The sequence below is a fragment of the Pan paniscus genome, chromosome 20 (genome assembly GCF_029289425.2).
Source record: "Pan paniscus chromosome 20, NHGRI_mPanPan1-v2.0_pri, whole genome shotgun sequence".
In the NCBI taxonomy this organism is placed as follows: domain Eukaryota; kingdom Metazoa; phylum Chordata; class Mammalia; order Primates; family Hominidae; genus Pan; species Pan paniscus.
The window spans coordinates 39,150,091-39,219,171 of record NC_073269.2 but is presented as its reverse complement, the minus strand read 5'-3'; the positions used below and the strand labels follow the sequence as shown (position 1 = coordinate 39,219,171).

The 69,081-nt window shown below is 55.4% G+C and overlaps 2 protein-coding genes and 1 long non-coding RNA gene across 4 annotated transcripts; 1 reads left to right on the top strand and 2 right to left on the bottom strand.

Annotated features, from left to right (window-relative positions):
• The first annotated feature begins 20,914 nt into the window (after positions 1-20,914).
• SLC7A10 (solute carrier family 7 member 10) lies at positions 20,915-37,969 on the top strand. Of its 2 annotated transcripts, XM_003816200.5 has the most exons (11): positions 20,915-21,212; positions 30,705-30,909; positions 33,629-33,780; positions 33,992-34,117; positions 34,186-34,339; positions 35,094-35,217; positions 35,303-35,406; positions 35,734-35,830; positions 36,016-36,165; positions 37,147-37,324; positions 37,611-37,969. In XM_003816200.5, the coding sequence occupies exons 1-11, from the start codon at positions 21,062-21,064 to the stop codon at positions 37,739-37,741; spliced, it is 1,572 nt and encodes a 523-aa protein (XP_003816248.3). In that variant the 5' UTR covers positions 20,915-21,061; the 3' UTR covers positions 37,742-37,969. The 2 variants fall into 2 exon arrangements, with proteins under 2 accessions (XP_003816248.3, XP_008967503.3); XM_008969255.4 differs by lacking the exon at positions 36,016-36,165 and having other exon boundaries at positions 20,940-21,212; positions 37,206-37,324.
• Positions 22,808-30,698, bottom strand: LOC117977116 (uncharacterized). The gene is made up of 4 exons (XR_004668087.3): positions 28,790-30,698; positions 26,519-26,801; positions 26,324-26,433; positions 22,808-25,816 (listed from the first exon to the last, which is right to left on the bottom strand). It is a non-coding gene; the product is annotated as an uncharacterized LOC117977116 (long non-coding RNA).
• Positions 37,970-38,988: 1,019 nt separating the features above from the next.
• On the bottom strand, positions 38,989-51,892 carry LRP3 (LDL receptor related protein 3). Its single transcript, XM_034946834.4, has 7 exons — positions 51,760-51,892; positions 49,841-49,888; positions 43,645-43,783; positions 41,775-41,989; positions 40,265-41,381; positions 39,897-40,029; positions 38,989-39,641 (listed from the first exon to the last, which is right to left on the bottom strand). The coding sequence occupies exons 1-7, from the start codon at positions 51,830-51,832 to the stop codon at positions 39,054-39,056; spliced, it is 2,313 nt and encodes a 770-aa protein (XP_034802725.1). The 5' UTR covers positions 51,833-51,892; the 3' UTR covers positions 38,989-39,053.
• Positions 51,893-69,081: the final 17,189 nt, after the last annotated feature.

Below are 69,081 nucleotides of genomic sequence, written 5' to 3'. Positions count from 1 at the left end.
GTTAGTGCATGTGCTTGCATGTGCACGTGTTATTTGTGTGTGTGTTCCTTTGTGCATAGAGTACATGTGTGAACATGTGTTCATGCACATGTGTATTTGTGTGTGCCTGTGGACACGTGTGTGTGCGTTTGCACATACTCACATGTGTTTGGCCCCAGGTCTGAGGCTGGGCTGGCCCCCTTCCAGGTGCTGACTGGAGAGACACTGCAGCTGTCCCTTGGAATGGCTTGGCCAGGACTTAGCCAGAAACTCTTACCAGTCCCCATGGTCCACACCCTGGCAGCTGTCCTGAAACTGAAGGCTTCTGATCAGCCCTAGCCAGCTGGCGGCATGGCCAGAGGGCAGCTCTGTCCACTGGGGGGGCATGTAGTGGCGCCTGGCTCAGAGCAGACTCAAGCTTGAAGTCACTGGCACTGAGGCACAGACACAGGCACATGGGCCCACTTGGGCCTGGAGCCCTCCTTGATTACACCAGGGCCTGGCAGAGGCTTCCTCCTAGAAGTGACCCCTACTGGGGACATCAGGTACTGCAGACTGGCTCTACTAGCCATTGTCATAAAAATAGGCCTCAGAATGTGGTTCCTCCCTCCAATGAGGATAGCTTGAGTAATCTGTGGTTTTCAAATTACGCTCCAAGAAATCCCTGGGGTTCCTTCAGGTCCCTTCAAGGGCTCCCAAAATTTGAGGCTCCCCACCTCTCACCTTAAAAAGAGCCTTGAGCTTTTCGAATACATTTCTCTAAAAATGTTTTAAAATATCTAGGCTAGATTTTGACCTTTCAGCTCTAAGAGTCGCTTTATAAGTATGTCTCAATCAGATCTTTTTTTAGAATGATTAATTGGGCTCTAATGCATTACTGACACCATCTTCTCCTAAAAGGCACACAAAATTAATTTAGGGAAACTGGATAAGCCAAAAGCAAGAGGAGGCTGGTCCTGGTGGCTTACACCTGTAATCCCAGCACTTTGGGAGGCTGAGGCAGGAGGATAGCTTGAGCCCAGGAGTTCGAGGCTGCAGCCAGCTGTGATCATGCCACTGCCCTCCAGCCTGGGTGACAGAGTGAGAACTTGTCTCAAAAATAAATAAAAAGCAAGTAGAGTTCCGCTTTAAATACCTCTTGAGAATCAGAAGAGGCAATTCAGAGAGACAGGGTCCATCTCAGAGCTGCGCAGCCTTGGGCTGGAGTAGATTTCATGCCCTCTAGTGAAGGGGCAGGTATGTGAGAGGCTCCCGGGGGAGGCCCTGCCTTGCCACTAGAAACTTGGCACGAGGGGACCCTGATAGCAGGACATCTTCACTCAGTAGTCCACTGACACCTCCTCCAGGGGAGGCAGGACAGTTGAGGCCTGTCTCTCCCCAAGGCATCACCTCTTCCCTGGAATGCAGTTTCCTTCATCCTCCTACATGTCCCCAGTGCCTCCAGGTAACATGTGTGGCACAGCACATTGCCCACGTTTCACGCCTTGCAGTGTTTGCCTGAGGTGACTGAATGTGATTTGCTGCAGGTAAAACGCAGTTCCCAGGACCATCAAGCAGGAGCAGATGTGCTGTGGTCAGTGGCTCGGCCGTCTTGAGGCACACGACACCTTGCTTAGGCCTTGGCCTCTGCTGGAGATGGGTGGATGCTAAGGCCCAAATCCTGGTCCTACTGTGGCCAGATGAGGTCAGGAAGGATGGGGGAGCCTTGTCCTATTCAATCCCATTCATTCATTCAAGTATTTGTTGCTGTGTTTGCGGGCACTGTGCTAGGTGGTGTGGATGCCTCGGTAAACAAAACAGACCATTCAGCTTGCAGCCTAGTGTGGGTAGTGGGAGAGATGGGCCATAAAAATAAACAAGTAAAAGATCTAGAAGTTCACATGGTGATCAGGGGAGAAGCAGGGCAAAGAGGATAGAAAATACCAAGGTGGTTGGCCAGGCGCAGTGACTCACACCTGTAATCCCAGCATTATTGGAGGCCAAGGTGGGGGGATCCTTTGAGGCCAGGAGTCCAAGTCCAGCCTGGGCAACATAGTGAGACCCTGTCTCTACAAAAAAAAAAATCTTAAGAAATGTTAGTCGGCCATGGTGGTGCTCACCTGTGATCCTAGCTACTCAGGAGGCTGAGGCGGGAAGATTGCTTGAGCCCAGGAGTTTGAGACTGCAGTGAGCTCTGATGGCACCACTGCGCTCCAGCCTGGATGAGAGAGTGAGACTTTCTCTAAAAAATAAAAAAGAAAGAAAGAGAGAAAGACAGAAAGAGAGAAATAGAGAAAAGAAAGAAAGAGAAGGAGGGAAGGAAGGAAGGAGAGAGAGAGAAAGAAAGAAAGAAAGAGAAGGAGGGAAGGAAGGAAGGAGAGAGAGAAAGAAAGAAAGAAAAAGAAAGAAAGAGAGAGAAAGAAAGAGGGAGGGAGGGAGGGAGGAAAAAAGAAAAGAAAAGGAAAGGAAAGAAAGTGCTGAGGTGGGGAATGTGCTTTTCAATGGAACGGGCAGAGAAAGCTTCCTGGGAAGGTGGCATTTGGCAGAGTCCTGCAGTGGGGTGAAGGGGTGAGGAGCTCTGAGGGTTTTGGGGAAAGGGCATTCCAGGCAGAGGTGCCACCAGCACAAAAGCCCTGGGGCAGGAGCGTCCCTACTTAAGGAGTAGTGTGGTGGTGCCAACTGGGTGACAGGGAGAGTTGATGAGGTGAATGAGCTTCTGGGGCTGCGTGTAGGGTCACTGCTGTGGCAAGGTCTTTGGTTTTACTCTGGGGTGTGCAGATACTGCAAAGAGCTGAGCAGCAGAGGGGTGCTGGGACAGGACCTCTGCCGCCCTTCCCTCTGCCCTACCCTAGCCAACCTTGCCCCCCAGCCAAGAAGACCCTGTCTAGGAGCCTGGCAGCTGGGACAGACCAGCCATGCCCTGCCTTGGGGACCGCTCAGCCAGTGAGGAAAGGGCCCCTCCATGATTTTTTTTTTTAAGCAGGGTCTCACTCTGTCACTAGCGTGCAGTGGTATGATCACAGCTCACTGCAGCCTCAAACTCCTGCGCTCAAGCGATCCTCCCACCTCAGCCTCCTGAGTAACTGGGACTACAGGCACACACCACCATGCCTGGCTAAGTATTTGGGGGGGTTTTCTTGTTTTTCTTTCCACCCGTTGAGACAGGTTTGTGCTATGTTGCCCAGGCTGGACTCAAGCAATCCTCCCACACTGGCTTCCCCACGTGCTGGGATTACAGGCGAGAGCTACCTTACCCAGCCTCTCTTGGGATTGTATCTGCTCCTCAGCCTACAGGGATGTGAGGGTTGGATCCCGTTTGACCCCCTGAGCCATGGCATCTTCTCCTCACCAGCCAGGACCAGCCTCGGCTAGGACAGCCTCATGTGCCAGCCAAAAGGCCCCACTGCCCTGTGGCAGGGACGGTCCCTGAGGGCCTGGGGAGAAGGCAACACGGTCCAAGGCCCTCTGTTTCCTCCCACCTCCCACCTGCATCACCGCCCCAGTCCACACAGGTCCTGGTGTTTCACTGACAGGTTTGGCTCGTTCCTGCCTTGGGGCCTTAGCACGGACTGTTCCAGCTGCCCTAATGCCTTTCCCTGGGGTGCTCACCTCACTGATGCTCTTCCTCACCTGCTCACAAGGCCCTCCCTGGGGGTGCTCCCCTCCCCCAAACCCCACCAAAGCTGCCACCTCACCCACGGCCCTTCCAGTTCCTCCATGATGTTTTCCTGTGTGTCACTGTCTCCATTACAAATTCTCTGGTTTAGGCCAGGCACAGTGGCTCACACCTGTAATCCCAGCACTTTGGGAGGCCAAGGCGGGCGATCACCTGAGGTCTGGAGTTTGAGACCATCCTGGCCAGTATGGTGAAACCCTGTACAAAAAATATAAATGTTAGCCGGGCACGGTGGCTCATGCCTGTATTGGGAGGCTGAGGCAGATGGATCACTCGAGGTCAGAGTTTGAGACCAGCCTGACCAACATGGTGAAACCCTGTCTCTACTAAAACTACAAAAATTAGCAGGGCATGGTGGCACATGCCTGTAGTCTCAGCTACTCAAGAGGCTGGGGCAGGAGAATCACTTGAACCCAGGAGGCGGAGGCTGCACTGAGCCCAGATAGTGCCACTGCGCTCCAGCCTGGGCAACAGAGCAAGACTCTGTCTCATAAATAAATGAATAAAAACAAATGTTCTGGTTTCTATATTTGGCGGCTGACATCCCATCACACGTGAGCTCCGCCAGGCAGGGCCCTCCCAGCACACAGTAGGTCCTTGCTGTGCTTTGGATGAGTGGATGCACAGCAGGAGGGTGGGGACCAGCTCTGAAAGGCTGCAAAAGGCCCCCAGTGGTCTGGGCAGGGCTTTGGGCCCCTAATTTGCTGAGCTGGACCTAAGGGGGATGGGGGGTGGTTGTGAACGAGGACCCTTCCCTCCTCCATCCTGAGGCCGGCAAGCACGGCAGGCGCAGGTCCAAGCTGCTCCCTTGGAGGGGCTGGCACGAGGGGGCCCCTGCCGCAGGCACCCGGGCATCAGAGGGGCTGGGTGGGCTGGGAGGGATGCTGCATCCCCACCTGTCACTGGCTCCGTCCTCAGTCCGGGTCTGTATGGGCAGGAGGTGGGGACGGGGTGCTTCCATAGAGCATATGGCCTCCTGCACAGGGCAACGCCGTGCCACCAGCTCCCCACTGCGAGTGGACCCTCAGACACCGTGACAGACCAGGGATTGCCCCCCAGCTGCGGGAGTGGGCATACCTGGGAGGTAAGGGGCTCCGACCCCTCCCCGGGGGCGGTGGGGGGGGCCTGCTTCTGTCCCATGGGCTCCGGGTGACACCTAGTGGCCAGGATTTCCTCTTGCACTGTGGGCCCCCAAGCCCCCAAACTCCTTGGCCTGGGACATCCCAGAAAGGAAGGGCACCCCTGCCCTAGGTCTCCACCCACAGACTGGTTCTCACGGTCCCCCGCCCCCGTGCCGGCTCTCCGGGCCGCACCCACAGGCGCACTCACACCCGCTGTGACACTCATCCCTCCCTCCCTCCCACACACACGGCCACAGAGCCGTGTGGGCCCATGGGAAGGGGTGTCCTGGGGCCCTCTGGGCAGAGGGTCTTCTCCAGTGCCCTACCGGACCACATGCACCCCCAAACCACCCCTCACCCCCAGGAGTGCCTGCCCAGGAGCACCCCCCATGACCAGCTAGTCCCCCCGGGGAGGGAGGCCTAGAGGAGGAGCCTTGGACTTTCCACCCACCTCCTCCCAGCCAGGCCTCACGGTTGCTGCTGTGAAAGCCAACCTGGGACACAGCCAGGAGCCCCAGGTGAACACCCAGCCAGAACCCAGTGGGGAAGGAGGTCACCAACCCAGCCAGAAGCCCAGGAGGGACCAGCCCCAAGGTGACGTCTGCCCCAACCAGGGCCCGTCTCCTGGTGGCCCTCGAGGACATGGGCATGGGAGAGGGCCCAGGAGCCAGGCCAGGCCCAGGAGTGGGCATGTGAGCATCAGCCAAGAGCGGCCTCCCTTCCGGGCCAGGGCCAGGCCGCCTGCATCACACAGGGGAGCCCGAAGAACGGGGGGAAAGGCCTGTAGGCGGGGCTGCCCAGAACCCTGCCAACCAAGGCACGGGGGCACACGTGGCCAGCAGCACGGGGCGGCACCAGGCATCTGAGACCCCAGACCCAGCCTGCCTAAAGGGGCTGCCTTCAGGTGACACCACTGGCTTTTTCCTTCCAGAGCCACCAAGAGAGGAAGGAGAAGGTCACTTGCCCCATTTCCCAGTTGTAGGCACTGGGACTTGGCAGGAACTGACAGAAACAGAAGATGTGGGCACTTTGCTTCCCAGGCTTGCAGGGGGAAGCTGGCAGGGCCTCGGGGTCTCTACCTCCTGTGCCTTCCCAGGACCCAGGCATCCCTCACTGCCATGCACTCAGCCCTGCCAGCTGGGAGGTGGCCTCATCCACTAGAGAGCCCCCTCCCCTGCAGCCTTCATCTGACCTCTAGTCCCCGCTTATGCAACGGAGGTGTCACAGAAGCCGGGCACCCACAGGGCAGGCTGGGGTCTCAGCCAGGGTTGGGCTAGGGGCCTAGTGGGCTGAGGACCTGCTTGGGGGGGGGCAGCTGCAGCCTCTGTGTGCTCTTCCCCACAGCACTCACCTGTGTGCGTGGTATGGACCTTGGCTAGAGATGGGCAGGCATGGGCAGGATGAAGAGTGAGTGGGCATCCCAGTGTGCCTGCAGCTGCTGCCCAGGCTGTGCTCAAAGCCCAGAGGCTTAGGGGCTAGAAGTTCATACTCCACAAGTGGTGTATGCCAGGGAGCTGGCCTGGAGGCCTGGGCCCCTAAAAGGGTTCTATGGGTGGAGTTAGAGGGCCCTTGCGTCCCCAGTGCCCTCCCTCAGCCCCAGTGCCCATCGGGATTGGCGCAGTTCTTCCCTGGTGGGCACTTTCAGATGGAGAAACTCCTATGTCCACCTGAAGGGACTCGCATTCCTGTAGAAGAGGCAGAAGCCTTGGGCAGGCAGATGAGATTCCAGGTGGCTCACAGATGGGTCTCCTCCAGCGCTGGGACCCTGTCCACCCCGCCTCCACTGCTCCTCCCTCTGGTCTGCCCCACTTTAGATGGGGGAGGGGCATTGGAATCTTCAGTGAATGAACACAGAATTGAAGGGCCAATTGAATTGAATTGAAGTTCACACTTGTAATCCCAACACTTTGGGAGGCTGAGGCGGGACAGTTGCTTGAGGCCAGAAGTTCAAGACCAGCCTGGGCAACATGGTGAGACCCTGTCTCTACAAAAAAAATTTTTTTCTTTTTAATTAGCTAGGCATGGTGGTTCACACCTGTAACCCCAGCTACTCAGGATGCTGAGCCGGAAGATTGCTAGAGCCCAGAGGTTTGAGGCTGCAGTGAGCTATGACTGCACCACTGCACTCCAGCCTGGGTGACAGAGTAAGACCTTGTCTCTTTAAAAAAAAAAAAAAAAAAAAAAAATTGAACTGAGTGTCACAGCCTCAACTTTGCCACCAATATTTATAGTGCCTTTTAGGAGCCAGACTCTGGGCCAGGACTGGGATGCTACAAAGAGGAATGACTGGCTGGGTTAAGGGATGGTATGGGGGAGCAGGAGGCAGGGAAGGAGGAACACAATGAGTGGATGCTGCCTCCCATGGGCTAAAGAAGCCGGGGAGGGAGTCCTGGCCCCAGCCTATCAAGGGAGGGACATTTCCGGAGGGCTCCCTGGAGGAGGAGGATACCTGGGCTAAGAAGGCTCCACCAACCCAAGCACTCCCCTGGAATTCCAGGGTAACTGCAGAAGAAAAGCACTGAGGACATTCGACATTCCAAGCAGCTGGAACAGGGAAGGTGGAATTAAGGGAGGCAGAAAGGCCAGCACACCGGGGCCGCTGGGAGCCACGGCAGGGACACCGGTCCCATGTCCCCACAGGGCCACTGAGGATGCAGCTGTTACAGAGTAGCCAGGCCTGGGAGAAATGAGGACTGCAGATCTTGCAGTGTGTGCTGGGAAGGGAAGGAGTTTCTTGGCATCACTGCCCCCACACCCACCCAGATTAGAGAATCAGGGAGGTCAGAGGCCCACAACAGTGGTTTTGCTTCTCCCCTGGGGTAGTTTAGAAATGTGAGGGGGTTCACTGGCTGCAGTAATGGGGTGCTGTAGTCATGGGGTGGCAGAGACCTGCTGTGTGAGGGGCATCCCACCTGGTGGCAAGTTGCCCCGCACCCCACACAAGAGAGGAGGGAGGTCTGTGCGGTCAGGAGGTGGGGATGGGGTGCCAACTGGGAACAATTTTGCCCCTCAGGGGACATTTCTCAGTGTCTGGAGCCACTTCTGATTGTCATGACCTAGGGGTACTGCTGGCATTTAGAGGGTAGAGGCCAGGGCTGCTGCCGAGCATACCCCACTGCACAGCAGTTATTCTGCTCAACATATCCACAGCGCGGGGCATGAGGAACTCTGGTGTAGGATTGCTAATAAACCCTATCGGTAATGACCCTATCGGGAATGACTACTTCTGTTCGGCGTCTTTTCCAGATGCACAATTTCTAGGGATGCAAAGAGCATGAAAGCTGAGGGGAGATGGAGCTTTGTTTTGTTTGGAAATTTACCAAGAAGCATTTGCCATTTTGGAGAAACACATCCCCAAGATCACAGGGTGGCCCCAGCAGGCACCTGAGCCCTGAGGGTAACCCTGCTCCCGTCTGTGTCTGCAGCAGTGACAGCCTCTGCCATTCTGTGCAACCCACATCTGAGTCCACTGTAGGTCACACCCAGGCCTCTTTCCAGTTGAATATACATAATGAAATTATAAATTACCTTCCTTTTATTTCTTCCTTATTTTATTTATTTATTGTTTTTAGAGACAGGGTCTTGCTCTGTCACCCCAGCTGGAGTGCAGTGGCGCAGTCGTGGCTCACTGCAGCCTTGAACTCCTGGCCTCGTGTGATCCTCCTCAGCCTCCCAAAGTGCTGGGACTACGGCATGAGCCACTGTGCCTGGCCTATTTCTTCCTTATTTTAAAGCTACGACATTAGAAGGATTTTGAAAGTCTGGCTGGGATTCTATGATCTATGAATTTTACTTTGGGGTGGTAAGGAGATACAATAAGATTCTTTACAGCAGGAGAAGGAGTCTGGTTAGATGAACCAGGTTTAGATGCTCACGGGGGGCAGGGGATAGGGAGGACCACCCCAGGGTTCTTGTCTGCAGAAGGAGGATGTCCCATGGCTAAGGGAAGGGAGGTGACACCTGGGAGTGAAGGAAGATCAATGTCTGGACCCTCAGCTTGAGCGAGGCCAGGTGCAAAGGTCTGAGGCCAGGAGGAACATCTGGGTGTGGGCAGCAAGGAGTGAAGATGGCAGGCCCATAAAGTGTCAAGAGTGAGGGAGGCCAGGCACAGTGGCTCATGCCTATAATCCCAGCACTTTGGGAGGCCGAGGCGGGGAGGATCATTTGAGGTCAGTAGTTCGAGACCAGCCTGGCCAACATGGTGAAACCCTATCTGTACTAAAAATACAAAAATTAGCCAGGCGTGGTTCTGCATGCCTGTAATCCCAGCTACTCAGGAGGCTGAGGCAGGAGAATCGCTTGAACCCGGGAGGCGGAGGTTGCAGTGAGCCAAAATCCCACCACTGCACTCCCGCCTGGGCAAGACAGTGAGACTCTGTCTCAAAAAAAAACAAAAAGTGAGGAGATGGGAGCGCTGGAGGGAGCCCCAGGGCACTGCAGGGGCAGGTGGAGGACAAGGGGCTATGGAAGGGACTGAGAGCAACCAGGTAGTTTGGTCCAGGGAGGCTCAAGAGAGGTTTGAGTGGTCCTGGGGCATGGGGTTAGCACAGCAGCGCCCACGTCGCGTCTCACCTATGGGGGTAGCCTACTTTTGAGATCAAAGGCAGCTCTAGGCAGAAGCCACCGGGCCCCGCTCAGTTCACGAGGCTGGCCACACCCAGCCATTGGCAGGCCTGGGTCTCTGCCCATCAAATCAACGGGGCTGGGATGAGTGCCTCAGGCCAGGAGGGGGCCAGGAAGCCCCAGGACCACGTGGCCAAGCCTCCCAGGGTCACGGTTACCAGACCCCCAGGATTCAGGGTCTGGTTACTCCAGCTCCCCGCTTACCAGATGTGAGGGCTTGGGCCGATGATTCCCTCTCTCTGTGCCGGGTTTTTCCTTCTTTGAAATGGGGAGATAACATAGGGCTGGCCCCACTCCCCTCTCCCCCAGACAATGTCCCATTTCCATCCCATGGTCAGGCCAGGCTAGTGCGCCCCTTCTGGCAGGGCCCAGCCCCAGCTAGGTTGATTGGGGTCCCAACCCATGGTCAGGGCAGAGCCGGCTGGTCAGCCTGGAGAGTCCTCATCTGCAGTTCTCCATCCCTGTGACATGTCGCTGTGAAAGTGCTTCCACAGACATCCATCTGCAGGGCCTGAGTGGTGGCGCTGGGTAGCCCACTGGTGACTCGCATAAGCACAGGACGGGGGGCCAGTTTTGAACCCTCCTCCAGCAGATAGCTCAGTCCCCTGCAAGTGGCTGGTACCCTGCTCTCAGAGAGGCACTCTGCAGGGAGGGTCACCCAGGCCCGAGCTGGGGTGGAAGTCTTCTGACTCTGAGACTGCTTTGCCTTAGACCAAGGGGGTCTAATCTTCTGGCTTCCCTGGACCACATTGGAAGAAGAATTGTCTTGGGCCACACATAAAATACACTAACACTAACGATAGCTAATGAGCAAAAAAAAAAAAAAAAAAAAAAACCAAAAATGTTGTTTTTCTTTTGAGATGGAGTCTCCCTCTGTCGTCAGGGCTACACTGCAGTGGTACAATCTCAGCTCACTGCAAACTCCGCCTTTGGCTGTTAGACTTTTTTCTGGGGTCCCTCACCGACCTTCCACGCACACTCCCCCAGCCACCGGCAGAGCCGAGGATGCCGCCACCCAGGGGCCACATCCAGCTGGGCCTCCACCCACAGGGTCCCGTGAACCCATGCGTTCTCGGATCCGAACAGCCCCTGGTGGTGTGCAAAGTCTTGTTTTTACGTTACAAGCATTCATTTGTTAGAAGTAAACACGTAGATTGCCCCAATTTTTTGTACCCGGTTTTGACGTGTCTTGGAGCCTGTGGGGGGAGCCCGCCGCAGCGCGCAGCCCCACGGTGCCCGCTCCCCTCCAGCAGTGGCCGCCCGCGCCTTTCCCAGGCTCAAGGACTCCCTGCCCACCAGGCAGGTGGGGAGGCTGAGCCCACAGGGCCTGCGGAGCCCCGACCCACCGGCCAAGATGGGCCTGGCAGGGCGGCTCCACCGAGCTGTGAGAAAGGCCAGGCCCATCAGATAAGCACCGGGCCCTCCCGCAGCCACCGCCACCACATGGGCTCTATCGCCTCCCCGTGCCTCCCAGCCCTGCCCCGAGGCAGGTGCGCTGCACGAAATGAATCTCACTGCAAGATCTCTCTGGTTTCACTATGAATGTCCTGACCCAGGCCAGCACCCACAGTCCCTGGGGCCTCCCCTGCATCTCTTCTCTGGGGCTACAGCAGAAGGGAGCCTGAGCCACTCTCAGGAAGGACTTCCCTGGCTCCCAGCTGACTCTAGTGGTCCCAGGAGAAGCCCAGGAATCCTAGCCTGTTCTCCCCAGCCCTCTAATACAGGATCCAGCAGAGGCCCGGACTCTGACATCGGGAGAGTCAGGCCACTAGGTCCAGCTCAGGCACCTGGTCTCAAGGACCGACGCGGAGGCTGCCCTCTGGTGGCACGTTTTGGAATGGCGGGCGTCCTTAAATGGAAGGATATGGGTAAAGGTCCCACGGAGAGGGTACCCTGGTCCCGGAGGCTGGCCCCACAGGATGCAGGGCTGGGAACCCCTGGAAGGAGAGGAGATCCCGTTCCAGATCAGAAGTCCAAGCCCTACCTTCTCGTGTTCCCTACTGGGCTGCACAGGGCCGTGATTGCAGTGGCTTCAGGGGAGGACATGGGATGACAGGAAGATACAAGAAACCTGGCCTCCCTGACAGGTCACCCCCTCCTCCATGCCCCTCTTAGGACCCCAGGACCTGGGGAGCAAGAAAGGCGAGTTCAGGCAAACTGCCCGTCCAACAGCTGTGGGCACCGAGGGATCACATGCTGCCCTTTTCCTCTCCACCTCACAGGGAAAAACTGAGACGCTCCATGTCCAGTCTGTAAGTCAATGGCAGAGCCGGGACCAGAACCTGCATCTCGCAGCTCCTGAGGCAGACACTTGGAACCTCCATGGAGAACCTGTGACATGCTGGGGGCAAGACCAGGTCTCTGCCTTTGAGCCTGGGGAGGTGGCAATGTGGACACAGAATGGGCACGTCTTCCATTCTGGGGACCAGGAGGCTTCCTGGCCAAGGTGATGCCTGGCCTGACTCATGAGGGACAAGCATGAAGGTGTGACAAAGTATGGCCAAGGAGGCAGCAGGAGCAGGCAAAGTGTGACCAACGCCTGCTGTATTTGGGCACGCAGAGTCGGAGTTACTGGCTTGAAAGAGAGTGACCATCCATCCAGTTTGCTGGGACGTCCTGGTTTATATCTGTCAGTTGTACCCTGCTGTGATTATACATAGTGCCTCCTTTCACTTGCAAGCCTGTCTCAGTTTGGACCATGAATTAAATAATCTCCCTCCTGACACCTGCCTGTGGGGTCATTCACAGCCTGTGGCTGCGCTGAAAGAAGAGGATCCAAGACAGGGCGGGTTCCATTTGTACCTCAGAGCAGCAGCCCTGGGTTGGGGAGGAGCTGTTTCAGCCCCCAGGATGGGGTGGGGGTGCAGTGCATGGTGGGGTGGGGAGGTGGTGAAAGGCCCAGGTGGGGTGGTCGGAGCTCTGGGCGTGGCAACTGGGATCCCGACCCCACTTACAGGAGGGATGGGTTGGGGCTGGTTGGGATGTCACAGCCTGAAAATTACAGGGAACAACACCCTGTGGTCATTCTAGAAGCCCCACCAGCTATGCAGGCCAGGCCAACCTTAGACCTGGGCAAGGGGGTCCCTGCTGTGGACCCCGTGCCCTGGAGAGCCAGGACATCACCAGCAGCAAATGCAAAGAATTTTTTTTTTAAATTTCAGTCTCGTAAGAGTGTTTTAAAGGTTGATAACTGAACAACAGTGAGTTGTCGGAGAGGACAGATGCGAAAAAAAGACCCCACAGGCCCAAAGATGTGGGGCTGAGTGTTGAGTGTGTGTGTGGATGAGTGTGTGAGTGGTTGTGTGTGATTGCAAATGTGTGGTGGTGTGAGAGGTTCTGTATGGTTGTGTGTAGTTGTGAATGTGCGGTTGTGTGTGTGGTTGTGTGTATGTGTGAGAGTGTGAGTATGCAGTTGTGTGTGTGGTTGTGAGTGTGTAGTTGTGTGTATGTCACTGTGTGGGAGTGAATATGAGTGGCTGTGTAGGTGGTTCTGTGTGGCTGAGTGCATGAGGTTATGTGTGTGGTTGAGTGTGTGGTTGTGAGCATGAGTGTTTAGGAGTGTGTGGGGTTGTGTGTGGTTGTATGTAGTGTGTGGTTGTGTGGATGTGTGTGACAGTGAGTGTGTATGTGGTCATGCACCTGGGTATGTGAGTGAATGTGGTTATGCATGTGTGTGAGTGTGTGGCTGTGTGTGTGGTTGTATGCAGTTGTGTGCATGTGAGTGTGTGAGACTGAATGTGTCTATTATGTGTGTGTGGTTGTGCATGTCAGCGTGTGAGAGTGTGTGAGGTATGAGTGTGTGGGTGTGTGCATGTCAGTGAGAATGAGTGTGTGGTTGTGCGTGTGTGTGTGTGTGTGGTTGTGTGCGTGTACGTGTGTAAGCGTATGCAGTTGTGCGTGTGAGTGTGTGACAGTGTGTGGTTGTGTGCATGTATGTGAGTGAGCGTGTGATCGTGCATGTGAGTGTGTGAGAACGAGTGTGTGGTTGTCCGTGTGTAAGACAGTGTGTGAGATACGAGTGCGTGGTTGTGCGTGTGTGTGGTTGTGTACGTGTGAGTGTGTGAGTATGCGGTTGTGCGTGTGTGTGATAGTGTGTGGTTGTGTGCATGTATGTGAGAGTGTGTGGTCGTGCATGTGAGTGTGTGAGAGCGAGTGTGTGGTTGTTCGTGTGTGTGTAAGACAGTGTGAGATATGAGTGTATGGTTGGGTGCATGTGAGTGTGTGTGTATGTGGTCATGCATGTGGGTGTGTGAGTGTATGGCTGTGCATGTGTGTGTGTGGTTGTGTGTGGTTGTACGTAGTTGTGTGTGTGTGTGTCTGGGCAGCCTGGTGTCCTGGTACCTGTCTGTGCTCCTTCCCTGTCCTGTTCCTTGGTGAGATTTTGGGGAGGAGATTAGAATGCCCTGGAAATGCCAGGTTGGAAAAGCGAGGTGGGGAAAGGGTGCCCAGGCCAGCCCCCACTCAGGAGCGTGCTCACACCCAGGGTTCTCGGGCACTGTCTTAGCTCCCACCCCAGTGGATGACGGCCATGAGAACCAGGGGAGACCACGCCCCAGGGGCGGGCTGCAGGGCCGGGTGTGAATGAGGGCTGCATCGTGGGTGCAGTTTCATCTCTAACTTGGAAATATGTAGGCCTCCTGGGTGAGGGGCTTGCGTGTGTATCTGCGCCCTTGGCCCACCAGTGCAAGGGTTGAACATGGTTGTTGTTGGGGAGGTCCAGGGAGGGTGCAGAGAGGAGGCAGGAAATGCAGGGCAAGGCCAGAGAAGGTGGGGAGAGAGAAGGAGGCAAGCACGACAGAAACAATGTCCAGGGCTGAGAATCCATGAGACAGAAGCAGAAAGGAGGCCATAAACTAGCAGGTGCTTGCAGCTTGGAGAGGGAGTGGTTTGGGGTCAGGATGGTAGAAACCAAGGAAAGACTGGGGCTGCCTGAGGAGATACCTGGGCTGGACGTGGGAGTGTCAAAGGAGTGTCAAAGAGAATGGAAGTGGCCTAAGAGTGCTGAGTGAGTTTAACACCCACGAGGGAGTCAGAGCAGGCCGCAGACCCCCTCCCAGCATGCAGATCCTGACCCTCCCAGGACCCTGCCCAGGCCATGTGTAATGTCCCATGTTTGTCAGAGTGTAACTACACACACACAAACATGCACCAATCATCTAGTGTTCCCCTTAATGAATTTTCATAAACTGAACATACTCGTGAAACCAGCACCCCGATCAATAAGTCAGGCATGATCTGCACTCCAGGGCCCCTCCTCAGTTCCTACCCCCAAGTTCCTGCCCAGTTGCTACCCCCAAGAAGGTAAGGATAAACCTCTATCTTGACTTCTAACATCAGCATTCATTTTGCCTATTCTAGAACTATAAATGGAATCATCCCAGAATTGGATCTCTTGAGCCCAAGAATTCAAGACCAGCCTGGGCAACAGAACCAGACCCTGTCTCTACAAAAAAATTTTAAAAATTAGTCATGCGTGGGGGTGCATGCCTGTAGCTGTAGCTGCTCGGGAGGCTGAGATGGGAGGATCACTTGAGCCCAGATGTTGGAGGCTGCAGTAAAATATGATGGTGCCATTGCACTCCAGCCTGGGCGACAGAGTCTCCGTCTCTTAAAAAAAAATTAATGGAATCATCCCAAAATGTAATCTTGTGTCCAGCTTCTGTTGCTCAACATTGTTTATGAGATTCACCATGTTGCAACATAGTAGTAATTTGTTCATTTCCTTTGTAGCACAGAACTCCGGAATTTACATGTACTCTAAACATGTTCATCCATTCTACTGTTAATGGCTATCTGTGTTGTTTCCAGTTTGGGGCTACTAGGAAGACTGCTATGAATGATATCGTAAATGCCTTTTAGTACATTTATATATTTATTTCTGTTGGACACATACCTAGGGGTGTATCTTAGTTCGTCCTCTCCAGAAAGCAGTGCCTGGGGCAAAAGCTTAGAAGGTACTTCTGTTTCGTTTTGTGTTTTTAGAGATAGGATCTGGCTCTGTCATCCAGGCTGGACTGCAGTGGTACCATCATAGCTCATCACTGCAGCCTCAAACTTCTGGGCTCAAAGGATCCTCCCACCTCAGCCTCCTGAGCAGCTGGGACTACAAGCATGCACTACCACGCCCAGCTAATTTTTAAATTCTTTGCAGAGATGGGGTCTCACTATGTTCCCCAGGCTGGTCTCAAACTCCTGGCCTCAAACGATTCTCCCCCATCAACCTCCCAAGGTACTGGGATTACAGGCATGAGCCAGGGTGCCTGGCCTTAGGTAGAACTTAATTGGGGGATGCAATTGCAGGGAAGCAAGAGTAAGGGGGAAAGGAAGTGAACAGGGATGGCATGAGAGCCAATATGAGGGTGAGTTTCAGAGCAGGCCACCACTTGGTGCCAAAGGAAGCTGATGCTGAATCTTGTAGTAACATCTTCCAAGAGGTTTTTATAAGGAATATGATTCATAAGGGTCCATCTGGGATGAGGTAGAGGGAAGAATTTATCCACTGACTCCCATCTGCCATTTATCCATCTGCCATTGTCCAAGTGAGATAGGAGAACAGGGAAAATGAGGCAGGAAAATAGCAAAGGGAATTGAAAGTTGGATAAAGGGCAGAATAAGTAAAAGCAGAGAGCAGAAAAAGCAAGGCGAAGGGGCAGGTGAGCAAGAAGCCAGACAAAAAGCAGAGGTTCAGCAGCCAAAACAAAAGTAAGATAAAAAAGTGAGCAGGGCCGGGTGCCGTGGCTCACGCCTGTAATCCCAGCACTTTGGGAGGCTGAAGCGGGAGGATTACCTGAGGTCAGGGGTTCAAGACCAGCCTGGCCAACATGGTGAAACCCACTCTCTACTAAAAATACAAAAATTAGCCGGGCGTGGTGGTGGGCACCTCTAATTACCAGCTACTCAGGAGGCTGAGGCAGGAAAATTGCTTGAACCGGGAGGCAGAGGTTGCAGTGAGCCACCGAGATTGCGCCACTGCACTCCAGCCTGGATGACAAGAGTGAGACTCCGTCTCAAAAAAAAAAAAAAGCGAGCAGTATCCCATGGCCGGCAGGATCCTGACCAAATCAGTAAGGGGCTGCTCTTCAGAGATGGGCATGCGCATTGGAGAGAAAAGGTATCCTTAACATAACCCCGTTATGATAATCAGCTACTTAAGGTTCATGCATATGAGCCGCATATCATGTATGTACTTAGGATTATGGGATGGAGGCAAGGTGCAAGCGCACGGGGGCCAAAGTAACTAAGCAACACACCTGTCAATCAAAAAGATAGACACTGGCTAGAGATTAGGCAGCCTTGGGAAGAGGGGGGAAAAAAACAACATACAGAAAGACCCAAAGTACACCAAACTAATGCCAATCTCATCTCACAAAGATCAGTCCACTCTTCCTCTCCAAGAGTGGAATACTGCACTTAATACACTTTTTGCTATCTGTATATGTCTCTTCCAATTCTTTGTTCAAGTCGCCCAGATCCTGGAACTGTGTGGCACCATTCAGTAACACAAGGATAGGCCCGAGTGTGCTAACTCTCCTGCATTTCTGATTGCAAGTTTGTGGGTGCCAGATTGGTCCCTTATTATCTCATTCCTCAGGGGCATCAGAGAAGCCCTGAGGGTGATAGGGGCTGCTGGCAGGTTGTACCTGCACCTGAAGTGGGAGGAAAGGTGGCAAAGCCTTGACACCAAGGTGAGGCTAGGGGCTGGGGAGGTGGCGTGATATCCAAGAGGCATCTAATACAGAGTGGAGATGCTGGATTTGGAGGTACTGCCAGATGGTTTTCCAAACTGGTGGTACCAACTCCACATCCTTGCCAACATTGGGTGTGTAATTTTCACCATTTTGGTGGCTACTCAGTGGTATCTTATTCTCATTTTAATTTGCATTTCCCTGATGACCCATGAGGTTTGAGTGCCTGTTCAGGAGTTTAACAGTCATTGGACATCCTCTTTTGGGAAGCACCTATTTAAAATCCTTTTTTTTTTTTTTTTTTTTTTGAGATGGAGTCTTGCTCTGTTGCCCAGGCTAGAGTGCAGTGGCATGATCTCAGCTCACTTCAACCTCCGCCTCGCAGGTTCAAGCGATTCTCCTGCCTCAGCCTCCTGACTAGCTGGGACCACAGGCACTCACCACCACCCCCGGCCAATCTCTGCATTTTTAGTAGAGACAGGGTTTCACCATGTCGGCCAGGCTGATCTCGAACTCCTGACCTCAAGTGATTCACCTGCCTTGCCCTTCCAAAGTGCTGGGGTTACAGGCATGAACCACCATGCCCGGCCTATTTTAAAACTTTTTCCTATTGATTTGATACATATTTTTCAATACAACTCATATGCTTATATTTTTAGATAGAAGTCCTTTATCAGCCATATGTACGGAAATAACTTCTCTTATATGTGGCTTACTCTTTCCTCTTTAATCATGTCTTTTGACTGACAGAAGTTTCTAATCTTAATGTAGTCCAATCTGTCACTTTCTTACTGTGTTTCTTGTGTCTGTTTAAGAAAATGTATCTATTCTCTCCCCTGAGTTTTCTTCTAGCAGCTTTGATGTTTCACCTTTCACACGTACATTTCACATGTACATCACCTGGGACTGGTTTTAGGGTATAATGGAAGGGTGACATTAAAAGGGTTTTGGTTTTTTTCTTCAATATATAGATCCACCACCACTTATTGAAAAGCCCGTCCTTTCTCCACTGTTCTGCAATATCAACTTTGTCATGATAAACCAGGATGTGTCTGTTTCTGGATTTCTGTTTTCTTCCACCAGTAGATTTGTTTATCTTTGCATCAATGCCACACTGTCTTCCTTATTGTAGTATAAGTCCTCCAGATTTGTTCTTCTTCACATACTCTTTAGAATCAGCTTGTTGAGTTTCATCCCTCCAAAAAAGCCTTGTAATCAACAACAAAGTTGTCTGGTGCTTTGATCAAAATTACATTGGATGTATTTATCAATTCTATAAATCAATGTGGAGACCAACATTTTAAATTCCAATCCATGAACATGATGTATCCCTCCATTAGCTTATATCTTTAACAATTTCTCTCAGAAATGTTTTGTAGTTTCTTGCATAAAAATTATACACATCATTCACTAGAATTATTTTTAGGTATTTGATTTTATGCTATTATTAATTTCATTTTCTAATTATTTCTAGTATATAGAATACAATTAGTTTCTGTATATTAAACTTCCGTCTAGCGATTTTGGTAAATGAACTTATCTTCCTTAAATTAACCTGTAATTTTTTTTCTACATACTGAATCACATCATATGTGAATGGCAGCTTTATCTTTCCCTTTACTATCTTCATACCTTTTTACTTATTTTTCTTGTCTTATTGCTCTGGCTAGGACCTCCAGTACACTATTGTATAGAATATTGATGAGTGCCAACATCCCTTCTCATTTTCAATCTCAGTAGAAAAGCATTCACATTTTCACCACTAAACATGATGTCAGCTGTAGGGTTTTTGTTTGTTTCTTGGTTTCTTGGAGATTTGTTTTTAGGTAGATACTTTTATCAGATTAAGGAGATTCTCTTCTGTTTCTATTTGCTAAGAGTTGTTTGTTTACATCATGGATGACTGTTTTTTGCATCTGTTGAGGTTTTCCTTTTTTCTATTAATGTGGAGAATCATGCTGATTGGTTTTTGGATGGTAAACCAATCCTACTAACCTTTTGTTCCCATTGAAATTTGCAGGTTCTAGTTCAATTCCACGAAAAGGACCTCCTGAGGTATGGGGCCTGGCTGACAACATACAAACTCCATCCTGTGCAAAGCCCTAGGCCGACCTTTCCCCCACAAACGCATACTCCACATTCCAGGTCCCAGAGAGACACCCTTGAAAACCACAGGCTTCAGAGCTGCGAGGCTTGCGCCAGCCCCTGCCCCTTGGCAAGCTGCCCCTGATTGCACCAGCCCTGGCTAGACCCTCTCCCAGCAGACCCTAGAATTGCAAGGGCAACTGGGGGGCTGGGGAGAGTCAAACCAGAAGGTCGAGGCCTCTGGCCCCTAACACCCGCGACAATCAGGGGTCTCCGGAGCCAGGGCTGCCCCTACCCTGCGCGAGGCTCCTTTAAGAGAGTCGGCCTCTGAATGGTCTCTGGGGCTGGAGGTGGAGGGCGCCAAGAATGCCGGTCTCCGACGACAGAAGCGAGAGGGATGCAGCTTCGCCGGGTGGCCTCCCCCTCGGCGTCCCACCAGCACGTCCACCCTGGATCCTCCCGCTCCTACTCCTACCCCAAGTCCCCGCCCCCAACTTCGAAGCTCCTGTGTGCCTGCAAACGCCGGCCCCGCCCCGCTCCCACCTCCACGCCCTGCCGCTGCCAGGGACCCGCCCCTGCCAGGGACCCGCCCCCGCCCCGTCCCACACCCCGGTCCACCCTGCAGCCGTCGGACCCCTGGCAGGGCCCTAGCAAACCCGGAGGCCGCCACTGGGGGGAAGGACGGGGCGCCCGGCGAGGCCTCATCCACATGCAGGGGACGGCGCGTCCCGGCGGCCGCCAGGAAGAAACAAAGGCTGTTCCGCCACCGGCCGCACAGTGCCAGGCTCGCCCCGCCCGCCGCCCCGGTGGCCCCGACGCGGCCCCCCTGGATCTGTTCCGCCGGCCTCGGCTGCACAGTCCGGACGGCTTCCGGGAGGAGGCAGCCTCCCTCGGATCCCCGCACTCCCGACCCTCTCCCGCGACCACAGCCTCCTTCTCCGTGTCTCCCGCGCATTCCAGGTCGCCTGGCCTTCTTGAGCCGGGCTGGATCGCGCGGGACCTGCACCAGAGACCCGAGTTCTAGTCCGCTGAGCCCTCACTCTGACCTGGGACGAGGAGCCTGTAGTGAAGATCTCAGGCCAGAGGTGGCCCAGAGCCTGGTAGGGTGGGCGAGCCGTGTCCAGGACTCGTCACAGGTCTTGGGTCCCCGTGATGAGGATGAGAGCCCCCGGGATCTTCACCTCGACCCTCAGGCCTTTGATCCAGGGTGCATAGGACACCCAGACCCCTCAGAGGAGTTCCAGACCTCAACCCCCACCCCTCCTGAGGTTGTCCGCCTGGGAGCCTCAGGGGGCACGAGAAAGGGTTTGGTCTCAGCCTTGCACTTGCTCGGCGATCGCTACTGATCTCTGGGCTTCAACTTCCACCTGTAGAATGGACTCACCCTGGGAGCTGTCTCCTACACACACACACACACACACACACACATCGTGCAGGCATAGAGTACTAAAGGGAGCACACACTGCATCCCCACACGCGGCCAGCTGTTATTCTTGCCGTCCCCCTCGGCCTCCCTGAGAGCAGGGATTGTCTTGTCTCGGAGCTCTGCTCCCCAACCCGGCCCCAAGAATGGATGTAACTGAGGCAACTGGAGGGTCCCTTCCTTCGCCCAACTGGGAAGTCCTTCCTAGATCTGCCCCAAGTCCTCTCCTTCCTTCCCAGGCCGGGACTGGGGGAGGGGGCGTTCCCTTTAAGGGAGGTGGGGGAGGGGGCTGTGGGCCGGCCCTCCTTCCGCCCCTCCCGGGCCCCCGCCGCCCGGGGCCCCCAGTCCCGGGCCCGGCGCCAGCGCATGCGCCCGCCTGTGGGCGCTGTCCCGGCTGCGAGGGCCGTGAGCTCACGGACCGACGGACCGACGGGCGGCCGGCCGGACAGACGGGGCAGCGCAGGGAGCGGGGACGCGGCGGGACAGCGACATGGCCGGCCACACGCAGCAGCCGAGCGGGCGCGGGAACCCCAAGCCTGCGCCCTCGCCCTCCCCAGTCCCAGGCCCCGTCCCCGGAGCCTCGGAGCGGGTGGCGCTCAAGAAGGAGATCGGGCTGCTGAGCGCCTGCACCATCATCATCGGTGAGCGGGACCCAGGCGGGCGGGCGCCGGGCGGAGGCCGAATGAGGGGCGCAGCCGCTCCGAACGAGGGGCGTCCCCTCTCCGGGCGCTCAGACGGGTCTGCCTGGGGAACCTGCGGTCTGGCCTCAGAGAGCGCTATGACCGCGGGGAGGGCAGGGGCTGCTGGCCCAGGGTGCCAAAGCTCCGTGTTCCCACCTCCCGGCCGCCTGCACCTGGGGGAGTTTTGGGTCCCCTCCACCGCTGGACTCTTCCTCCTGACTCGATTTTGCTGCGGGGCTTTTGCAAGGCAGTTACCCTCAGTTTCCTCATCTGTGAAATGGCCATGACTGCAGTCCTGCCATTAGCGCAGGAACTTGACCAGTGTAGGGGCTGGTCAGGCTGCGGCAGGCTGAGCTCCCCAAGTTCTGTACTGTGGGTCAGTCTGAGTACCTACTGTGTGCAGGGTCCAGGTGCCACGCAGTGCAGTGACTTTATTCTTGGAAAGCAGGAGGGCCTATGAGTAGAGTGAACAAGCGCAGCCTGCGCAGAAGGGACGGAGGTTCAGAGCAGGCAATGACTGCAGGGTTTGGCAGCAGGACCCAGGAGAGGGGGCGGGTTAGCCAGCAATTGGGGGCAGCAGTGGGCAGACCCAGCCTGCAGAAGGCCAGCTGCTCCCTGAGCTGGGATCCTGGTGGGCACTGGACACTCGCCTAGTCTGGAGGCCTTGGACTCCAAAGTCCCCACCTGAGAATGGGTCCATGTCCTGCCCCCACATAGGGGTTTCTGGGTAGGCAGAGAGCTCAGAGGTCATGGGAATGGCAGTGGTATTTTTCCACTCTCTGTCCCAAGTCATGGATACTGACTTGTTTCTTTGTCTACACAGGGTGCCTCTGAGCCCCTCCAGGGAGGGACAGGAGAAGTGGTTTGGGGGGATGAGTGACTGGGGCCTCGACTGTTCTCACCTTACCGCCAGCCAGTCTTCCCGGTCCCCTGCCAGTGAGAGCCACTTGTGTCTTCACTGCCTTCCCACCCTCAGACCCCTGGAGATGGAGAAAGTTTGGGGGCTCAGTAGGGCAGACCCAGGGTCTTCACCTCGTCCTCTCCCACCCCCACATTAGCAGCTCTTCACATCCAGAGTTGCCCCTGAACACAGCCCCTGGCCAGGTCACTCCACCATCTCACCCCCTCCCCTTAGAATGCTGTCTCCCAGAGCCTGGTCCTGACCTGGCCCTGGGAGCTTCTTGGCCTAGGATGCCCCTGCCTGACGGACGGTCTGCTGGAAGGAAGGGCTGGTTCCAGGGATTTGGCCAGGGTGCTGGTTAGAGCTTTTTCTTGGCCCACACCCTCTCCAGGAACTGTCCTCCAGGGAAGGGGAAGCTCACACCATGAGTGGGTCATAGGATTGAGACCATGCCTAGAACCAGCTACAGTGCCAGGCAGGTGCAGAAAGACACAGCTCTGCCTGGGCTCCTCAGCTAAGCCCAGCATCCTTGACCTGTCTTCCTACTCTATCCCCTCCCCACATCCCATCCTCCCCAGGCCACAGGGAGGCTGCCTGTCTCCTTTCTCCCCAGAAGGGGGCCCTGGTGGTGGTGGTGGTGGCGGTGGTGGTGGTGATGGTAGAGGTGGTGGTGGTGGGAGTGGAGAAGGCCAACTCCACCATCACCCTCCTTTACCAGGACAGACTCTGTAAGTTTCCCATGCAGGCCAGGTCTGCCCTGACAGCTCCCCTACCCTTCACTTCCTTCCTGCTGTGCCAGGTCCACTACCTTGGCCTCCAAACCTTGAACACTGAGCCAGGGTGAAGGGCCACTTGGCTAACCAAGGATGCTGGATTCAGCTACAGAACCCAAGCCCGGGGCACTCAGTGGTGGTCTTGGGGAGCCTTGATCTTGGCTTGGCCTGGGGAGCCTTTGAGGATTACAGCAGGCAGGAGGCTAGACGAGGCAGGAAAAAACAAGGAGAGATCAACCTCAACCAGAAGGTGATAGGAGGTGGGGACTGGGCAGGTGAGGACTGAGCTGGGGTCTGCACTGCCTTCCCCACCTGATGTACTAAGGGTCTCCCCTCCCCAGCCCACCCCACCTTTCTGCCCCAGGTGGGCTCACTCTCTCTCCACCAATACCCTGGGGAGCCTGGTCAGAATCAAAAATGTCTGCAAAGTGTCATATTTTAGCTCTAAAAGTCAAGAATTTGACGTCCTGCTTCCTTTCCTTTCCTTTCTTTTTCTTTCTTTTTTTTTTTTTTTTTTCTGAGACAGAGTCTGGCTGTGTCCCCTAGGCTGGAGTGCAGTGGCACAATCTCAGCTCATTGCAACCTCCACCTCCGGGGTTCAAGTAATTCTTCTGCGTCAGCCTCCCAAGTAGCTAGGATTACAGGCACACACCACCATGTCCAGCTAATTTTTGTATTTTCAGTAGAGACAGAGTTTCACCACGTTGGCCAGGCTGGTCTCGAACTCCTAACCTCAAGTGATCTGCCTGCCTTGGCCTCCCAAAGTGCTGGGATTACAGGTGTGAGCCACCCTGCCCAGCCAACGTCCTGCTTCATAATCTACCTTGGTTTGTTATTGTTATTGAACATGTTATTTCCAAAACTTCCACAGCGACCCTCCTAGGAGATCCTATCACTCTCTCCCTCGTGTATACCCCCTGCTCCAGCTCAGACTGGGAATTGAGGCTTTCGAGAATGGGAAGACCTGGAAGGGCGGGCTATGGGCTGGCGTGAGACTCACGTATAGTGTGTTTAGGGCAGTGCCCGCCGGCCACTGCAAGCGCAGATGGAAGGGAATCGGCCAGGCTGGAGAAAATAGAACTGGCTGGGGCAGGGGCTCTGCAGGACATCATCACATCCAATATCTGTTCAGAAAAACACCTCTTACTGCCTTATGAAAACGTGTTCTTCCTTTATCTCATTTGAATCTCATGCCCACCTTGCAAGGTAGGAATTCTTATACCCATTTTACAGAGTGGAAACTAAGGTTGGAAGTGAAATGATACTGCTCCAAGGGGTAGGCTCAGGATTCGGAACCAGATTTGAGCTCTGTTCCCAGTCCAGTGCCCTTTATTATTTATTTTATTTTATTTTATTTTATTGAAACAAACTCTTGCTCCATAGCACAAACTATAGTGCAGTGGCATGATCATAGCTCACTGCAGCCTCGACCTCCCAGGCTCAAGCAATCCTCCCACCTCAGCCTTCCAAACACCTGGAACCACAGGTGCCCGCCACCACGCCTGGCTAATTTTTGTATTTTTTGTAGAGACTGGGTTTTGCCATGTTGCCCAGGCTGATCTCAAATTCCTAGGCTCAAGTGATCCTCCCACCTCAGCTTCCCAGAATGTTAGGGTTACAGGCGGGAGCCATCGTGCCCGGTCCCAGTGCCCTTTATACTGTTCTGATGCTGGGCAAATTGGGGCCAGAGTCAGAGCCCTGACGGGGGAGGGTTGGGGACCAAGCTGGGAGCTTGTCCAACTAGGCTTCACTGAGCTCCTGCTCCACTATGGGTGGACAAACAGACAGACGGCCAGGGAAGTCTGCCTCCCCATCGGCGGCTGGACTCACAGGGCCTCTCATACTGACCCAGGAACCTCGGCCAGCTCCCTTGCCGGATCCACAACCCAAGAAACACACCCAGGTCCTCCAAAGTGGGAGTCCCCCCTGGGTCTGCTGACCAGGCCCTTCCTCTGCTCTCTCTTTGACTTGAGAGTCAAGCTCCTGCAGGGGTTTGTGGGCCAGATGTGTGTTCAGTGACTCAGGAGTTGACATCATGAACCTCAACTCCTCAGGAACCAATCCCTGCTCACCCAGCCTCAGCCAGGACCCTCCCTGGTCTCCAGGGCTGCAGGTGGCTGGGCTTCCCAGAGGGGTGGACCTCTGCAGAACTCCAGCCCCTCCTCACCGGGGCCCTGAGGAGCCATACAACTGTGCAGGGGCTTAGCTGTTCCCCACTACAGTTCCATTTACAGGTGAGGAAACTGAGGCAACCTACCCTGGGGTCAGATGCCCTCAGTATGCTCCAGGACCCCAAGGGAAGACCCAACTATAATTTCGGGGGCCTGCCAGTCCTGGGCACACTCATCCATTTATTCAACCACTACATAATGAACGGTGTCAAGCACTGGCTTACATGCCAGAGACACCATGGGGGGGGTCAAGACAGACAAAATCCATCTTCTGGTGTGGGAGTCCCGCAACAAGAAGAACAAGCTGAATGCATGTATTGTTAAGTGCTAAGACCAGACAGTCAAGCCAGGAAGGAGGATGGAGAGAGCCAGGGTGGAGGATTTCAGCTTGGAAATGAGCTGAGATCTGGGGTGGGGTTCAGTGTGAGCAAGGCATTGCAAGCTATGTTAAGGGCATTGCCTTTTGCTCTCTGGGAAGCAGGAGCCCTGGGCTTTGAGCAGAGGGATGATGGGATGGGGCTTACAGGGCCCACTATGGAGAAGAGGCAGTGGGGGAAGAAGTGGGAGGAGGAAGGCCGGTCAGGAGGCTACCTGGGTCTCCCCGGGCAAGAGACCACGGTGGCTCAGGGCAGGGCGGTGGCCATGGTGGTGTCAGAGGAGGTTCCATTCCGGATGAGTTTGGAAGATGAGAGCCGAAGGATTTGTGATGGAATAGAGGTCCTGGGGGAGAAAGAGAGGAATCATGGGTGACTCAAGGTTGTGGCCCAAGCAATTGGGAGGACGTTTTGCCATTTATTCATCAGGGAAGACCGAGAGGAGCATTTTGGGGGCAAGGAGGTAAAAGTCGGGAATTCCGTTTAGAACATGGAAAGTCTGTGATGTCTGCGGCTGAGTGGTTCGTTGCATATACAGAGTTCATTTAGCAGAGCGGTCTATGCTAGGGATATGAATTTAGGAGTTGCCAGCAGAAGTCAAGGTAATAGATGAGGTCTATCCATCTATCAAGAAAGCATAGAAAGAAAAGAGAAGAAGCCCCAGGACTGAGCCCTGGGCACCCAGTGTCTGGAAGTCAAGCAAGATAAGGGATTCTGAAAAGGAGAAGCCGGTAAGGCCGAGGGGAGGCCAGGAGGCTGAGTGAGGAGGAAGCAATCCACTTGCCACATGTTGCTGATGCGTCAATAACGTGGCCTAGGGCTCGACTGTTGCGTTTGGCAACATGGAACTCACCGGTGACCATGAGAAGCCTCAGCCAGGAGACAGGGCCCTGGGCGAGGTTTGCTTGGCTGGGCTGGCTGAGCCGAACGAGCCGGAGAGGGCTGCACACTTCCGCTCATCTCCTGTCTCCAAAGGAAAGTGGGTTAGGCTGGAGTCGGGTGCCGGCCAAGTGGCAGTTCCAGGCACATCCTGGATGTCCCCACTTACCTCCTTGGGGTGCTGCCCAGACCTCAGTAGTCACAGTTAGCATCCCGGAGAGGTATCTGACACAGGCTTACTGTGAGGATGTGAGGACACCCGTGCGCTTGGGGTGGGTAGGCTTCACCCAGGCCGTAGCCGATCACCCCGGGGTGTTGGGGTCCCGGGTGGCTCAGGTCTCAGAGGAAAGATGGGGCTGCCTAGGGGGTCTCCAAGGCAGATGGCAGTGCGTAGGGAGATCCAAAAGCACTTCCCATGGCCTCTGATGTGCCAGACGGGATCAAGAGAATGCCTGCATCAAATAAAAGAATCCCTTCCCAGCCATCATCCAGGTGCCGTGGCCGTGGGGCGATGTCCAGATTGCAGGGGCCAAGGTGGCTGGTCAGGGAGAGCTTCCTGGAGGTGGCGCTGCTTCAGGGAGACCAGTGAGCTGGGCAGAGGCCTACCACAGTGAGGGACAGGTTCCCTGAGCAGACTGTTTCCTTGGCCCAGAACAGATACGCAGGGTGCATCCCCTCTGCTGAAGTCACAGTTGGACTAGCCCTCTGCTGCCCCCTAGCCCAGTGGCCCCACCTGGCAGATGGGGAAACTGGGGCTCAGAAGGGCAGCACTGGCCTGAGTCACACAGTCGGGTCCAGAATGTGCTTCAAGGCATGAGGACTGGTGCCAGTGTCCTGGCCTGACAGGCCCTCCCTGCCCCCTCCCCAAATCAGACTGCACATTCCCCACACACACCACAGGAGGTGGCTCACTCTGCGACTCGACCTCCATGGGCCGCCCCTGTGACCTCAGTGGTCTGCCGCTGCCTCCAGAAATAGGTCATCACGCACCGCAGCAGCCACGGGGAACAATGGCCCTTTCTTCGTTCCTCCAAGAAGCTGAGTAAGCCCCATCAGGCCAAACATCTTAATGTGATAAAAGCTACCCAGCGAAGGCTCAGGGAAGAGGGGCGGGTGGTGGAGACTCTGGGAAGGCCGACTTGGGGGGCAGTCACTTCCTCGCCTACCTGCCCGGAGCTCTGGCCCACGGAGGACCTGCAGGGACCACTGAGCTGTCATCCCACCAGGTGGACAGGAACGTGGAGGCCTCAGAACCTACATCTCTCTGGTCAGCCATGGGTCAGACACCCAACAGGGGCTCAGTGGTATCTCCAGGCCCATCCCGTGCCCCCTCATCCTGTTCCACTCTGAGTTCCTGCCCCTCTACACCAGGTTCCCCCAACAGCTGGGCTTCTTTATTGCTGCTTCCCGAATCAGGTAGATCTGCTTGGCTGAAATAGAGAGTCTGGGAAGGGAGACCCTCCGACCTTCCCACACCACTGGGAGGAACCCAGGGCAGCCCGCTCCCAGCTCCACTAATCTGGCCAGGTGTGGTGGCTCATGCCTGTAATCCCAGCACTTTAGGAGGCTGAGGTGGGTGGATCACCTGAGGTCAGGAGTTCGAGACCAGCCTGGCCAACATGGTGAAACCCCATCTCTACTAAAAAAAAAAAAAAAGAAAGAAAGAAAGAAATCCACCGGTCCCTCCCATACCCCTCCTATAATCATTGGAGCATTGGAGGCCCCCATCCCTGTCCACAGCCCCCTCCCTCCTCCGTGCCCAAGCCTGCAGCCCCGGCTGCTCCATGCAGTGCCCCACCCACCCTTCATGGTGCCGGGAGCAGCCAGTGTGCGGAGTGTGTGATGCGATTTTCTGCCACCTTCAAACATGATCCTGAGGGAGATGCTGCGAGTGGTCCAGGCCCAGAGGGAGAAACCCCTGAGGACCTCAGAGACACTGGCTAATGCCTGTGGTCCTTTGAGCCACAAGGGAGAAAGTCCTGAACCGTGGCCTGAGGCCACGTGTTCCAAACAATAGTGGCCTCCCCACCCCTGGCAAGCCCAGTATCTGAGTCTTCAGCCACTGGGCACAAGGCTAGTGATACAGCCCTGGAAGATAGGGTGCCAGATGTGGCTTACCCCAGAGCTCCACCCAGGAGGCCCCGCCAAGCAGAAGCATGGTGGGCTCTCTGCAGGGTGGGTGGCTCAGGGCCTGGGATGCTCCCAGCGTGAACATGCTCAGCTCCTTCCAAGGCCACCCAGCCCCCACTGGCTTCCAACCTCCCTGGCTTTCAGCAAATCCCAGTCCGCCAGGTCCTGAGAACAGAGGCCCTGCTACCGGATGGAGGGAACTCAAAGGCTCTTTAGAAACCTTACAGCCCACCCAGGCCTGGGCCCCTCTGCTAGATGAGAGAGGCGCTTCTCTCTCTCCCCCGAGAAGTAGACTAAGGGTACAGCTTACCTCTGGGGGCTGGGGCACAGGAATTAGTTCGTCCTTATCTGGATGTATTTAGAGCTCCTGGGATGTGACTGGAAAACTGAGTGGGGCGTCGTAGCTGTCCAGACTGGAAATCTGTGTCGGCTGGGGGTGGGGGCAGTGGGGGAGCACCGTGGACAAGGAGTGAATACAAATTGGCGGCTACAACCGTGTCCTTATCCAGCCCCCTGCGGGCCCGGCAGGTGGAGGAGGCGGGCTCCCGCTCTGAGGGAGATGGACCCGTCCTCTCAGGACCCGGTCTGGTGTGGCCATTGCATAGAGAACGATGTTGGTCCTACCAGGACCTACAGGTTCTACCAGGGCTGTTTGTTCATATGGTCTGAGGTTCTGGGTTTATTTCTTCTTGGACAGGCCCTAGTGCAGATCTCTGGTGAAGTTACCGGATTCATGTGCACAGATGGTGAGACCCATATAACCCAGAACATTGTCCCTCTTTGCGGAGCTCAGGGCTCAGCAGGCACTCAGAGTCTTGCTCATCCTGGGAACCTACTCTGCAGACCATAATTGGCCCCTCTGAATGTTTCCCATCATGTCAGAAAGCAGAGGGGCTGGGCACAGTGGCTCTGGCCTGTAATCCCAGCACTTCGGGAGGCCGAAGTGGGTGGTCAATTGAGCCCAGGAGTTCGAGACCAGCCTCAGCAACATAGTGGGACCCCTCAACTCTACAACTTTTTTTTGATTAGCCAGGTGTGGTGGCACTCACCTGTAATCCTAGCACTTTGGGAAGCCAAGCAGGGAGGGTCACTTGAGCCCAGGAATTGGAGACCAGCCTAGGCAATATAGTGAGACCCTGTCTCTACAAAAAGTAAAAAAAAAAAAAACCTGGGTGTGGTAATACACCTGGAGTCCCAGCTACTAGGGAGACTGACGTGGGAGAATCTCTTGAGCCCAGGAGTCCCAGGCTGCAGTAAGTTATGATCGCACCACTGCACTCCAGCCAGGGTGGCAGAGCGAGACCCTGTCTAAATGAAAGAAAGAAGCCGGGCACAGTGACTCATGCCTGTAATCCCAGCACTTTGGGAGGCCGAGGCGGGTGGATCACTTGCAGTCAGGAGTTCGAGACCAGCCTGATCCACAGGGTGAAACCCCATCTCTACTAAAAAAATACAAAAAATATTAGCCAGGCGTGGTGGCTCATGCCTGTAATTCTAACTACTTGGAAGGCTGAGGCAGGAGAATTGCTTGAATCCAGGAAGTGGAGGGAAGGAAAGGGAAGGGAAGGGGAAAAGAGAAAGGAAAGGAAAGGAGAAAGGAAAGGAAATTGAAGTAGGAAGAGAAGCCCAAACCTGATGTGGTCAAGGAGGGCTTCATGGAGGAGATGCTACTTCCTGAGCCACTCCATGAGTCTGGACTTTGGCCGGTGGGAAAGTGGCAGGAGAGTGGTTGAAGTCCTGTGTTAGGGGCCAGCTCTGGCCAGCGGGCTGGATGGAGGCAGGACAAGTGGCTGCAGGCTGATACGCCGGGGGCTCTGAGGTAGACGGGAGGGCTGAGCATGGGCCTTGTGGGGTGCCTGGGGAGCCACCGTCTGCCGTCGCTCAGGTGGTTCAGCCTCCTCACTTTGCTGGCCCCGCCTCATGGGGGCAATGGAGGGCTGAGAAAGTCAAACAGGGCCTGTCTCTGGCAGAGGGGCCTGGCCAGCTGAACGAGGTGCCATTTCCTATGTGAGGGACTGAGGAAGGGGCAGATGATGAGCCCAGAATGGCATTTGCTGGGCTTGGGGGCCAGTGGCATTCAACACCTCCAGCCCACCTCCTGCCTCCTCCTCCTCCAGGAAGCACCCCGGGCTGTCTTCCTCCTGGCCGCAGGCAGATCCCCACACAGAAGGCCGGGCTGCGAAGGGGACCCCAGGCCTGATGCCTCCCCATCTCTCCCCCCGCAGGGAACATCATCGGCTCGGGCATCTTCATCTCGCCCAAGGGGGTCCTGGAGCACTCAGGCTCCGTGGGTCTGGCCCTGTTCGTCTGGGTCCTGGGTGGGGGCGTGACGGCTCTGGGCTCCCTCTGCTATGCAGAGCTGGGAGTCGCCATCCCCAAGTCTGGCGGGGACTACGCCTACGTCACAGAGATCTTCGGGGGCCTGGCTGGGTGAGTGTGGGGCACCGGCGGGCAGGGGGACACCCTCTTGGGAATGGGATGGCCAAATGAGCCCTGGCGTCAGTTTCCACTCCTGCTTCCAGCTTCCTAGGGAGGTCGTAGGGGTGGATGGAGAGAAGGTGTGGGGGCTGGATGGAGAGAAGGCGTGGGGGTGCTAGACAGCCTTCTGAGGACAGGGCAGGTGGAACTGAGGCCCACTCCACCCCACTGATGTGTGCTGGGCACTCCTGCAGGCCCCTGGGCCTCTCTGGATCTCCTTTTAAATAGAGGTCCCTCTGAACCCCACCCCCTGCCTTGTACTTAAGGAGGGGGGATTCTTACTGTCTGAAAACCCTAGGTAATGTGAGTGCCCAGGCGAGGAGGGGCCTCAATTTTGGTAAACCCATATGTTGCATGAGGAGCAAGGAAGGAAGTGTGATATTCTTACCATATACCCTGCATAAGGTCCTTTTTTTTTTTTTTTTGGAGACAGATTCTCGCTCTGTTGCCCAGGCTGGAGTGCAATGGCGTGATCTCAGCTCACTGCAACCTCTGCCTCCCAGGTTCAAGTGATTCTTCTGCCTCAGCCTCCCGAGTAGCTGGGATTATAGGCGCCCGCCACCACGCCTGGCTAATTTTTTTGTATTTTTAGTAGAGACGGGGTTTCACCATGTTGGCCAGGCTGGTCTTGAACTCCTGACCTCAGGTGATCCACCCGCCTCAGCCTCCCAAGTGCTAGGATTACAGGAGTGAGGCACTGCACCCAGCCAGAGGTCTCCTTTCCATAGCACCCTGCTATCCTTCCTTCGTTCACCAGGGAATATTTGCTGAGCACCTACTGTGAGCCTGGGGGTGGGGAGGCAGTGATAGAAAGGTCTGTCCCTGTACTCAAGCTGCTCACAGAACAGAGAGGAAGCAGCCCCTTAAATGGGATTAAGGCCTGGATGAGCCTTGCTTTGAGAGTGTGTACAAGAGGCAGCAGCTACACAGCAAAGAGAACGGTGTGCGCCATCTAGGGAGGACTCCCAGGAAAGCAATGCTTGCCCTGAGGCTGGGAGGAAGAAGATTTTCCCCACCTGGCCTAGCTGACCAGTGAGGAAAGCATCCCAGGATGGGGGAAGTGTGAACAGAGGGTGTGGTGGCCCAGGTGAGCGCAGGGAGTCTGCTGTAGCTAGAGGTGAGGTCAGGTTGGGTTTACGGCAGGCGCCGGGGCTTGAAGAGCATCAGGGGATTGAAGCTGTTGTATTTGTCCAGCTGCATTGTGCCAAGAGCTGCAAAGGTACAGGCAGATTCTAAAATCATTTAGGAGCCTGATTCGAGAGGATAGGGCAGCCAGCATAGCAGAGGGAGAGGTGGGTGCAGCGGAGGTGGCACCCACTTCCCTACTGAGAGGCTCCTAGATGGTCTGGGGCTCAGAGGAAAAGTCTGGGCTGAAATTTACAAAGTTTGGTTCTGAGGGATATGGGCCAGGGACCCTTAACTGGGCAGCCTTGGATGGGGAGACCTGCCAGGGCTTGCACGCTGCTGTGGGTGCATCTGTGGCAGTCTCCTCTGGGGAGAGGGTCCTCAAAGGGGCTGGGACCCAAGAAAGCAGAATAATCATGCTTCGGGCCTGGAGAGGACGTCAGGACCTCATCCCTGGGCACGGAACATGCGGGGATGGGCAGAGGGGATGCCTGGCAGGGGAGGAGGGCCATGGAGCTAGAATGTCCCAGAAGCCCAGCAGGGATGGTTGTGCAGAGCAAGGGGCAGGTGATCCAGAGATGGCTGATGTCCCCGATGAGGCAGTCCTCTCCCTGGAGGGCTGGCCAGGGGCTAGGACCACCCCCAAGGGCAGACCCGCCCCTGGGTGCAGGAAAGCCCCTGAGAACAGGTCAGACTCACAGTCTGGGTGCCCTGCAGAGGCAAGATTTAGGTAGAAGGGGCATCCATCACTCTCCACCCCCAGCTAGGGCTCTTGGTAAGGTCTAGTCTCTGCACCCCATAGGTCTCCCTCAGGGGGAACACAGCTCAGAGTCACCCATCTTCAGCCACAGTACTCTGCGAGAGCCAGGGCTGAAGCCGAGAGGTCTGGGGACAGGGACCCTGGCTCAGGAGACAGCCTCCATCCAATGGGGGGCCTAGTTGTTATTAGAAAAGCGTTTGGTGGCTGGGCGCAGTGGCTCACGCCTGTAATCCCAACACTTTGGGAGGCCGAGGCGGGTGGATCACGAGGTCAGGAGATCGAGACCATCCTGGCTAACACGGTGAAACTCCGTCTCTACTAAAAATACAAAAAATTTGCCAGGCATGGTGGCAGGCGCCTGTAGTCCCAGCCACTTGGGAAACTGAGGCAGAAGAATGGCGTGAACCCGAGAGGTGGAGGTTGCAGTGAGCCGAGATCATGCCACTGCACTCCAGCCTGGGTGACAGAGCAAGACTCCGTCTCAAAAAAAAAAAAGAAAAAAGAAAAGAAAAGCGTTTGGTGCCTATGTTGTTCCCAGCGCCTGCCCCACAGCAGCCTTGTCAATGTTTAAGTACGTGTAACACCTTCTCTGTTAAAACACTCTATCAATGCAGCCGCAAGACCTCAACAAGGTCAACCCTGCCTCCCTGGACCGGTGCTGGCCTCTGGCAGCCTCGCCAGCCCCCGGGTGCCAGGCCCAGGGCAGCCCTGCTGCACACATCAGGGCCAGGTTGGCCGGGAAGGGCTGTGGGCAGCTTGAGCCACTCCCACCCCTGCTCCTTCCAGCTTTCTGCTGCTCTGGAGCGCCGTCCTCATCATGTACCCCACCAGCCTTGCTGTCATCTCCATGACCTTCTCCAACTACGTGCTGCAGCCCGTGTTCCCCAACTGCATCCCCCCCACCGCAGCCTCCCGGGTGCTGTCCATGGCCTGCCTGAGTAAGCATCCCCTTTGGCCCACTGTCCCCAGATCAGCCGCCTGCCCGGGCCCCATCCTGCCCTGAGCGGGAGGACAGAGGGGTGAGATTTCCCTTCAGAAAATTCCAGCTGCTATAGGGGATGCCATTCTCGGGCCGCCTGGGCTGGACTTGGCCATGGTCCACTGTGAAAGGTCCCGGCCTCGGCGCCCACCCCCACCTTCCCTCTGCAGTGCTCCTGACATGGGTGAACAGCTCCAGTGTGCGCTGGGCCACGCGCATCCAGGACATGTTCACAGGCGGGAAGCTGCTGGCCTTGTCCCTCATCATCGGCGTGGGCCTTCTCCAGATCTTCCAAGGTAGGGCCGAGTCGGGGTAAGGGCCGGGCTGGGGAGATGGTGCTGACCCCCGACTTCTGGGCCTCCAGGACACTTCAAGGAGCTGAGGCCCAGCAATGCCTTTGCTTTCTGGATGACGCCCTCCGTGGGACACCTGGCCCTGGCCTTCCTCCAGGGCTCCTTCGCCTTCAGTGGCTGGAACTTCCTCAACTATGTCACCGAGGAGATGGTTGACGCCCGAAAGTGAGTGGGGCCCCTGACTAGGCCCTGGGAAGCAGCCAGGCCCTCTGGTGGGACAGGCAGCCTCTCCGCCCAGCCCCACTGCCACCCAAGGCTCAGGCTGGTCCTCGGTGGCCCACGCCTGTTGCCCTGCAAAAATGGCCCTGGGAAGAAAGCCGGGGGGCTTGCATTCTAGCCTGGCCCTGTTCTCTCTGGCTATGGACACGTCACAGCCCCTTGCAGGGCCTCAGAAAGGCTGAATATCATCATCCTGCTGTAAATAGATCCAGAGATTTGCATTTGGCCTAAAATTATGCATATGCACACAATATGGTCCCTACAAATGAAGCCAATGACTGCGTCTGATGCTCAGCCAGGGATCTCGACAGTGAACCTTTGCAGCTGAGCGAGCTGGGACTGGAAAGTTCCAGGAAGACTCTGGGTCTGTGGACTGGGCTCTGGGGCCATTTTGGGGAATTTTCCAGGCTGATTTTGGCTGTATGCGATTTTATCTTTCTGCACAGACATCAGATCCTGTCCTCAGGATGTGATGGGGCCCCTCCCCCATCTCCCATCCTACCAGCCTGTGTCCAGGTGGGGGTGGGGCAGGGCAGACAACAGGGTCCCTGTGTCTCGGGCAGCAATGCTGCCCCCTTTCCTGCCCCAACATCCCCAGCAGACACAAGAGATGGAGACTATGAGCTGCTCTCGTGGCTGGGTCTCGGGGTTCCTGCACCCTCAGGAGCTGACGCTGACGCACTCCACTGCCTATCCCCAGGAACCTACCTCGCGCCATCTTCATCTCCATCCCACTGGTGACCTTCGTGTACACGTTCACCAACATTGCCTACTTCACGGCCATGTCCCCCCAGGAGCTGCTCTCCTCCAATGCGGTGGCTGTGGTGAGTGGGCCCTTGCTCGGTCCCTGGCTCCTGCCCAGGTCCCTGCCCCGGCCTTACACACGGCCTCTCTACTGTGCCCACCCAGACCTTCGGGGAGAAGCTGCTGGGCTACTTTTCTTGGGTCATGCCCGTCTCCGTGGCTCTGTCAACCTTCGGAGGGATCAATGGCTACCTGTTCACCTACTCCAGGTGACTGCACTGGGGAGACGTGGGCATGGGGAGGGAAGGCTGGGGTGCAGGTGTGCGCCAGTCATGCCGTGGGCCAGAGGAAGGGACACCTGCCAGGGGGAGGGGTCTGCCTGAAGCTGGGATGATGATCCCACACGGTAACAAGTGTCTGATCACAACTGGGAGGCAAAGAAAGCAAGAGGGAGGCAGGCTGGATGAGGGGGAGAACTGTCCAGTGGGGCTGCTGGGCCCGGAGCAGGAGGTCAGAGGCGACAGCTTAAGAGGGACATCAGGTCCAAAGCTGAGACCCAGGATGTGGCCAGTGCCCATCTCTGTCCCCAATGCTAGGCTGTGCTTCTCTGGAGCCCGCGAGGGGCACCTGCCCAGCCTGCTGGCCATGATCCACGTCAGACACTGCACCCCCATCCCCGCCCTCCTCGTCTGTGTAAGTTGGGGTACCTGGGCCAGGCAGGGCGTGGAGGCAGGGCTACCCGGCAATGCAGGACCTTCCGGGTAATGGCAGGGGTGAGCCATTCCAGGGCGGGGGTTGGGGGTGGGGCCAGGGCTCATCCTGCAGGGGCGTCAGGAGGCAGGCTAGGGGCCAGCCGTCAGCCCCAGGTCCTCTCCCAGTGCGGGGCCACAGCCATCATCATGCTCGTGGGCGACACGTACACGCTCATCAACTATGTGTCCTTCATCAACTACCTCTGCTACGGCGTCACCATCCTGGGCCTGCTGCTGCTGCGCTGGAGGCGGCCTGCGCTCCACAGGCCCATCAAGGTGAGGCCCTGGGATGGCTGGCCTTGTGCCGGGTGCTGCCAGAGCCACCCCTGCATCCACAGTGGGCACCAGGGGCAGGTGGGATGGGAGGTGCCAGCTTTTGTGGAGTGTTGGGCCCTGCTCAGGGCTCTCTGTGCACTGAGGCAGCCATTCCTCATAGCAGCCCCATGAGGACAGAGCTTTGAATGCTCCCAGTGTACAGATGGGGAAAATGAGGCTCAGGACTGGGCACAGGGGCTCATGCCTATTCCAGCACTTTGGGAGGCCGAGGTGGGAGGATTGCTGGAGCCCAGGAGTTTGAGACCAGCCTGGGCAACATAACGAGACTTCCTCTCTGCAAAAAGTTAAAAATAAAAGGGTTATCCTGGTGTGGTGGTGCGCACCTGTGGTCCCAGCTACTTGGGAGGCTGAAATGGGAGGATCGCTTGAGCCCAGGAGGTTGAGGCTGCAGTGAGCGGTGCTAGGGCCACTGTACTCCAACCTGGGTGACAGAGGGAGACCCTGTCTCAAAAAAAAATAAAAAAATTAAAGAAAATGAGACTCAGGAACTGTTCAAGGTCACAAAGGCTGCCAGGATTCCATGAGCCCACACAAAAACAAGACCATAGCCTGAGCTAAAAGCAAAGCCCTCCATGTGTGTATAAATCCTTAAGTGGAGAAGTGCTCAGTGTCTGAAATGTGAAACACCAAAAAATCACTGACCTCCAGCCAAGTGCAAGCCTCAAGTCCACACGCAACCGCTGCGTGGAGCTCGGTGCCGCTGAGACTTTGAAAAATCCTCAGCAAAACTCGCCAACGGCCTGACCCATGAATTGGCCTCCAACACACTGGGCTGTCGCCACGAGGGGGTGTAGTGGGTGCAATTGCCTTTCAGGCCTCAGCTCCCAGGGAAGGGAGGAAAATTCCCCAGACCCCCAGGGGTCGGGGGTACAGACAGCTGGAGGCCCTGCACCATCGGTGTTTCTGCTCCCCCTTCCCCAGGTGAACCTTCTCATCCCCATGGCGTACTTGGTCTTCTGGGCCTTCCTGCTGGTCTTCAGCTTCATCTCAGAGCCTATGGTCTGTGGGGTCGGCGTCATCATCATCCTTACGGGGGTGCCCATTTTCTTTCTGGGAGTGCTCTGGAGAAGCAAACCAAAGTGTGTGCACAGACTCACAGGTGAGCCGGGCAGCTGCAGGTCACCCAGCACAGGGGGCCGGGGCCTGGAGACCAGACCTCCCTCTTAGAGGCTCACCCCAGAGCAGGGTGTCCTAGCAGCTGAGGTGGGAACACAGGGCCCAGCCGCCACCAAATGTCTCTTCCCAAGATGTACCCAAAGTTTCCAGAACCACGGGTACCGACGGAGCAGCTCCCTGAAGACCCCTGCCCAAGGGGAGGTGTCCGGAGCTGGGGGTCACCCCTATCCCGAGAGGTCAGGCCCCAAGGTCCATCTATCTGTCCTCAGAGTCCATGACACACTGGGGCCAGGAGCTGTGTTTCGTGGTCTACCCCCAGGACGCCCCCGAAGAGGAGGAGAATGGCCCCTGCCCACCCTCCCTGCTGCCTGCCACAGACAAGCCCTCGAAGCCACAATGAGATGTTTGTAGAGACTGAAGCAGCTGTTTCTGTTTACATGTTGTTTATTGAGGAGGTGTTTTGGCAAAAAAGTTTTGTTTTGTTTTTTTCTGGAAAAAAAAGAAAAAAGATACGACTCTTAGAAGCCTGTTTTAAGGAAGCCCTAAAATGTGGACTGGGTTTCCTGTCTTAGCACTGCCCTGCTAGCTTTTCCTGAAAAGGCCTATAAATAAACAGGGCTGGCTGTTCGCTCGTGCTATGGGGAGTCCCTGATGGGCACAGACGGGAGGGGCTGGGGCGTACCTCGGTGGGTGCACACATGTTGCTGGCCAGGAAGATGCCGTGGCAGGCCCTGGAGGAGGCTCTTGACATTAGGGGGCTTTGCTGCTTGACACAGGCGCTCCCTACCATGGCACCCAGAGTCCCCCTGCCCTAAAGGGATGTCAAGGACGGGGGAGCAGCTCAGTCCGCCCCTACCCCAGGCCCCTCGATGCCAGTCTGAGCTCGGCCACCCAGGAGAGCTCAGGGGCTCCCGGCTGGGATTGTCTTTCTTCCCGTAAATCACCACAGAGTGAAGGTCAGGACTTCAGAGCCCACAGTCTCACCCTGGCTTACAGGTGGGGAAACCGAGGCCCTGAGATAGGATGGAACAGACGTGGCCACTGCTGTTGGTGCCTCGGCCTCTCTGTCCCCAGAAAGCACAGAGCAGCATGTCCTGGGGGCTTTGAGGCCTGCAGGGAACTCCAGGGGCTTCATGTACGGCAGGCACACACCCCAGCCCTGCCACAGTGCCCAGGAGATTGGACCCTCAGGGAGGGCAAAGGGCGCCTGCCTGGCCAGGGGCATGAGGGTTTGGCAGGAGCCACCCAACCCAGGTCCTCCAGAGGCTTTGCTGGACAGGAAGAGGGTGAGGCGTGAGCAAAATAGTCACCACGGATGAGACCCAGCGTCCCATGGCCCGGCCCCATCCTCATGACAACTCCCAGCTCTAGGGGCGGCTGTTGCCACTGCAGGGCAGATGAAGCAAAAAGGCTCTGGTCCCCTGCTTCTCCGGAAATGGGTTCCCAGAATGGAGTTGGGGGAGAGAAGTGAGACCCCAGGGTGCTTGTGTACACTGGGACCCTGCAGACGGGCTCACCGCTCCACTCTTCTCCCCCCGGTTCAGTCCCACAGCTCCCGCCCACCAGTGCAGCCAGCTGGCTGAGCGCCCAGCCCCTCCGCTGGGGTCCCCGGAGGGCCTCTCCGTAAGAAAGGACGCAGAGGCAGGGTAGAAATGACTGTGTATTCCCTGGTTACAAAGCGGGGCTGTGGCGGTCCCCAGCGAGCCCCGCGGTCAACAGACCAACAGGGCGTCATCATCGCTGGCCTCCAGCATTGGGGAGCAGGGGGGCGGGGGGTTCCTGCAGACCCCCAGTGGCTCTGGCGAGTGGGGGCCCAGGGTGCTGCTGGCAGTGGAGGCCTGGGGGTGCGGGTCCTGGGCTGAGCAGGGCTCCCGAGGTGCATCCGCAGGAACTGGGCCGTCTGCCAGTGGCTCCCTGCGGACCTTTCTGTCCTTGTCCACGGGCCTGCACTCTGGGTCTCGCAGGCCCGAGGGCAAGGGTGGCCCTGAAGGTCCCACCTCCGGTGCACGGCCGGGGGCACTGAGGGGCCTGTCTCCGGCCGCCCTGGTGCTGCCTGTGTCCATGAGCGGTGCTGGGGGGTCGGGGGCAGCCCCTGGAGCAGGCTGGAGGAACCCATCGCCCAGCACGGTCTGTGAGGGGCGTGCTGCGGTCAGCAGTGGGATCTGGCCTCGGGGCGCCCGCGGCCGGTGAAAGAGCCGGTTCCAGAGGCGGCCGAGGCGGCGGCGGGAGGGCCCCCGGCGGGAGGCGTGCCGACGCATCTGTCTCCGCATGGCTGTGCGAAGATTCTGCAGCACAGAGGCCTGTGGGGTGGAGCGGGGTGGGGGCGGGGGGATGCGGCTGAGGGGGCAGACAGGCTGCTCAGGGGCAGGAGACAGCACACCCCCAAGGGACCTGAGACCCGAGAGACCACCTTGTCCACCCCCCCCCACCTGGCCATGGGCCCTCAGGTCACCCTGCGCAGGCCTTGCCTCCCGCTCCTGTGACCCCTGGACCAGCCTCCTCCGCACACTGTCCCAGGTGGCCCCGGAGGGGCCTCACGCCCTCCGGGGGCTCACCTGGGACGCACTGTAGACAGGAAAGTCCTCCACGGGTGGAATGAGGCCCTGGGCGATGAGCTGACCATAGGATGGGGGTGCCTCCCGCCGCACGAACTCAGCCTCCAGGCGCGTCATCTGGGTCTCGAAGGCCCTAGAAGCAGTGGGCGGAGGGCGACATGACTGGGCTGCCCGGGACCTGCAGCAGCAACAACAGGATTCCGGGACTACCCTCCACCCAGACACCCCAAGATGTAGGGACCCCAGTGTGCACCAGGGCAGCCTCCATGTAGCTAGTCCAGGCCCCCGTCTGCAAACCCACAGCTGCGGGGACAGCAAGCCTGGGCGATGAAGAAGCCCGGTCCCCTGGCTGCGGGCACAGCGCCCACCTGTACTCCTGCGTGCGCAGTGAGTAGAGCTTGAAGGCGCAGCCCAGCGCGATGACCAGCAGCAGGCCGCACACCAGGCTGCCGATGAGCGCCGCCGTGATGACCTTGCGGGGCACGGCGGCCAGGCACCCATGCTCATCGCTGCCGTCCTGGCAGTCTTCCTGGCCATCACAGCGCCACGTCTCGAAGATGCACAGGTTGGTACCGCAGTGGAAGGTGCCGGGCTGGCAGGAGAAGCAGTTCTTCTCATCGGCGCCGTCGGGACAGCTTTTCTGGTTGTTGCAGCGGTCGGCAGGCGCGTAGCACAGACCACTGCCACCCTCGCAGGGGTACTGGTCGGGCGGGCAGGCAGGGCAGCCCTGCTCGTCTCGGCCGCTGGCACAATGCCACCAGCCATCACAGCGCTGTGGCTCCGAGAAGCAGCCCTGGTCGCCCGGGCTGCCCCCGTCACTGTCACTACTGCTCCCGCACGGCTGCTCCCAGGGGAGGCAATAGCCCTTCACCTGGTAGGTGGCATTGAAGCCGTGGCCGGCGCTGCGGGCGCGCGCGTGGTAGGCCACAGTGAGGCGGCCCTGGGCGGCCTCCAGGCTCACGGGCCGGTGGTTGCTGCGGTAGGACAGCGTCTGCAGCAGGCGGTCCCCGCGCTCGCCCAGGCCCTCGTATACCTGCACGTAGTCGTCGTAGCCCAGCCGCAGTTCCAGCTGCAGCAGCACCCGCCGGGGGTCCTGTGTGTCCACCAGCCACGTGCAGTGAAGGTCTGAGGGCCCGCGAGCGGCGCCGAACAGGTCTGGGGAGGCAAAGGAGCCGTAGAAGCTGCCCAGCCGCCGGCCGCACGCCAGGTCGGGGCAGCCCGCCTCATCCGAGCCGTCGCCGCAGTCCTGCAAGCCGTCACAGCGCCGCTCCACAGGCAGGCAGCGCGTGGAGCGCGCCCCGCTGCATGGGAAGGTCCCCCCGGGGCACAGGCTGCCGGGAGGCTCGGAGGCGGGCGCCGAGCAGTTGCCCTCATCAGAGCCGTCTCCACACTCGTCCACCGTGTTGCACTGCCACGGGCCGGGCAGGCACTTGCCGTTGTCACAGCGGAACTCATCTGCCTGGCAGGATGCCTGGCCCAGCTTCCCTGTGGGGTGGAGACGTAGCAGGGGACAGTCAGGAGACAGAAGAGCCTCCCTTCGGCCAGGGGGCCTGGGGCCAAAAGCGGGCAGGTGGTTCCCCATCACTGTGGCAGCAGAGACCCCTCCAACACCAGGGTGGGCTCTGTCCCTGACCTGAGCCTGGGGTTAGGGGTGAGTTCCCAGGACTAGCCAAGACTGGGAAGTGGGGCCAGTGACCTTGAGAGGCCCAAGGCATCCGCATGCCCAGTCCTGCCACTGTCCTGAGATTGACAGGGCGGTCAGGGGACATCCCACAGGGAGCCAGGGCCCTGTGGAGGGTGCCGCCCCTGTGGGCCGGGAGCCTGTGGGCATGCACGGTGTGCTCCGTGGTGTCCTGCCTGCCCTGCAGCCTCCATCACCTCGGATGTAAGACAGACGGAAGCCCTGGGCCTGGCCGGAGCTGGAGGCGTCTGAGTGGAAGAAAATCCAGACATGGTCGCGGGCAGAGATGAAGGCAGGTGGGATGGCGGAGCCACAGAGGCGGAAGGCCTCCTGGCGGGGTGGGGCTGCTGGGCCCAGCAGGAGCCAGTCCAGGGAGCACTGGTGGGACTCCTCCACGTCAAAGTTGCGGAAGCTGCGGGGGGGCGGAGAGGACCCAGACATGAGGCGGTAGGTGGGATCTCCATGGCCGAGGACCAGCAGGGAGTGGTCAGGCTGGAGCCACGGCCACGACAGCCAGCCCTGTCCTGGCCGGCTGCCCCCACTCCTCATGTTCCAGACTGCCTGGTTCCTCCACTCCCAGCCACTCTGTCCCCACACTGTCCCCATCCAGGTGTGCACGGGAGGCTCCATGAAGAATTGCGACATCCACGCAGGTCATTTCCAGCTCTGCTGCGGCTCCCCTTCCCTCCATCAGTGCACACAGTACCCCCAGCCCGAAGCCAAAGTGGAGCAGGAAGTCAAGAGCCCCCTGCCCCGACACCCTCCCCAAAAGGGCAGTGGCCCAAGGGCCCAGAACCCTCCACCTCGGGACCACTGGAATGGGCCCAGCACAAAGTCCCAGGCATGGGAAGCGAGGGTGAGACTGTGCCCACGGGGCTGGCCAAGGCTGCAGCAGGTTGACAGCTTGTCATCTCCGGAGATACACTGGCCCTGAACCACCTGGCCCTTGGGGAAACTGAGGCACAGAGACTAGGATAGACCCTGCCCATGCCCATCACATCCTCACGCATTGCAGCTATGGAGTAAGTCAGGGGTTGCGCTTTTTGGGCTCTGGCATTTAGGAAAACTATGGCAGATGGAACCTATAGTGACTCCCCAGCCAAATGTCCCTGTGACCACCCCTGGCCAGGACCACCGCTCACTGCCTGGCCCCCTTTCCCTCTGCATGTCCCTGCAGCTCGAGCACCCGGGCTTTGCCTGATTCACTCCCCTCCCCAAGGCCCCCTCCAGAAACCATGCTCTGGGCTCAGTGCCAGCCTGGCCCCCAGCCACCCCTGCGGGACAGAGAGGACACCTCTGCCACCTCAGAGACATCAGACCATGCCCACCAGTCCCAGGCTGTGTTCCCAGTGGCCTGTGTGCTGGCCCTGCCTTCCTGGCAGAGCTGAGTGACTGAGACCCCCCATACCCCATGAACGAGGCTCAAACCAGGAAGAGGTCCAGCTTGGGCACCTCGCCACAGAGGCCCGTGGAGACCCAGAGCACTGGACACACTTGCGTGCATGCATTCACATGTGCACATACATGCTTACGGCTCACGCATGGTTACACCTGTTATCTTTCATGCATGCACACATACACGCTCTCTGCGCCTTTGCAGGCATGGCTCGTGCACATGTGCTCACACATGCAGTCTCTCACATGTGTCCTTTATGTCTTCTCCAACATGGGCTTTTCCATGTACACAAGCACACATGTGTTCACATACATGCACACACACACTCACATATGCACACACACCTACTTACATGTGCTCACATGCATGCGCACACCACACACCTGCTCAAATACCTACACACGCCTGCCTCTCACACACACATCTGCATGCACACACACCTACTCACAAATGCTCACACACATGCACACACCCATACACCTGTTCACACATGAGCGCTCACACACGCCTCACTCATATGCTCACACACATGCACATGATCCCACACCTGCTCACACACATGTACACCCTCAGGCGTGTGCCCTCCACACCTGCTCACACACACACATTCTCACCCACCCCATGCACGTGGGCCCACATTGATTCCTTCCGACACCCCCGGGTGCCCCTACCTGATGGTAATCATGTCACCACGGTCGCCCTGGATGTACCAGCTGCAGTTGGTGCCTGGCGGGTAGTTGAGGGGCCAGGCCGGACTGTAGATGACCCCACGCCGCTCCGTGTGCTGCTCCAGCTTCCCACTGCAGGCCGCTGTCGGGAGAGGAGGCCGAGAAAGGCCGGCCCATCTTTGGTTGGGATGCGGGTTGCAGTGGGGGGAAGGGGGCTTCAGCACAGGCCTCCCCCATGGTGGGATCGAGTCCAGCCAAGGGTGGCCATGGCCAAGGGCAAGGCCACAACTTGTGACTTCATGGAGGTGGTGTGTACGGGAGGCCAAAGAGGGCCCCCTAGACTTGAGGCAGCTGTAGCCCCCAACCCTATGCAGTGGACTACAGCCTAGGTCCTGTCCCCCGCATCTCTGGCAGAGCTGGGAAAAAACCCACCAACAACCCCTCCTGCCAGCCGGCACCTCCAAGGTGTAGCCTCGTGGCCTCGGGTCAGTGGAGAATCCCACACCCCTAGGCCTGCCCAGCCGGCATAGCCCATCCTGCGATGGCCCCCTGCCTGCCTTCCCTGAGGCTTTGCTCACTCAACAAGTATTTACTGAGCACCTACTACATGCCAAGCATGCATGGTAGGCACACTGAGTAAGGTGGGAATAAGGCCTGCTCTATGGAACTCATAGGCTGGGGGTGGGAGCAGACGAACTTTACGCAGAACCCCTCAGTGGAATGAAGATCCTACAACAGGCCTGAAGAGAGGTGGCAAAGTCCAGCTGTGGCTGGAAACGCCACCTGGATCTGATCACACCTTGTGCAGAATTTGAGTTTTATCCTGAGTACAAGTGGAAAGCCGCCAAAGGTAGATCTCGGAACCAGGTGAGGAAACAGGCTCAGAGAGGGTCAGCGACTTGCCTGGGGCCACACAGCTAGGGAGCGGCAGAGTCAGGAATCACTGTAGGCCTCTGGGGGCCTCAGCTTCTTGCTGCAGCACTGAGCCAGCATGCACTCGTGGAGTGCCAACTGTATACCGCTCAGGTTGAGCAAAGCATCACGCCCGCCAGCTCAAAGGAGGAGCCCTCCATGCCCAGCCCCATGGGCCTCGCTTTAATCCATCCATTCTCCATGCTCTCTGCTTCTAAACCATCCAGGGCAGTGTGGTGAGCCTGCCCTGCCCCGCTGTGCCCTGACCCTCCCAGGACCAGGCGGCTGGCCCCTGCACTTGACCACACCTCCCACCCCATAGCACCCTGACCCTTCCCCGCGCTGGTCCATCTGATTCTCACAACAGCCTGAGATGAAGGCAGGGCCCATTTTGCAGATGGAAAAACTGAGGTGAGGGACGACCCCTTTCCCGAGCCCAGTGACACTCTCTCCTCACTCTCCCATGGCTGGCCCCTGGCACCGTGACCTTGCAAGCCAAGTTCTCTCTGGTTCTCAGCAAGACTCTCTGGCACCCAGCTGCAGGAAAGGAAGGAGAGCCCTCTGGCTGCCTCCCATACTCTTAGGACAAAACCACAATTCACTACAGCAGTGCCAGCCCCCTCCCTGCCCCACACTCTGCCTCATCCCTCCCATAACCCCTAGCCCCCCGGACCTCTCCGATCTCTCACATTGGAGGGGACTTTGCCCTGGAGGCCCTGGTGGTCCCTAGTGGGTGCTATCCCCACCTTCTTATCCCGTTCATGGACTCCTCAGCTTCCACCCCTAGCTCCAAGGTCCCTTCCCAGGGAAGCCCTCCGGGCTAGCCCCCGCAGAGCTCCAACCCTCCATCCCTCCCCCCAGCCTCGGCCACAGAGCATTTCCCTTTCGTTGTTGGGACTGATGGATGAACGTCACACAGGCAGGCAGGGCCGTGCCATGTCCCGGGGCCCTGCACAGTGCCTAACGCATGGCAGGTGCTCCAGAGATGTGGGTCCCTGAGTGGACGGGTCCATCTGAGGACCTGCTGGGCAGCTGGAGCCATGAGCTGAGAGCTGAAGCCCCTTCCCCTGGGGGCCTACTAGGACCATGAAGGCCCAGGTGAGTCGGGACTGTGACAAATAGGGAGCCAGTAACCCCCATGGACAGCTCGTGAGAGCATCAAGGATAAGAACAGAACTCTTGGTCCTAAAGCAAGGCTGGCCACCACTGCGTCACCATCAGACCCTTGACAGTCCCAGGTCAGTGAGGTGCAAGCCAGCACCTCTCCACCTGGAACTCATGCATGGCCCTGGGAGGCAGCCCCCACAATGAGCCTCTGATCCTGCCCCAGAAATAGGGCACTGTACACCCTGCTCCCAGCCAGGAAGGGCAGGAGATAAACTATCAGAAAGGAGTCTCAGGGTGCAGCCACCCAAACATGCAAAGTGGCCCCGGCCCCAGCCTGGTTCCCTTTGCCGGGTGAGGCTACTGGCCATGAGGACCTCACAGAGCCCTGAGGTCCTGAACTGGGATTCCTTGGGAGGTGTAGGGTTAAGAAATCCAAAAGAGACCGGGTGCAGTGGCTCACACCTATAGTCTCAGCACTTTGGGAGGCCAAGGCGGGGGGATCATTTGAGGTCAGGAGTTTGAGATCAGCCTGACCAACATGGCAAAACCCCGTCTCTACTAAAAGTATAAAAATTAGCCAGGCGTGGTACTGGGCGTCTGTGATCCCAGCTACTCAGGAGGCCGAGGCAGGAGAATCGCTTGAACCCAGGAGGCAGATGTTGTGGTGAACCAAGATCACACCACTGCACTCCAGCCTGGGTGACACAGCAAGACTTTTTCTCCAAAAAAATTTAAAAAAAAAAGAAGGAAATCCAAAAGAAGAGATCTTTCCCATTGGAGGGGGCCGAACAGGAGGTTCCACAGAAGGGAAGGCCCAGTGAGGCTGAAGTGGTATGGTCCCCCACATTGCATCTCTAAAGCACATGCTAAGCTGAAGTGTCAGCCTCTGAGTCAGCGTGGCTGGGAACCTCCCATGTTCACCTTTTTGCTGAGGGGTAAAAACCTGTGAGGTCCCCTGTCCTGGAGGACAAGGCCAGGGGCAGGGCAAGGCGCTGTCCATTCCTACTCAGCCCCAGAGGCCTCCCCTAGGGGACAGACATAGACCTGCCCCTCTCCTTGGGGCCCTTGGGGGCCAGGTGTCTCACCCACGCTTTCTGGGAAAAGCCAGGTGTCACCTGCCACCTTTCTCTCTTCCCACTCACTTCAGCCAGAACCCTTCTCCCTCATAGACCTATGTCTGACCCCTTCATCAGGGGTTGGGAGGCCACCAGCCACATCAGGAGCAGAGGAAGGGACAACTGCCAGCTGCCCTGCCTCTCAGCAAAACCCCAACAACGGGTGCCTCCAAACAGCCTCACCCCTGGGGGCCCCCCGGAAATTTCCACATCAGGGAAACTTGGTTAAACTGTTTGCTCTTCTCCAAAGCGGGTTGGCAGAGACCATGGTGGGTGCAGCAGCAGCCCAGCCTCATGCAGAGGGGATGGGAGGCAGGAGGGAGGCTGGGTTCTGTGCAGGGAGCTGCAAGTTCTAGGTAGGGACTCCTTTTTTTTTTTTTTTTTTCTGAGACAAGATCTTGCTCTGTCTCCCAGGCTGGAGTGCAGTGGTGCGATCACAGCTCACTGCAGCCTCAACTTCCAGGCTCAAGTGATCCTCCCACCTCAGCCTCCCAAAGTGCTGAGACTACAGGTGTGCCCCACCATGCCCAGCCTAGGCAAGAACCCTGCTTGACCTGAGGCAGACGTGCATGTGGTAGGGGACAGGGTCAGGGGTTGCCAATGAGGAGGGGGATCTCCAGGAATGCCCCGTGGAGGTGAGGTTCATGACAGGCTGTGTAGCAGCGGGCAGGCAGTGAGGGCAGATGGGAGGACTGCATGATTTGCGGGATAATGGGGAAGAGGGAGGGGTTCGGAGGTGTTGGGGGCTGTCAAGAGGTCTGTCTGAGCTTCAGCTGGAGGTGACCTGCCTTCTCTCAGGCAGAAGATGGCCTGGGCCCTCGGAGCCATGGTGGCCCACACAAGTAGGGAAGGAATGACCAGGTACTTTCGGGCCAAAGAGTCATCAAATATTCCTGAGAGGACACTGCAAGGCCTGAGAAAGCACAATTTGCAGATCCAATTTCCAAAGTTGATCAATACCCCCACCAACCTGCCTGGTGTAATCTGACGACGGGGAGCTGGGAGTCCCACCCCAGACGTGCTGGGGAAGCTGCCAGCTGCCTGCAAACTGCATGAAGCCCCTGCCCAGGCCCTCCCCGTTGGAGCCACAGTAGCTTCAGGGCTGAGCCCAGAGGCCGGGGGGATGCAGGAGGTGTTCTGACCAGTCAGGGCCCAACATACCTGGGCTTAGGATGGGGTTTGCTGAGGGGTAAAAACCTGTGAGGTCCCCAGGCAGCCCTGCTAGACCCTCTGGAGCAACTGAGCCTAGTGAGGGTGGAGAAGGGGCTGGGGGAATGTTTCCCAATCCAGGGTCCCACATAGCAGGAATCCCAGGGAAAGCCCTGGAAATGCAGAGTCATGGAGCTGTGGTGGGAGGTGGGTACCTTGGGCCACCTGCAGGTGGTCAGTAATGCTGGAGGTGTCAGAAGTGGACTCTAGGACAGCTAGGGTCCCAGACCACCACCCATGGCCTTGCGCACTGGGCGTGCAGCTCCCATCACAGAGGGCACCAGGGGTGAACAGCAGCCCCTGGAGTTTGGCAACGTGGACCCTGCTGGGGCCTGAGGTCTTGACAGCTAAGGACAACCAAACGCAAGGACCTGGACAGTGTCCTCCTCGCCCAAGCTCCATGAGTGGCCCTAGTCCCCGGGGAAGCACTTTTCTAAAAGTGGAGTATATGCACATTTGGGGTGACACACCCACCAGCAGGAGGGTGTCCTGGGGCTCACATTCATAAGCTGTGACACCCTCATTCCCCCTTCCCCTGACTCTACCACGGCCACAGACATCTGACCCAGGCTGGGCCAGTCAGCCTTTTCCTGGAAATTGGGATGGGAGACTGGGCCTCCATCAGTTGTGTGGACCAGGACAGCAGACAGGGCTGGGGCTAGGTCAGCGCTGAGCAAGGCCCGGCCCTGGGCCAGCCCGAAGCATCACAGGAGGCCGGGCTCCTGAGAGCACAGCTCAGGGCAGAGAGAGAGGGAAAGAGGCCCAAGCCTGCCAGAGGAGCCAGTGAGCACAGCTTCTGTGCACCCTGGGCCTCCCCCTCGACCACAGCAGGGGTCCCGCTGCCTGACAGCTCCGGGTCCTTTCTCCAGCAAGCCGGGCCCTGCACAGAACTAGAAACCCAGGCACCTCCTGCCCCACCGAGCAGAGCAGCAGGCAACGAACAAGTCAGAGGCCCCCATTGTTCTCCCAGGCTGCACCTTGACCTCAGGTTTTGGTTTTGGTTTTACAGACAGGGTCTCGCTCTGTCACCCAGGCTGGAGCACAGTGGAGCCGTCATAGCCCACTACAATCTCAAACTCCTGGGCTCAAGCAATCATCCTGCCTCAGTCTCCCGAGTAGCTAAGACTACAGGCACATGCCACCGTGCCCAGCTAATTTTCAGATTTTTTTTTGTAGAGATGGAGTTTCAACTATGTTGCTCAGGCTGGTCTCAAACTCCAGGGCTCAAGCATTCTCTTGCCTCAGCCTCCCAAATGCTGGGATCACAGGCGTGAGCCACAGCACCTGGATGTCGAGACTTTCCCACGGAAGCTGTGATGCAGCTTCTAACTTACACCTTTCTTCCACCCCTGCTCCTGCTTGTCCAAATCTAGTAATTCCCAGGTGGCCCTGCATGGCGTGGCATGTCCCCTCCTTTCAAGAAAATTAATAAAGCCTTCTTTCCCTGGCATGGGCCTCTCTGTGTCACCCCTCAGTCATACCCCTATAAATTAAATCCTAGGAAGCCCATGGCCTGCATGAGGCACAAGATGTCAATTCCACAGGACCCTCGGCAGCTTGCCGGTGGTATAAAGCCACCACGTGCCAGGCACCACACTAAGAGCTTGCCTCACTGGCTCATGGAACACTAAGAGCCAGGTTTTGAGTAGACCTTGTTATTTCACCCACTTTACAGATGAGGAAACTGAGGCTCAGACAAGTTGAAGCCTGTCCAAAGCCAAACAGCTCCTTTGTGATGTAGAAAAGATGCACACAGGAACTCGGGGTAGTGCCAGGACCCTGAAGGCCTGTCCTCAGGGACCACTCACCCAAAAGGGACCGAAGGAGTGGAGGAAGGAGAGAAAGTGCTTACTTACCTAAGGCAGGAACCGCACTGCTGAGTCTCCCGGTGAGAAAGATGTTCACTGTGGGAGATACAAAGAAAGGGTCAGGGGTCCCACATACCTGCTGGGGACCAGCAGCAGCCCATGAGGGACACCACAGCTAAACCCAAGGCTGGCCCGCTGGTCCCCTTCCTCTTACAGGGCAAGGCCCAGAGCGCAGCCCAAGACTGCCCATCAAGAGGGCCCCTACCACCTCACCCCCACCTCCCTGCCTCCATGTTCTGTTATCCAGGCTGGAGTGCATAGCTCACTGCAGCTTCAAACTCCTGGGCTCAAGCAATCCTCCCACCTGAGCGTCCCAAGTAGCTGGAACTACAGGTGTGCACCACTATGCCTGGTTATTTTTTTATTTTTTATTTTTGTAGAGATGAGGTCTCACTGTGTTGCTCAGGCTGGTCTTAAACTCCTGGCCTCAAGCAATTCTCTTGCCTTGGTCTCCCAAAGTGCTGGGATTACAGGCACCTGCCACCGCACCCTGGCCTGCTCCTACAACTTTGAAGGGCTTCCCCCTACCAAGGGGCTTTGCTCGCCCAGCAGCAGCAGAGGCAGGAGGGGAGGCAGTTCTGATAATCCCCATTTACAGGGCACCCAGCTAGTGACGGAACCATCCTCTTCCCCCGTGCCAAGCTGACCTTGAGGAGGAAAGCAGAACTCCCCAGCCACCCCTCAAGCACCCACCTCCATGGGGTTTGGCCCTTACTTTCACCTTCTGCTCTGGCCCGGGGGGTTACGGGCCCAGAGTCGGGGGGTGGGGGGAAACCCAACTTCCCGGGGTTCAGGATGTGGGTCAGATCCTGCCTGGCCAGGAAGCAGGAACCGCTGCCCCCACCCAGGACACCCAGGCCCCCTGGACAGAGCCAGGCCAAAGCTCCTGAGCATGGAGCGCCTGTCCCCCTGCTCTGCTCAGCAGGGATGCCAGCACCCAGCAGCTCAGAGCCCAGCACACATGACCCCGCACCGAGGTTGGGGTGGGCGCGCTGGGGTTACACCCTCAATGCTCCCCAATGGCACATTCCCACTGAGCCAGGCTCACACAGCTGGGGCACGGGCCTGCCAGAGCCTCGGAGCTCCCTGAGGCCTGGGGGTGATTACTTTGTCATTTCAGTGGCTTCAGCAAACCTGTCAGGTTACAGAGCCCTCACTGGTGACATCACAGGGTGTCCCCTAATGACCCCCAGTTCTTATAATGGCCTCCCTCCTTCATCACAGTAAATAAAGGAGCCATGTGGGTTGGGGATTTAACTCCTCCTCTCGCCTACACAGAGCGCTGGAAAGCTGGACAGAAAAACTCCCGGACAGGGCGGGAGCCCCTCCCACCCCATGCCTGGCCTTGACCGGTCCCTGGCCCAACCCAAGCACCCTCCTAAACTGAACAGGCCTGCCTGGGGGCTGAGAGACACAAAGGGAAAACAGGAGTCCCCTGGAAGCCGCCTCCACACTGGCACCCTCCTCCAGCCCTGCCCCGCACCCCGAGTCCCCATCTGCGGCTTACACCAGCCCCCACCCCAACTCCGGGCCGGAAACAGTTTCTTCTTCAGGGGACAGCCGGCCTGGCCTTTGTCCCCAGCTCCCGGGGCCCCCTCGTCTCCAGGCTCAGCGCGGGCGGGCCGGGTTGAAGGCTGCCGCCTGCACGAAGGGCCGCCTGCCAGCGCTCAGCCCGGGCTCCGGGCGCTACTCCGAGCGGGGCGGGAGCCGGGGCTGCGCCACCAGAGTCGCCCTCCCAGGCCCGGGGCCAGGCGGGCAAGCGGTGCTGGCCCCTCTCTGGGTCTCCGCGCGGGAGCCACCGCGGTGGGGGGCTTGGGATGCCGCGGCCGGAGAGGGGGTCGGTCAGGGCGCGGCGCGGACTGCCATGCGGGGGACCCGGACCTGCCCGGCCCGCGCGGCCCACTCACCCAGACAGACGACGGCCAGCTGCGCCCGGGCGCCCGGCGCGCCCTCCAGCCCCGCGGCCGCGCGCTTCTCCATGCCGGGCCCGACCGCCCGCGGGCGCCGCCTCCTGCCCCGCGGCTCCGGCTCCGGTTCCGGCTGCGGCTCCGGCTCCGGCTCTGGCTCTGGCTGCGGCTCGGGCTCGGGCTAGGGCTCGGGCTCCGGCTGGCGTGGCTGCTGCGGCCCGGGTGCAGGCGGCGGCTCCCGAGGCGTCTTTGTGCGGTGGCGGTGCAGGCCCGTAGGGCGCGCGGGGCCACATCGGCCGCGGCGTCACGGGCCCTGCGGGAGCTCAGCGGCGGCCGCCAGGGAAGACCCCCGCCCGCCGCTGCCCCCGCGCCCCGGGAGCCCCGCCGCGGCCGGCCTGGGCCCGGGGACCCCCGGCGCGCCCATGCCCCGCGGCGCGCAGCCCGCCCGGCCCCGGCGTCCCCGGGCCGCCCCGCGCTGCGCCCAGCCCGCCCGGCCGGGTGCCGCCGGTAGAGCGTCCGTGGGTCTGTCAGTCCTCCCGCCCGGCCCCTCGCCCGCGCCCGGAGCCTGGAGGCCGCGCTGCGCCAGCCACGTGACGCGCCCGCCGAGCCGCAGTGGCGCTCGCTGGGCGGGCGGAGGCGGCTGGGGCGGGCCGGGGGCGCACGCCCCGCCTCGGGGTGCTGGACAGCTCTGCGCACCAGCCCCGCCCCGCCCGCGCCCCCCGCCGCGCTCCCCGCGCTCCAGCCCAGTGCTCCAGGCAGCCGGTGCTCGCCTGGCCTCCTCCCGGGCCCACGAATTGATCCCTCCTGGAGCCGGCTGTGCTGAGGAGGACCGGGGAGCGAGGATTGGGAAAAGGTGGGAGAGAGAGGGCTGCTTAGGGACCTCATAGGAGTGGCACAAGGGTCCCTGTTCCTGCCCCTCCGCTTCTTTCATTTGCCACAGTCCAAGTGCCCTGTCACGTCTCTAAGAGGAACCCCCTGTGCCAAGCAAGACCTGTCAGGGGACATTGGTGAACACACCAGAGGCCTCTGGAGATCTCCCAGGGCCCCCTGAGCCCACCCTGTTACCCACTATCCTCGTGAGGCTGGGGACTTGGGAGGAGGCCTGCTTCTTAGGCTGGAGGTGCCCTCTGGAGAGCTGCCCACCAAGAGGTTGAGTCCAATGAGGCAGGAACCAGGAGAGACAGGGGGAAGGTTTGAGAAGGCCATTTAGGGCCAAGACGGATGTGAAATCAGAGGTCCCCAAAGGCTCCATGGCACAGCGGGCCCACCAACCTGAGCTGAGGCTCCCAACCCTTTTCTAACACCCCCAGACCCTCATTTGATATTCTCCGTTTATGGAGAGAAGGTTGAGTGAAACTGATGGTCCGTTAGTGAAAGCGTAGACAGTCACTCACTCACTCGCACTGTGCAGGTTGATTGGATTTTAATAAAAAATGGGGGGAAGAAAAATCCTTCTGGTTTTTCTGGGTTTTCTTATTCTCTCTCTTCTAATTCCTTTGGTGATTTTTCCAAAGCAGACTTCTTAGGAAATGTATTAAAGGACGTAAAAATCAAATAACAAGATACATTACAGATTGATGGCATAGAGCACTAGCCTATGTGTAATTTGGTTTCAGAATTTCCTCAGACTGCTGACTGCGGAAGAGCAGGCATTTATTTACGCATGGCAAAAATGGTCAACAGAGGCAGGGGCAATGGTTGGGTGGATCTGCCGTTTGTTCGTTTGTTGTTGTTGTTGTTGTTGCTGCTGCTGCTGCTTCTTAGTTTTTTTAGAGACAGAGTCTCACTTTTTCACCCAGGCTAGAGGGCAGAGCTGCAACCATAGCTCACTGTACCCTCAAACTCCTGGGTTCAAGCAATCCTCCCACCTCAGCCTCCCAAGTAGGTGGGATGACAGGTGTGCACCACCATGTCAGGCTAATTTTTTCATTTTTTTGTAGAGACAAGGTCTTGCTCTGTTGCCCAGGCTGGAGTGCAGTGGTGTGATCACGGCTCACTGCAACCTCAAACTCCTGGACTCAAGGGATCCTCTTGCCTCAACCTCCCAAAGTGCTGGAGTTACAGACAGGACCCACCACACCTGGCCAAAATATGCGGTTTTGGTGAAGATGCTGCCTGCTTCAATGCATGTTTTGCACTTTATGTAAGGAATCTAGGGTCCAGACCAATGACCAATATGGGAATCATGTTGGAGCCTGAAGCAAAAGAAAAATGGGAGCCCCTAGACACACTTATCAAAATATCCTCCCATATTTTGACCCAAGTGGAAAGGCTAAGAAAAGCTCTACAATCACAATATGACTATATCTAAATCCATGCTCCCCAATCTATGCACATCCCATTGTGAACCCTCATAAACCCATAAGGCAAGAAATGGCCAAGGTACCCAGGAACCTTGGGCTGATTGGAAACAACTGTCCCCATTGCACACACAAAAAAAATTGCATTAAAGTTGATTTATCTTCATTATTGAGTTTTTTGGCACTTCCTTCAATTCTGTGCCCAAGGTGAGTGCCTCACTGCCCTATCCTACTCCCGGCCCATATTGAGACCCCGGCCCATAACTGACACCCCATTTCCCGTTTGTCTCATGATGGTCTAGTGCCCCCTAGAGGTTGCTGTGCCAGGCAAGACCCTTGCTGGGGGTCCCCAATGCAGCTCTGGCCCAGTCCTCTCCCCCACCGCCCTCTCACCACTTCTGGAAAGGTTCCTGGTATTCCTGTCTCTGCTTCAACACTCTTCCACGCTAGCTGCAATCGCCTGGGTCTCTCCACCTCTGAAACCTTTTCGTAAACCTCCCTCATTGACTCAAGCTATATCCAGAACGTGTCTATTCATCACAACCCAAAAGCTTCTAACCATTGGAGAATTCAGTACTGGGAAGGAGATGGTGGGCATGGACCCAGAACATGGGAACTGACTGGCTGGGGCAGGTGAGGGAGCAGTGGTGGGGCAGAGGGGCTCAGACATGAGAGCAGGGGCTTCCTGGCAAGAAGCTGGCCTTCCCAGTTAGGAGGAAGCAAAGCTGCTGTCACAGTCACTGTGGGCCAGTGACGCCTTCAGGAATCTGCTGCAGGAGTGAGGAGCCACAGGACATGCAGACAGGAGACGGAAGGGACACAGAGGCATCCCATGTAAGTCCCCACTCCATCCCATACGAGAGGGCCACCACCATTGCCCACTCATCAGCCACATACCCCGAGCCCTCGTGGGACACAGAAGAAACCAATGACACAGGAGAGTCCCACATCCTCCCCCAACATTCACCCACAGGCAGATGCAAACTCAAGCGCTCTCTTATCCAGCTGCTTACCAGACACTAATGAAGAGGACTCTGTGTTGAATGGTCAGTGTCTTTCCTGATTTCAAATAACTAGAACCAGCCAGGCACAGTGGCTTACACTTGTAATCCCAGCACTTTGGGAGGCCGAGGTGGGCAGATCACTTGAGGCCAGGATTCGAGACCAGCCTGGGCAACATAGCAAGACCCTGGCTCTACAAAAAAAAAATTTTTTTAATGTGCTGGGCGTGGTGGTATGCATCTGTAGTCTGAGCTACTCAGGAAGCTGAGGTGGGAGGATTGCTTGAGCCCAGAAGTTTGAGGCTGCAGTGAGCCATGATCACACACTGTACTCCAGCCTGGGCAACAGAGTGAGATTCTGTCTCAAAAACAACAACAACAAAAATCCTACAATCTATTTGAAGGTCAAAGGCCAAAAGTGGCTTTGGCAAATAAAACTGAAAAAATTGTTTTATGATCACCTGCCCAAGTTTATCACAGGTGACTTCCAAGAGGGCAAACCTCTCACTATTCTAGCTGAGCCATAGACCAGACACCCCTCACCCCCACATCTGCCCCTTCTCTACTGTGCCCTACTCAGTTCACGGCCACGTCCATTACTGAGTTGATCATTTTTACTCCAGTCTCCCTACATCCAATCCATCACTACAGCCTGCTGGTCCCCATGATGTATCTCAAATCTACCCACCTTTCTCCATCACCGTGACCACCTCCCTGGTCCCAGCCACCATCTCCTGTCTCCTGGACCTCCACAGAGGCCTCCCTCCATGTGGTCCCTTGCCTCTCAATTCATTGCTCACATTTTTAACATGCAAATTGGTTCATCCCCACTGCTGAAAATGCTCCAGAACAGACTTCAAAGTTTTTAGCTCAAGCTGCATGATCCTGTGAACAGCCCTGCCTGCCACCTTCTCCAAGCCCCACTCATCACCAGCTTGCTCTGGCCTCAGAATGTTTCCGCTCCCCTCAGAGCTAATTTCTATCCTTCTGCCTGTTCCATCAGGCAAATAGTCAAGCCAGAGAGCGTTTGGAGGGAAGTTCTTGATCCTGCCAGCAGCCGCTCCAGCACATGGACATACTGATGGACCCCCAGGTCTCCAGGGCCCCCTTGGAGAGAACTGCAAGCACCTGGGGCCAGCAGTGAAAGAGGAAGGTCTGTCTATCCAGTCTCTCCTTGGGCAGAAACTGTCCTGAAATGCTTTGCACAGTGGTGTGATCATGGTTTGTTGTAGCCTTGATCCCTCCCGGAACCCTAGCAGAGGTGCCTCACAGGATGATGTCTTCTAAATGGCTATTTTGCTCTCGTATACATTTTTTTATTATTGTTTGTTTGTTTGAGACAGAGTCTCATTCTGTCACCCAGGCTGGAGTGCAATGGCGTGATCTTGGCTCACTGCAACTTCTGCCTCCTGGGTTCAAATGATTCTCCTGCCTCAGCCTGCTGAGTAGCTGGGATTACAGGCATGCACCACCATGCCCAGCTAATTTTTGTATTTTTAGTAGAGATGAGGTTTCACCATGTTGACCAGGCTGGTCTTGAACTCCTGACCTCAAATGATCCACCCGCCTTGGCCTCCCAATGTGCTGGGATTACAGGAGTGAGCCACCGCACCCGGCCATCGTATACATTAAAATCCATGTTTCACCAATGACATTTGAAAAGCTCAGCCATTTGGGTAGAAATTAACATGAGGGCCTGTGACTGTGGGATTTCTGAACAGAAGTTAATGTCCAACTTTGGAGTAAGATGGTGAAAGGACAAGAAAGAAAAGAAGAGAAAAAATGGAGCTTTTGAGAAAGGGTGTTGATATGGTTTGGCTGTGTTCCCATCCAAATCTCATCTTGAACTGTAACTCCCACAATTCCCAAGTGTTGTGGGAGGGACCTGGTGGGAGGTAATTGGATGATGGGGGTGGGTCTTTCCCATGCTGTTCTTGTGATAGTGAATGAATCTGATGAGATGTGATGGTCTTATAAAGAGGAGTTCCCCTGCACAAGTCCTCTCTTGCCTGCTGACATGTAAGAAGTCTCTTTGCTTTTCCTTCATCTTGCACCATGACTGTGAGGACTCCCCAGCCGTATGCACCTGTGAGTCCATTAAACCTCTTTCCTTTATAAATTACCCAGTCTCGGGTATGTCTTTAACAGCAGTGTGAAAACGGACTAATACAGGTGCTAAGGTTTATTTGAATTAAAAATATCAAAATCACAGAGAGATACCACTTTGCCTCCATTAGGATGGCTATGGTGGGGGGCAGGGGTGGAATACACAGAAAACAACACATGTTGGCAAGGATGTGGAGAAATTGACATTTTTGTGCATTGCTGGTGGGAGTGTAAAATGGTGCGGCTACTGTGGAAACCAGTATACGGGTTCCTTAAAAAATTAAAAATGGAATTACCATGTAATCCAGCCATTCCACTTCAGGGTATATACCCAGAAGAATTGAAAGCAGGGACTCAGACAGATCCTTGTACACCCATGTTCATTGCGTCATCATTCACAATGACCACAAGGTGGGAGTAACCAAGTGTTCCTTGATAGATGATGAATGAATAAGCAAAATGTGGTCCATCCATACAATGGAATATTATTCCGTTTTTTGTTTCTTTGTTTTTTTGGGTTTCTTTTTTTAGACAGAATCTCCCTCTGTCGCCCAGGCTGGAGTGCAGTTGTGCAATCTCAGCTCACTGCAACCTCCACCTCCCAGGTTCAAGCGATTCTCCTGCCTCAGCCTCCTGAGTAGCTGGGATTACCGGCACGGGCCGCCACACCTGGCTAATTTTTGTATTTTTAGTAGAGACAGTGTTTCGCCACATTGGCCAGGCTGTTCTCAAACTCCTGTCCTCAGGTGATCCACCTGCCTCGGCCTCCCAAAGTGCTGGGATTACAGGTGTGAGCCACCTATTCAGTCTTAACAGAAGGAAATTCTGACACATACTATGACATGGATGAAACTTGAGGACATTATGCTAAGAGAAATAAGCCAGTCACAAAAGGACAAATATTGTCTGATTCCGCTTACAGGGGCACCTTGCATAGTCAAATTCATACAGACAATAAACAGAATGATGGTTGCCAGGGGCTGAGAGGAGGGGCAAATAGAGAGTTATTTAATGGGTAAGGAGTTTCAGTTTGGGAAAATTAAAAGTTCTTGAGATAGATATGTGGATGGTTGTACAACAATGTGAATGTATTTAATGCCACTAAACTGTACAGCTACAAAGGGTTAAAATAGTAAATTCCATGTGTCTTTTACCATAAAAAAACAAACAAACAAACAAAACAAAATCAAACAAAAATACAAGGCCAGAAGCAGTGGCTCATGCCTGTAATCCTAGCACTTTGGGAGGCCAAAGTGGGCAGACCACTTCAGGCCAGGAGTTCGAGACCAGCCTGGTCATCATGGTGAAACCCCCTCTCTACTAAAAATACAGAAATTAGCTGGGTCTGGAGGCGCACGCCTGTAATCCCAGCTACTCGGGAGGCTGAGGCAGGAGAATCACTTGAACCTGGGAGGCAGAGCTTGCAGTGAGCCGAGATCGTGCCACTGCATTCCAGCCTGGCAACAGAGCGAGACTCTCTCTCAAAAAAAAAAAATGATAATAATAATAATAAAAATAAATTTAAGGCCAGGCGTGGTGGCTCACGCCTGTAATCCCAGCACTTTGGGAGGCCGAGGCGGGCGGATCACGAGGTCTGGAGTTTGAGACCATCCTGACCAACATGGTGAAACCCCATCTCTACTAAAAATACAAAAAATGAGCCAGGCCTGGTGGCGCACGCCTGTAGTGCCAGCTACGCGGGAGGCTGAGGCAGGAGAATCGCTTGAACCCGGGAGGTGGAGGTTACAGTGAGTCCAGATCGTGCCACTGCACTCCAGCCTGGCGACAGAGCAAGACTCCGTCTCAATAAATAAATAAATAAATAAATAAAATAAAAATAAATTTAAAATACTACAAATAAACTGGCAACATATATGGTTGCAATCACAGCATTTCCTCCTGAGTTCAATGGGGTGGGACAGCTGGCCGGGGTTGCTGCTTTGACTTCAGTGCAGCTTCCTAGCATTTCTGCAATCCCGGGGCAGTGGCAGGGATGCAGGGGGCAGGAGGGGTGGTAGAGTTTGGTCAGTCCAGGTGGGAACTGCAAAGCTCAGAGCTGAGTGCCTGCTCGCCTGTGGGAGTGCCCAGACACACCCAGCCACAGTGCACCCATCCAGCCTGCTGTGTCTGCAGGCACATCCGGGGCAGTGGGCACGGTGTGTCCAAGTGCATCCAGCCATAGACACTCTCCAAGCTGCAGCCAGTTCCTAGAACCTTAATAGACCAGCGGCAGTAAAATCATTTCACCTTCAATATTGTGCAGTAATTTTAAAATTATAGGTCTGAAACGGTGATAGTAAGTATGTCATAAAAGCACCATTCCAAAAAAAAAAGTGTTTTATTGCAATGAAAATGTTAGCAGCAGGTCGCCCCTTGGTTTACATAACCTTCTCTGTGGGAACTTCCAGTGCTGAGTGCAGTTCCCATTTTCAACCAAAAAGCTCCCTCGGCCTTGCTGAAGCACTCAGAAGTACCCTCAAGCAATAATCATTTGTGTATTGATTTGGGGGAGAGTCAATCCAATCCCGTCCACCTCACTAAATTATTAATGAAGCCAAGCACATCAGAAACCCCAAGATGGGTTAACAGGTAAGGTTTGTTCTTTAACCCTGTTGGCGCCTGATATGGTTTGGATATTTGTCCCTTTCAAACCTCATATCGAAATGTGGCCCTCCAGTGTTGGAGGTGGGGCCTCGTGGGAGGTGTCTGGGTCTTGGGGTGGATTCCTCACGAATGCCTTGGTGCCCTCCACACAGTAATGAATGAGTGAGAGCTGATTGCTTAAAAGAGCCTGGCACTTCCTCCCACTTCCTTCCTCTCTTGCCACGTGGCACTGGCTCCCCGTTTGCCTTCCGCCTTCATTGGATTTTTTTTTTTTTTTTTTTTTTGAGACCCAGTCTCACTCTGTCGCTCAGGCTGGGGGGCAGTGGCACAATCTCGGCTCACTGGCAATTCTCTCGCCTCAGCCTCCAAAGTAGCTGAAACTACAGGCACCTGCCACCACGCCCAGCTAATTTTTGTATTTTTTAGTAGAGATGAGGTTTCACTATGTTAGCCAGGCTGGTCTCGAACTCCTGGCCTCAAGTGATCTGCTTGCCTCAGCCTCCCAAAGTGTTGGGATTACAGACATTAGCCACCATGTCTGGCCTTGATTGGAAGCCTCCTGAGGCCCTTGCCAGAAGCAGATGCTAGTGCCAAGCTTCTTGTACAGTCTGCAGAACTGTGAACCAAATAAACCTATTTTCTTTATAAATGACCCAGCCTCAGGCATTCCTTTACAGCAACACAAAGCAGGTTACTACAGAGCCACAGGAATAAAGGTGACACCCTGAGACAGCCTGAGTCTCGAGGCCTAAGTACAGATTGTGGGAATGCAAGGCTGGAGGGGTGGATGAAGAGAGCCATGGACGAGCCCTTCCGTCCCAAGGAGTGGCCCCTCCTTAATCATAGCAGGTGAGAGGAGCAGACCAAGCTCGCTTTCAGCCAAGCTCAAAGCAGCTGGCAGAGGGGCTCCAGGTGTCTGGTAGCAAGACCACCAGCCCTGAGAGAGAGAGAGAGAGAGAGAGAGAGAGAGAACCTGGGACTCCCTGGGGGATGAAATAGGAAGCAGGCAGTGCTACCCACTTGCTGGAGCTCCGTGGGCCCCTCCACCACCACAGACAGCCCATCTTTATTATGAACTTAATAGCTGTATTTAAATCCATTCATTTTTATATTATTTAAGAACAGTGTTATGTTGGCCCAAACCAAATGAAACAACATTACAAAGGGGGAAAAGGCTGGGCATGGTGGCTCACGCCTGTAGTCCCAGCACTTTAGAGGGCCAAGGCAGGAGGATCACTTCAGCTCAGGAGTTTGAGACCAGCCTGGGCAACTTAGTGAGACCCCCATCTCTATAAAAAAAAAAATAGCCAGGCACAGTGGTGCATGTCTGTAGTCCCAGCTACTCAGGAGGCTGAGGTAGGAGGATAGCTTGAGCCCAGGAGTTCAAGGCTGTAGTGAGCCATGATTGCACCACTGCAGTCCAGCCTGAGGGACAGAGTAAGACCCTGTCTCTAAAAGGGGGGAGGGAGAGGATTATTATGAAACATGAATTAAATTTTTTAAAAAGAAAATAAAGTAGGCTGGGCACGGTGGCTCACACCTGTAATCCCAGCACTTTGGGAGGTCAGGGTGGGCGGTCACTTGAGGTCAGGAGTTCGAGATCAGCCTGGCCAACATGGTGAAATCCCGTCTCTACTAAAAATACAAAAATTAGCCTAGCATGGTGGTGCACGCCTGTAGTCCCAGCTACTCAGGAGGCTGAGGCAGGAGAATCGCCTGAATCTGGAAGGCAGAGGTTGTAGTGAGCCGAGGGATCACACCACTGCTCTCTAGCCTGAGTGACAGAGCGAGACTCTGTCACAAAAAAAAAAAAAAGGAATTCAATTTCCCACAAATGAAGTGCGGCGATGTTTATGGAATTCACTGGTGTTGCCATGTTCCCCACCAATCTGAAGCAGCTGGCTTGATAGAACAGTGGAATGGCTTTTTTCTTTTTTCTTTTTTTTTTTTTTTGCACTCTGTCGCCCAGGCTGGAGTGCAATGGTGCGATCTCAGCTCACTGCAACCTCTGCCTCCTGGGATCAAGCGATTCTCATGCCTCAGCCTCCCGAGTAGCGCACGCCACCACGCCTTGCAAATTTTTGTATTTTTAGTAGAGACGGGGTTTCACCATGTTGGTCAGGCTGGTCTCGAACTCCTGACCTCGTGATCCGCCTGCCTTGGCCTCCCAAAGTGCTGAGTATACTGGCGTGAGCCACTGCGCCCGGCCTGGAATGGCCTTTTGAAGACGCAGTTACAGCATCAGCTCAGAGGCGATACCTTGCAGGGTTGGAGCAAGGTTGTTCAGAAGGCGGCATAAGTTCCGAATCAGCGTCCGATAGATGGCGCTGCTGCTTCTAGCCAGGACTCGAGGGTCCAGGAATCAAGGAATGGAAAAGGAATGGCACCGTTCACTATTACCCTTAGTGAGCCACTAGGCAATTTTGTTTCCTGTTCCTCCCATCTCATGGTCTGCTGGCCTAGAGGTCTTACCTCCAAAGGAAGGAATGATTCTGCCAGGAGTCACAGCACTGATTCCACCGAACTGGAGGTTGAGACTGACTCCTGGCCACTCTGAGCTCCCCATGCCTCTGAATCAATGAGCAAAGAAGGGAGGGACTGGGCTGGCTGGGGTGATGGACCTTGCCTGCCAAGGGGATATTGGAACACCACTCACGCTGGAGGTGAGTAAGGCTATTTGGAACTCCGGAGATCCCTTAGAGGGATCTCGGTGTACGTGTTCCAAATTTCTCTCCCCATCTATGGCTTACTTTTTTTTTTTTTTTTTTTTGAGACAGAGTCTTGCTCTGTCACCCAGGCTGGAGTGCAGCGGCACAATCTCGACTCACTGCAACCTCTGCCTTCTGGGTTCAAGTGTTTCTCCTGCCTCAGCCTCCCGAGTAGCTGGGATTACAGGCACCCACCACCATGCCCGGCTAATTTTTGTATTTTGGGTAGAGACGGGGTTTCACCATGTTGGCCAGGCTGGTCTCAAACTCCTGACCTCAAGTGCTCTGCCTGCCTCGGCCTCCCAGAGTGCTGGGATTACAGGCATGAGCCACCACACCTGGCCCTATGGTTTACATTTTTACTTTCTCTTTTAAAAAATGTAGGCTGGGTGTGGTGGCTCACACCTGTAATCCCAGCACTCTGGGAAGTCAAGGCCGGCGGATCAGTTGAGCTCAGGAGTTCAAGGCCAGCCTGGCCAACATCGTGAAACCCCATCTCTACTAAAAATACAAAAAAATTAGCCGGGTGTGGTGGTGGGCGCCTGTAATCCCAGCTACTTGGGCGGCTGAGGCAGGAGAATCACTTGAACCCGGGAGGCAGAGATTGCAGATCGTGCCACTGCACTCCAGCCTGGGCGACAGAGTGAGACTTCATCTAAAAAAAACAAAGAGCTTTGGGATTCACTGAAAGAGGGAAATCAGAGGTGCGCACTCCAGCATCAGAGGAATCTGATCAGCCTGGCCGTCTCCAGGGCTTGATTCTCCTAGGTGTGGATTTACTGAACATCACCTGCTGGGCAGCCATCCCAGATGTCCACCCCGAAGCCTGCAGTCACCCTTAGCTGTGTGCCTATGGGACTGAGCCAGAGAAGCTCTGCTGAGGAATTCAAGAGCAGACAGGCTCCTGGAGCATCAGCTGGCCTCCAACCCATCCTTAAAGCAAGGCTCCCAACCTGCTTATGCAATTCAATCCCAGATACGCACACATGCCCCAGGTGATCTGCCATACACAGCATAGTAAGCCCAGCCAGTGTCCAGCTTGGCATCATTTTATTTTTTTAAATAACTGATCACAACTGCTTCTTAGGAGCCACTCTAAATTCAGAAGAAGGTGTTACATTATCTCAGAGGCACAGATCAGTGAAGAACAAAACAACGCTGAAAGTCAGTCCACACTAATTCCAACACCACCCTTCTCTCCCCGCCTGCCTGAATTTGCCTATCCTAGGCATTCTTTTCAGGGGCGGACGTGGGGCAGGGAGAGACCGCTTCTGGTGGAAACCAAAAGCACGCTCCCGTTCAGCCCCCAGAACATGTAGTAAATTGTCTTACACTTCATAGACATCCCATGTTTGCTAAAGTTCAATTAAATTTTAATTAGTTTTTTGTATTAAAGTATAATCTAATTGACTGTAGGAAATAAAATGTGGTGCGAAATGATGTTTCTGTTTCCACACCAGTCAACCTTTTAAATTAAATGATTGAATCTTGTAAATATAGTTTGTACAAATACATTCACCATTACATTTTGATTTATAAAACTCACCCATCACTGGCCAGGCGCAGTGGCTGATGACTGCAATCCCAGTGCTTTGGGAGGCCAAAGCAGGAGGATCACTTGAGCCCAGGAGTTTAAGACCAGCCTGAACAACATAGCAGGACCCTGTCTCTACAAAAAAATTAGAAATTACCCTGGCATGGTGGCTCATGCCTGTAGTCTCAGCTACTCGGAAGGCTAAGGCAGGAGGATGGCTTGAGCCCTGGAGTTAGAGGCTGCAGTGAGCCATGATTGAATCACCACACTCCAGACTGGACGACAAAGTGAGTGAAACCCTGTCTTTAAAAAAGCAAAAAATTGGCCTGTCGCTGTGGCTCACACCTGTAATCCCAGCACTTTGGGAGGCTGAGGCGGGCAGAGCACTTGAGGTCAGGAGTTCGAGACCAGCCTGGCCAACATGGTGAAACCCTGTCTCTACTAAAAATACAAAAATTAGCCAGGCAGTAGTGGCACATGCCCATAGTCCAAGCTACTTGGGAGGCTGAGGCTGGAGAATTGCTTGAACCTGGGAGGCAGAGGTTGCAGTAAGCTGAGATTGTGCCACTGCACTCCAGCCTGGGCAATAGAGCAAAACTCCATTTCAAAAAAAAAAAAGGAAAGATCACCATCATTGAACAGAGGTGGGTGAGGGAAATGGATGAGTGATTCTGCCTCCTGCAGCTGAGAATTCAGCATACTGGAGACCACACTCTCAGCCTTCCCCGGCAGTGAGGAGGCCCTGCTCCTCCGGAGAGGCTGTAGGAGGGTTCTTCCCCAAGGCTGAGGCCACCTCTCAGTCATTAAAGCTGAAACCCTCTCCTGGAAGCAGCTGATGGTGTGTGCGTATCTCTGCCCTCCTAGCGCAGATGAAACCTCTCTTTCCCTGTCTGGAGCCCTTCAGGCCACAGTTGCATGGGAGGTAGAAACAGAGGGAAATGGGACAGTCCACCGCCCAGCAAATGCAGGCCCTGACCTACTGGAAGAGCACAGGCCATGGGCAAGAAATAGTTAAATCCACGTGGAGCTGGTGGGGACAGGCTGGGAAGACGAACCAGACTGCTGTCAACATGACTTTTATTATTTTAAGTTTTTTTTAGAGAGAGGAAGTCTTGCTATGTTGACCAGGCCAGTCTTGAACTCTTTTTATTCATTTATTTTATTATTTTATTTGATTTTATTTTGAGTTAGAGTCTCGCTCTTTCACCCAGGCTGGAGTGCAGTGGCGCAATCTCAGTTCACTGCAACCTCCACCTCCCAGGTTCAGGCGATTCTTGTGCCTCGGACTCCCAAGTAGCCGGGACTACAGGTGCGCACCATCATGCCCGGCTACTTTTGTATTTCTAGTAGAGACAGGGTTTTGCCATGTTGGCCAGGCTGGTCTTGAACTCCTGAGCTCAAGTGATCCACCCGCCTTGGCCTCCCAAACTGCTGGGATGACTGGTATGAGCCGCTGTGCCCGGCCTTTAATATTTTTATTTAGATTAGATTGACTTTTGTGCTGTGAAATGCATAGATCTTAAGCATACAATTTAATGAGTTTTGATAAACACACACCCAAACTCCTACAAAATAAAGAGCATTTCCATCAACCCCTCGAAGGTCTTTTTGTACCCGTTTTCAAGAAATCAATCTCTGCCACCTATGCAACCATTGCTCTGCTGTCACTATAGATGAATTTGCATTTCCTAGAGCTTTATGTAAGTGAAATCATAAATGATGTACTGTTTCACTGTACACGACGTGAGATTCCACCCACGTCTGTGTAAGTGTCAGCATCCCATCCCTTTCTCTTGCTGTGTAGTGGTCCATTGCCTGGATAACCCACAGTTTATTCATCTCCTGTGGACACCTGGGCTGTTCCTGGTTTTTTACTATTGTATTGACAGCATCTGTGGCATTTTCTTATAGACGTTGTTTTCATTTATTTTGGATAAATACTGAAGGCTGGGATTGTTCATAACCCAGCTTTTCAGATTCTGATAGAATGCGGTAATTTTCACTGCTTTGCTATACCCCTTGGGCCCTTCCTCTGCTGAAAATTATTTTGTCACTTATATGTGTTGTAGATATCTTTTTCTTGTTTGTAAGTTGTCCTTTTTTTTCCCTTTAAGATCAAAGTTATCATTCACCATCCCAATTTGCACAATTCAGAATCTGCCCAAAAATCAAACAAGCAATCAGCAGTAATAAGACAGTCAAGACAGTCAGGCAAGAGGGCTGCTTTAAAGAGCCACATTTAAACATCAAAGGCATTCCCATTTAGCAGGAGTATGTAATTTTTAAAAAATGGAATTATCCCATTCACAGTATCTAGAAATAACCCCAGCAAGAAATATATGGGACCCAGGCTGGGCACAGTGTCTCTTGCATGTAATCCCAGCATTTTGGGAGGCCGAGGCAGGCAGATCTCTTGACGCGAGGAGTCGGAGACCAGCCTGGGCAACATGGTGAAACCCTGCCTCTACTAAAAATACAAAAATTAGCCAGGCGTGGTAGCACACGCCTGTAATCCCAGCTACCTGGGAGGCTGAGGCAGGAGAATTGCTTGAACCTGGGAGGTGGAGGTTGCAGTGAGTCAAGATCGCATCACTGCACTCCAGTCTGGGCAACAAGAGTGCAACTGCTTCTCAAAAAAAAAAAAAAATCTATTTATAATGGTATCAAAAAAAGAAAATACTTAGAAATGTGCTTAACAAAAGAGGTGTAAAACTTATGCTCTGAAAACTAAAAACCTTGTTGAAAGAAATTAAAGAAGACCTAAATAAATTGAAAGCCAGTCCATGTTCATGGATTAGAAAACTTAACATTATTAAGATAACAATATCCCCCCAAATGATTTATTTCTATCAAATGCAATTTCTATCAAAATCCCAACTGGATTGTTTGCAGAAATTTACATGCTGATTCTAAAACTCATGGAAATTCAACAGACCCAGAATAGCCAGAACAATCTTGAAAATAACAACTTTGAAGTCCTCATACGTCCCAATTTGAAAATTTAGTACACAGCTATAGTTATCAAGAGTGTGGCACAGGCATAAAGCTAGACATGTAGATTAAGGGACTAGAATTAGAAATCCACAAATAAGCCCTCATATTTATGGTCAATTGATTTTCTACAAGGGTGCCAAGACCTTTGGGAACAGAATGGTCTTTTCAACAAATGGCGTTTGGATGAATGAAAATCCACATGCAAAACAATGAAGTTGGACCCCTCCTTCACATCATATACAAAATTGACTCAAAGTAGATCCAAAACTTAAATGTAAGAGCAAAAGCTATAAAACCCTTATAAGAAAACATTAGTGTAAATCTTTATGACCTTGAACTTGGCAATGGAGTCTTGAATATGACATCAAAAGCATAAGCAAAAAGGAAAAGTAGATACATTAGACTTGATCAATATTGAAACGTTTGCACTTCTAATGACAGTATCAAGAAAGCAAAGAAGGCCGGGCACGGTGGTTCACACCTGTAATCCCAGCACTTTGGGAGGCCAAGGCAGGCGGATCAAGAGGTCAAGAGATCGAGACCATCCTGGCCAACATGGTGAAACCCCGTCTCTACCAAAAATACAAAAATTAGTTGGGCGTGGTGGCACGCGCCTGTAGTCCCAGCTACTTGGGAGGCTGAGGCAGGAGAATCGCTTGAACCCGGGAGGTGGAGGTTGCCGTGGGCAGAGATCACACCACTGCACTCCATCCTGGTGACACAGTGAGACTCCGTCTCAAAAAAAAAAAAAAAATGCGGTGGCTCACACCTGTAATCCCCACACTTTGGGAGGCCGAGGTGGGCGGGGCGGATCACCTGAGGTCAGGAATTCGAGACCAGCCTGGCCAACATGATGAAACCTCGTCTCTACTAAAAATGCAAAAATTAGCCGGGCGTGGTGACGTGCACCTGTAATCCCAGCTACTCGGGAGGCTGAGACAGGAGAATCGCTTGAACCGGGGAGGCGGAGGTTGCAGTGAGCAGAGATCACACCACTGCACTCCAGCCTGGGCGACAAAGACTCCATCTCAGTAAATAAATAAATAAATAAATAGCAAAGAGAAAAGGAAACGGAGAAAAGATTTCAAACCCTGTATCCAATGAGGGACTTTTTAATTTTTATTTTTTCTTCGAGATGGAATCTCGCTCTGTCGCCCAGGCTGGATTGCAGTGGCGTAAGTATGAGCCAGAAATAAACCAGCTCCACAATGACGCAAGCCCAGTTTCCAATAAATTCATCCCTAATTGGATCCAGGTGAACGCTCCTATCAGCACTGCAAAGCGTCAAAGTCTCCTTACAAGCTTTCCTGGGCAATGTCAGTCAAAAACAACCAAGATACAAAGGCGCGAGAATTGACTAGAAAACGACAGAAATAAACAAACAAACAAAAACAATAAACCCAGATCCATAGAAGAGGCAGGAAGAGGAACTGCTTCTGGGGCAGGTGAATTTGACTACACAGCCTTATGCCATGACTGCAATTTCTGCACTGGGACTGTCCTGTCGGGTTTGACATGTGAAACCCTGGAGAATGTTTGTAAAAACTCCAATGCCTCACCCCACCCTACCCCACCACCCACAAAGCCTCGAACGCACTTGCTCAGGAATAGGTTCCCACATACAAATGTGGGTAGAACCCCAGCGCTGAGCAACCAACCCCAGCCCAGGCAGCTGGCTTCAGCCCACACCCGGCCGTCTGCAGCTGGGGCAGAGTCCCCTGCCTGGCCTGGAGTTTCCACGCAGTCATCGGACTGAGGGTCACGCTAACCGGACTCAGTCCCGCATCCCTCCACATGGGGTCCCCTTGGCCTCGCCGCCGGCCCAGGTCTTGCATTTGTGAAAAGGCTGCACCCACTGCGCGGCTGCAGGGAGACGGGCAATCTTCAGGCCTTTGCGAGGCTCAGCTAAGCCCGGCGAACGTCGAGGATCGGCACCCGCGTGGGCTCCCCCAAGTGGCAGCTTGGAGCCAGGAAGACTAGCGTGAGGAACCCACGCCACAGAAGGCGGCGCGGGAGAGCGCGTCCACCGCCCGCCCTGAGGAAGCAGCCTCGGGGCGAACACCGGCTCCTCGCTG

What these genes read in the sequence shown, in the direction of transcription:
- SLC7A10 (XM_003816200.5), top strand. Translation starts at nt 21,062, where the DNA reads ATGGCCGGCCACACGCAGCAGCCGAGCGGGCGCGGGAACCCCAAGCCT. An exon ending in CGCCTGCACCATCATCATCG is followed by an intron (nt 21,213 to 30,704) that starts GTGAGCGGGACC and finishes CTCCCCCCGCAG; the next exon opens with GGAACATCATCGGCTCGGGC. An exon ending in GTGTGTGCACAGACTCACAG is followed by an intron (nt 37,325 to 37,610) that starts GTGAGCCGGGCA and finishes ATCTGTCCTCAG; the next exon opens with AGTCCATGACACACTGGGGC.
- LRP3 (XM_034946834.4), bottom strand. Translation starts at nt 51,832, where the DNA reads ATGGAGAAGCGCGCGGCCGCGGGGCTGGAGGGCGCGCCGGGCGCCCGG. An exon ending in CCGTCTGTCTTACATCCGAG is followed by an intron (nt 41,382 to 41,774) that starts GTGATGGAGGCT and finishes TCCACCCCACAG; the next exon opens with GGAAGCTGGGCCAGGCATCC. An exon ending in CTGTCTACAGTGCGTCCCAG is followed by an intron (nt 39,642 to 39,896) that starts GTGAGCCCCCGG and finishes TCCACCCCACAG; the next exon opens with GCCTCTGTGCTGCAGAATCT.